Source organism: Parus major, chromosome 3 (genome assembly GCF_001522545.3).
Source record: "Parus major isolate Abel chromosome 3, Parus_major1.1, whole genome shotgun sequence".
Taxonomy (NCBI): Eukaryota; Metazoa; Chordata; class Aves; order Passeriformes; family Paridae; genus Parus; species Parus major.
In genome coordinates, this window is record NC_031770.1 from 17,733,167 (window position 1) to 17,804,215 (window position 71,049).

Consider the following 71,049-nt stretch of genomic DNA (forward strand, 5'->3'; position numbering starts at 1 on the left):
ACCTTTGGAGCCTGACTAGTGTTTGCCAGCAAGCAGGACCAAAACGGTGGTCCAGGTGGAAGGCCCGAAGTGAAAGCTTGCTCTGAAGGATGAGAACCAGGAGCTGCCCTTCCCAAATTAGGGCTTTACAGGGCTGCTGCTCAAGTAGCTACAGCAGCACTTGAAACCAGCATCCCTGATGATCTGTTCTGGTACACTTCCAAGTGCAGATAAGTCATAAAGGTCATATTCCTGTCTTGCTTCCCCTTTTGTTTCTGGGGTTGGAGGCAAAAATATGCAAGACAGAGTATTCTCACTGTTGTGGCTCAGGAGAGAGGGGCCACGTTGGTCCATGAAGGAAAAGCAGGGAGAGCACACACACCAAATGTAGGAGTTGTCACATTTAGCAGGCAGGGAGCCATCCTCCTTGGCATGAGAAGCAAAGGCTTGCCACCTGGCTTTGCAGGGGGGTAGGAAGGCCCAGGTCTGCCCAGGATGACATGTCTCAGCTGGGGTCCTGCAAGGAGCCCCAGAAGGGCACTGTCCCTCTGCATCAGCAGCAGCATGCCCTCCCTGCCCCGAGCACATCCTCCCGCAGCTGCCCGGCTGCCAGGCCAGGACAATCGGATATTTGCCTGTGGGAAGGAGACCTTGTGCACGCAAGGCACTGTGTGCCCCCACAGCATCGATTGGGCGGGGTGGGTGTGACGGGGAGTGGAATTTGGCCCAGCTGGCTCTGCTCAATAGCTCTGCAGCACTCTCGGCTCACAGAGATTGTCATGGCTGTGACTGTCTGTGCACTTATTTTCCAACAGAGCCAATTTGAATTATTCACCTTCCCTGATCTCTTTCTGAAGCCAGGAGGGACTAGCCTTTATGACCCCAAACTGCTGAACAGAGTTATGGGAGTGACTCCAACTGGACTTTTTCCAGCCTTCTTGCTCTACTCCTCGTCACCAGTGTCTTCCCCTTTGGCTCTCCTAAGGAGAGACAGAGTGAGGGATCTCACCCAAGCTCTAAGAAAAGGAAGTAAGACTGTGTCTGGCCTGGAGGCAATTTATAAATAAAGACCTTCAGAAAGCAGTTCTTTTTTTCTTTTCTTACTCTTTTACTCCTTTCCTCCCAAGCACTTGTCCCCTCCTGGGCAGCACACATGTGCCTGTCCTGTCCTACTGATGTGCTCCTGATGGGTTGCTTCATGCTGGTGGTGTGGAGGCTGCAGGAACACACCTGAAGACTTCTTGTAACCAGGGTCTCTTCTGCTCTCTCAGATTCAAGTACCCTGGGGAGACCAGTAACTGCCTGTTCACTCAAACAGCTGCAGTTTAAATGGGAAAATCATAATGATAAAAGGACTGTTAAGAAAATAATAATCTCTGTGTGAACTGTTGAGATTCCTTGCCAGGCTGCAGCCAGACATGATTAGAGAACCTTAAATAAAAATGAGCAGGTTGGAACCAGGCAGGTTTAAAAAATGAGCTGACTTTACTGAAGCAAACTCCTATTTAATCATTCCTCTGTTGCTTTAAAGGTGGCATATGCAGCCAGGTAAGTGAAAATATGTTTGTTTTGAAGGCCTGGGTAAATGTCATATAGAGGAATTAAAATGTCAATCTGTAGCTGCATTTATTTAATGAAATTGTATAAACAAGGCTTTGAGCACATATCATCTCACTCCAGCATCTTAAAGGTGTCGAACCACTTCCCACTCTTCCCGATGTGCAGCCATCCCCACACTCTGCGGGCAGAAGAGTCAGGGGGTTGCTGATGGGGGTGCTGGAGGCAAACTCCCCCAGGTTGGATTGTCCCCTAATCATCAAATTAACTCATCCATCTGCAGCAGCTCAAGGTGTTTGCAGGGTGGTCTTGGGCTGTCATCTGCCACCAAGTATGGGAAAGGCCAGGATGTCTGCAAGGGCTGTGGGGTGAGTATCTGACCACAGTGCCACAGGAGTGGCCCAGAGCTGAATTGGAGCAGGCATGGCCAGGAGATGTGGGCTGGCTTCACCTTTCTGGCTGCCTGTGTTGTTGCTTTCTTTAAAGGATGCTGCTCACCACCATGACCTCCTTGCCCTAACTGTCCTGTGGTGTGCCTCAGGGAAGGAACACCTGGCATCACCTGTGCCTTACCAAACCCACACAGGCTGGTAACTGTGCAACAAAAACATCCACGTAGAGTTACAGTGCCAGAGCTGTTGCATTTCAGTTTCTCACTTAGGTCATTTTATAGCAGCTTCCCCACTGAGGATAAGCCATAAAAAGCAAGCAGGAGTACCAGGATGCATCTTTATGTTTACTACTGGCTCTGATTTTCCTTATAAATTCATTTTGTGCACAGTTTCAATCCCACCCCCTTGCTTAGAAGATGAACTGTTTTTCTAAAACAGGTTGTTTCCTCTCGTACCAGACAATCCCTTAAAAGGAAAGCCTGTGTTTTACTAAGGCACCTTTAAAACAGGCTTCCAAAAGAAAGGCAGAAGAGGGATATCTTTTTCTTATCTTTTTCTTGCAAAAGGCTAACACAGTGGCTAACAATGGTTTCTCAGCTTTGCCTGTGTAGTGAACTGACATTTCTAACAAGGACAAGCAAAGATGCCATGTGATGTATTAAAACTTAACAAGAATCAAAGAGTGCTTAAAAACAAATGGGATAACTTAAGTAGTGAACACATAGAAGTTCAGCCTAGCACCCAAGGACATTTCTTTTAGCCAGTTCATGTGACACCTGATGAAGTGTGAGCTACGGGTTTGCAGTTGAAATACTGTGCTGGCTAACACCTTTGTTTTTCCCAGTTTCCCAATTTGCTGCTCCATGGTGTAAGCTGTTGTGTCACTTTAGAGAAGTCACTCAGCCTCTTGCTTCCCATTTCTGCTGGTAAAATTGGGAACTTGCATTGCTCTGTCCAAATGACAGTCTCAGGGGGGACAAGCATCTGTCCTTTGTTGTCTTTACACACAGCCTGTTACTGTGAACTCCTGGCTTTGGTTGTTACTGTGCCCCTAAAATCAGAATAAAACCAGAGAGCAGCCCACATTGGAGTGCCCCATTCTGCAGTCATACGTACAACAGGTGAAATCCTTCCTTCAGGCATGACTCCAGAGATTTGAATGTTCAGGGGATGGGACAGCACATCATCTTCTCTGCTTAGGTGCAGGGCAGGTGCTGTACATGGCTGTGTTGATGAAGGCAATTATGATCTGGGTGTTTTTCTAATCCTAAACAAGATAAAAGTTCCCTGATTGTAGAGTGGAAGTATGGTTGATGTGGAAGAAATCTTTCAATAAGAAGGAAATGTTTAGTTTGAGAGCACTTAAGGGGTGTCTGTGTTGTTGGCGAGAATTCTGATGGCTTCTTTTTCACGTCTGTTAAATATTCAGCATGTTCTTTTAGCAATCTTTACCCTTTCTGTGAGGTTGAACGGGTTTGATTGGATTTTATGCAATTAGTATACTGCGAGAGTTTGTGAGGATTTGCTTCAATTCTGAGATGATTTCACTTTGTCTGCTTGTGGTTTTCTTCAAATGTCTGAGCAAGTGCACCATGGTGGCAAAAGCATTTGAGGAAAATAAATGTCAAAATCCCATGTGCTGCTACTGCTGCAAGTGGGAATTTAACTAAGATCTGCCAGCTTCCATAGTAAGAATTCTTGTATGCTTTTCAGAAAATAGAAGTTTAGTTTTCAGGGAATAGATAAGTCTTGTCTGTTTTGGGTGTTGAATTACAGAGAGAAAAAACATTTAGAAAGCTGTTCATTGAACATGCTCAGAAAAAAAGTTACAGTGGGATGTGGTTTCTGAGAGCAGGAAAAGGGCCAATCTTATGTCATAGGCTAATAAAATGTATTAAGCATGAAGTCAGTAAAGTTGTGTAGGAAATCCTCTGAAAATGGGGTGGAATAGCAACTTACAATCCACATTCTTAGAAAAATAAAAAGTTAAGTAAAATATGAGACAAAATAACACTTGGCCTCTCTTTATATTGTAAGAAAACTTGGAAAAGGCCAAGTATCCTTCAGAAGGGAGCATTGTTTGCTGTGAATAAGCACTGCACAGCTCTCCTGTGAGGAGAACTCTTCCACAAGCAAGTCACAAAACATTTTCTTGGGGCACATTGTTAGTACTGTACTGAGAAGCTTGGTCAGAAAGTAAAAGGTTGCTAAATCAATGATTCCAAGTGTTTTCTAGGAAATATTTGCCTTAGGAGATATCTAGCTTTAGGAGATATCTAGCTTTGGGAGATGCACAAACATGGTTTCCAGCTGCCCTGGTTGGAGGGACCGTTTCAGGCAGTGAATTGAACACAAGCCCATGGGGAGCTCCTTCCCCAAGCCCAAGTGTGGCCTGAAAGGGAGGTTTTGAGGGAAGTACAAGCTGCCCCCCTCTGCTGTGAGCCCAGTGCCAACCTCAGCAAGCCTCGGACAAAGAGGAATAGAGAGCATGGAAATGCTCCAGTGGTGTCTCACAGTGGCACCTCTGGGGAGCTGACCAGTGTTTGTGGAGTCTGAGACCAGTGCACTTCTCCATGTTCGCTCCCTCGCTGGGGAGGGCAGCTGTTCATGCAGCAATTGCACAGCACTGTTAAAGCCTGGTTTGCATTGATGCTGGGTAGTCTGGGGACTTATATTTTATACTACCTCCAGACAGTGGTCTTTGCTGGGTGAAGTCACTCTGTGACTTACTTGCTCAAAGTCTTTCCCCACATTTGCTCTCAGAGGGAGCAGATTGCTGGAGGTGAAGCTGTTACTTAAAAGTGAGAGCCTTCCCACACGTCCCCTTCCTTCACAGCGAGCTGGGAGCTGGTGCCCTGCTGTGGTATCGCAACACTGGAAACCAAAAGCTTGAGTTTGTGCTGGATAAGTTGCTGTACTACAAGGAAAATTTAGGAGAAGCAACTGTTTGTTTAAAGAATGGCTGTGAGGAAAAGGATTTGACTTGCTGTTTACCTTAGAACTATTAATAGAAAAAAAAAATCAAGTATTCAGTGCTTCTAAAATCTTGCTCTCTGTTTTTTTTCTTTTTTTTATTTTTAATCTGAGCTGCTGGATGATGATATTATTGCACTTATACTTTTTTTTTTTGGTTTCTTTTTTGGTTTTGTTTTGTTTTGTTTTGCAATAGACCCAGTTGGATTGGAAGTTACAGCTTGAAAATCCCAGTTGAAAAATTAATTATCTGCATACATCCCAGAACCAAAATCTTTGGGGACTAATTTAGATTCAATGTTATCATGCTGAAAACTTCTTACCAGCTCTAACTTCATCTTTCCTCCTATAGCTCAAAGTGTTGGCATTCCTGGTTGTAGGTGAAACGGTTTGTCACTCCCATGGTTAGGAAGGACATGGAAGGATGCATTGCTTTGGAGGTGCCACTTTCCCTGTCTCTAACTTGGAGGATTGATACGTGGTGGACTGGTACATGATGAGATGTGGTTACTGAACCAGGAAATGTGTAAATAGATGGCACAGTGAGGAAGGAAGGGGTGCAGAAATGCCGTGCTGCTGCCAGGTACCCTCCTAGTGTGTGTGATGAGCTGATCTGTGTGGCTTGAAAATCAATTCTCACCTTGTAGTGCTCACGTAGCAAGGGTGAGAGCTCATTATTTCACCCATGTCAGCCTCCGACAGAAAGAATGAAAGGGATTCATGCTTATCCTTGTAACAAATCCTTAAAATCTTGTCCTCCAGCCTGTGCTGCCTTCCTTTTTACACTGGGAGAGTCCAGTCTAATCTGAACATTCAGAATCTTTACTGGACAATGTGCCAAAGCTGGGTTCTATCTGAGTTTCCATGACATGGAGCATCTGGATCTATCTTTAGTCAGGGGGTAAGGCAGGCAGGGGCCTCCAGTCCTGGCTGTCTCTGGGCAGTGTGGGGTGCATCTCCCGCCTTCCCTGTCATTTACTGCTTTTGTGTGAGGAAATTACTGTTCTTCTGCTCCCCCAAGTATTTAGTGTGGACTTATTCTTATCTGCTCCAACGTCACCCTTCCTCCTGCAGCTCAAAGCGTTTGCATGCTGGGGTGTAGGTGAAGCTCTCCAGTGCTCCCACGGTCAGGGTGGACTGGTAGGAAGAATCATTCTGGAGATGCCCCTTTCCCTGTCTCTGCCTTGGTGGGTTGATGCGTGACGGACTGACCCACGAGGAGATGTGGTTGCCGGGTTTTCTTCCTCCCGAGTACCTCGGGCGGGCTTGTTTGTGACAGGGACGGACTGTTTGGAAAAGCACCTGAACAGCATCCTCTGGGGCTGGCGCCGCTCGCTCCCTGCCGAGCCGCTTGCGGCGGGGCTGGGGCGGACGGGCAGTGCCCGCTGCGGCCGCGCTCCGGGAGCGGGGCTGACGCTCTCCTGGCCCCGGTGGCGGGTGCCGCTGCCCCGTTCCCGTGGCCGGACGCGGGACGCTCCCGGGCGCTCCCCGTCCTGCGGGGGTCGCTGCCGCGGGGCCGCGCGCGCGGGCCGCCCCCGCCCGTCCGCGGGGAGCAGCGGCTGCCCCGGGGCGCGGGGCCGGAGCCGCGCCCTCCCCATTGGCTGCAGATGACGTCACCGCCCCGCCTCCGGGCCGGCCCCCGCGCTCCGATTGGCCGGGCCGGCCGCCCGTCGGCGCGGGCCCCGCCCCCGCCGGGCCGTACATTTACGCGGTAGCAAAAGAGAAAGTAACGAGGATGGTGCGGGCGGCGCGCGGGGCGCGGGGCAGGCGGCGCGCGGGGCAGCGGGCGCGACACGCACCGGCACCAGCGGCACCTCCCGCGGCGGCCGCCGCCACCTCCGCGCACCGGGCCGGAGCGCGACGCGCCGGTGAGTGCGGGGCAGCGGAGCCGAGCCGTGCGGGGCACGGCGCGGAACGGGGGCCCGCGGCTGCGGGAGCCCGCGCAGGGGCTGCCGCGGCGGGGAGCGCTGGCCCGCGCCGCCGCGCGATCGGCGGTAGCCCCGGCTCCTTGAGATCGGGGGCAAAACTTCAGCTTCCCGCTTTTCGTGGGCTCTTTCGTTGTTTCCCCTCGCTGGGGGAGCTGAGTCGTCTCCCTCGTTTATTTAAAAAAATTTAACTGCGTCAGGCGAAGGCGCTCAGGCGCCCTTATCCTAGTTCTTATCCTAAAATAGGGCGAGGGAAAGGTTGGGAAAAGAAAGGGCTGAGAAAGCCTCCCGAACGAGCCGCCGCTGTCCCCGCTCTGCCCGGCCGCGGCACCTCCGCCGTGCCCCGGGCGGGCGGGTCGCGGCACCTTTCGGCGCTCCGGCGGTGCCCGAGGGCTCGCTCCGTCGAACGGCGGCGGGTGGCAGTGCCCCCCGGCCACCCCCCTTCTCGGGATGGACATCTCCGTGCCACTTCCTAGCCGGCCCGGCTCCTAGCAGAGCCAGCTGGGCGGCAAACGGGAGCTGCGAGTGCTCGCCCCGCTCCGGGGGCTTGGTGGAGTTGGTGAAGTTGGTGCTGGGATGGGATTTTCAGAGAGAGCTGTGGCTGCTCCCAAAGTTGCTGGTGAGGGGCACCCACTGTCAGGGCTGGCTTTGGGTATTTTGTTCTTGTCTTTTCTGCCGAGTAGAAACGGGGGGATTCAAATCCTGCGTGCTGCGTCTTAGCAAATGGGAAGGCAAAAGTTGGGCAGGCAGTGTGACCTTGGCTGGGGCGGAGGGGACCACTTTTTGTAGAAGCTGTGAAATGTGATGGGGAGTGGGGGATTTGCCTCACGGACTGCTGGAGAACAGCAGCCTTCCCGAGCCTGGAGTTAGGGGCTTAACTGGGACTGGATTCACCTCTAACCAGGGGGAGGGAAGTGCAAGGTGCACGCTTATAAGGATCTCCAGAGGATAATTTTTCTGTTTTCTTCTGGGTATTTTTTGTTTAGACTTACGTGTTCAAGTTTGTAACTGTCTCAGAAAATTTATTCGCAGGCTAATTTTATTCCAGCATGCTGGAAAAGTTGCATATCACCCCTGACACATTCAGCTCATATGTGTTCCTCCCTGTAGCAGACTCAGCCCAGTAGTTGCTTCCTTTTCAGTGAGCAACGGGATGAGGGAATGTGCCTCTGTCATTATCAGTGGTGAGCCTTGCAGCCTGGGGTTTTGGAATAGCTCAGCACCATCTGCATGTATCTAAATGCCTCTTCCTGAGTGTCACTGCACAGTCCAGGCTGCTCGTGTGGATTCTGTGTGCCATGGGCGCACATGCAGATAGCTGAAGTGTTCTCTGCAGTGCTGGAAAGGCTTTGTAGCAGCTACTGTGAGCTGGTAACTGTCAGAAGGGGTTGTTAGCTTAGGGATAACGGGTATTGGCAAAACAAGTTTTTCAATCTGTAGGTTTATGTGATTTCATGATCTGTTTTCATCACCTTTTTTCTTCTTTCCCTCCTGCTTTTTCTTTTTCAGGGTGATCTTGAGTTCTTCTTAACTTGCTAGTGCTCAGCCTCCTCATGCCTCCATCTCCTTTAGACGACAGGGTAGTAGTGGCACTTTCGAGGCCAGTGAGACCTCAGGATCTCAACCTGTGTTTAGACTCTAGCTTCCTTGAATCTGCCTCTTCTGCTGCTGAGAGCCACTCCAGTCTGCTTGGTGCAGCTGTCGTGTCCCTAAAGACTGCTAATCTCACGTATATGCCCTCATCCAACGGCTCTGCACGCTCCCTGAGTTGTGGATGCAGCAGTGCCAGTTGCTGCACTGTGGCAACGTACGACAAGGACACTCAGGCCCAAACTCAAGCGAGCACCAGCAGCACCCACGCCGGAGCCTCCCCCGCCTGCCCTGCCAACCAAATGGTCAACAGCAATGAGAGCGCCGGCAGCCTGAGCCCGCTGGGCGGAGTGGGGAGCCCCGTCTCGGGCAGCGCCAAGCAACTCGCCAGCATCAAAATCATCTACCCCAATGATCTGGCCAAGAAGATGACCAAATGTAGCAAGAGCCACCAACAGAACCAAGGGCCTGTCATCATTGACTGCAGGCCCTTCATGGAGTATAATAAGAGCCACATTCAAGGGGCTGTCCACATTAACTGTTCTGACAAGATCAGCCGGAGAAGGCTCCAGCAGGGCAAGATCACTGTCTTGGACTTGATCTCCTGCCGGGAAGGCAAGGACTCCTTCAAGAGAATCTTTTCCAAAGAAATCGTAGTTTATGATGAGAATACCAATGAGCCAAGCAGAGTGATGCCTTCCCAGCCACTCCACATAGTGCTGGAGTCACTCAAGCGAGAAGGCAAGGAGCCCCTAGTCCTAAAAGGTAATCCTCCTCGTTGCCCAGGCAAAGTGTGTTGGTTTGCTTTGCAGTGTGTGCTCTCTGCCATCAACCTCGCTGATGGCTGGACCTTGAAAGCATCTGCTTATTTCTGGGAAGGCCTGTGTGCCTCAAGTCACCAGTGGCAAAGCAAATGCCTTCCATGGACAAGTCATGGAGCTGGTGGTAGGGGAGATGCTTGCTTTCCTCTGAATGTTGTCCTTGAGTAGCAGGAGGGGTGAGAAGTGGAAGGAGGAGGAAATGTGCTTCCTGGTGTCTGTCTGTGCAGACAAAGAATTTCCCCCAGCCCTTATTCTGGGTATTTATAGCCCAAGGAGCGGAGGTCTAGGAGGGGATACTTCTCTTTTAGCTTGTCAGACTGACCTTTACTTAGCAGCCTTATTTTAGTTGATGTAAAACTGGCCTCATGGGTGCTAGAGATGGACAGTGGGAGAGTAGAAGGAGGGGGGAGGAAAGATGAGGGAGGTCATTTGGTCTGAGGCACTGTGTCATGGACCAGTCAGCAATACTTGATGAGCAGTCAAGTCTTGTTTTGGTGATATGGGGTCAGAATAATGGACAGAGGGAGATTATTTGTTTAAAAAGTGATCTGAAAGTGTTGTGTTTCTGTGTATAAGTGTTTATGTATGTATATGGCTTTCCTGTAAAGGCCCCTGTTTTAATATGGAATTCGTTTTATCTCTTGATGCTTTGGTGGAGGTGAGCCCCACCAATTAAGGCATCATCCAAGGACACTTCCCTTTCTTCACTTTATTCTCAAGATCCTATTTATAACAATGCTGCCCTCTAGATTAAATTTCCTCTCCCCTGGGTGTTTATGCCATTCAGAGGCATGGTTGGCAGAGTCTGGCAATGGCAGTGGGAAACTAAGGAAGGATTTGCTGCTTAGCTCATACTGTATGTATTTAATTAGCTTATTTTTTCTGTGCAGCTTGCTACTTCCAACCTGCACAGTGTCGCAGGAGAATGGAATGGGCTGGTACTTTATCCATTTTCCTCAGCTGAGTTTCATGTCTTTGTAGGACCTAAGGGTCCTGTGAGATATTTCTCTGTGGGTGTATTTTGTGGAAGCTTAAAATTGCTGAACTGTGTCCTTGCTCCTGGCAAGAGTGTGGTCATGCTGGACTTGTTCTGATACTTGCTACAGGATCCCAGTATGGTTTCATTGAGTCTCTGGGGTCATGATGATGCCCTTCATCTGTGGAAGAGGGAGATGGGGTGCTTGGCAGAGCAAGGCTGCCACTGGAGTCCTGCCTTTCTGGTGATAATCCTGCTGTAGTACAGCCTTTGCAGCTGGATATAGTAGTGGTTGTAGTCTGCAAGCCTTCCTATCCTTAGAAAAGTGGTGTGCTGAAGGTGTTCTCTGTGTTCCTCTGAAAACACCTTAGCTTCTATGTACCTCACACTGGTACTTTTTCTGCACCTAGAGTGAGATCCTGTTTGGGATGAAGCTGCAGAGCAGTAACTGAGCAGCGCTGAGCTGTTGGGCCCCGTGGGCAGGTTGTGGCAGCCCCTTCTCCCGCCTTCCAGCTCTGTGTGCTGCCCTGGGTTTAACCAGGTGCTCCTGGGAGTCCTTGGCCATTTTTCAGGCACTGAGAAATGTTACCTGAAAGCCCTGCTTAGGAGAAAACCCCTCCCCAAACTGGCCTGTCAGCAGATCTGGAAGTGTGCCAGAAGACAGAAAGCCCAAATCCTTTGCTTTTTGGATATAGTGATGAGCTGGGCTGGAGCAGACCTCACCTCGGGGAGCCTGGTAGTGAGGAGCTCCCCCACCACCGCAACTCACCTCCTGTTCTTTGAAGCGGGGCTCCAGCTGGGATGGAGTTGAGCATGGGATAAAGCAGCGTTTAGGAAGGCTGTGGCTAAATTTCCGAGCGGGGGGAGTGGCGCTGGAAGCACTCATTATTTAGTTTCACTTGACAGATAGCGTTTTTTCCATCGTGCTTCAGCAGCCGCGGAGCTGGCGCATCCCCATCCCTATGTTCAGGCGCTAAAACGAAACTGGGGGGTGGCCGGGGAGCCCTCTTCGCCTGCGTTTGTTACTTCGAGTGATTCCTCTCGCACTCCGCTGCCCGGCCCTAATTTATTGCCGGCCCATCTGATTCCCCCGTGTTGTGTTTGCAAACACTGGTTGCTAGCCGGGCCGTCCAAGCTGCCGTCCCCCTGATCCGGTGCCACCTTCTCCATGTTTGGTGCTGCCTGTCGGCCGCGGCCCCGCTGCCGCTCCCCAGCTCGCTGGCACAGGGGCTCAGCCCCATGGCCGGGGCCGGGCTTGGGTTACAGCCCTGCCTGACAGCCCCTGGCCCCGCTGCCGCTCCCCGGCTCGCTGGCACAGGGGCTCAGCCCCATGGCCGGGGCCGGGCTTGGGTTACAGCCCTGCCTGACAGCCCCTGGCCCCGCTGCCGCTCCCCGGCTCGCTGGCACAGGGGCTCAGCCCCATGGCCGGGGCCGGGCTTGGGTTACAGCCCTGCCTGACAGCTCCTGGGCCTGCGGGTCTGAGGTGCCCCGGGCTTTTTAAGCGGCACAGAAACCCTGTGCTGTTTTACAAGGCCGGGCCGTGATCTATAGATAAATGTATGTATGGTGCACCTTATTAGGCGCGAGTTAAAAAAGAGGTGGTCTGATTTATTTTTAATGTAGCAGACCAATATATAAACTAGCGCTGTGACAAGAGAGGGTTTCGTGTGCGCTGTGGCATTGGAGGATTTTAAGACCTCTGTTCCTCCCTTTCTATCTGTGTCTCTCCTTGCTGCTTCCTTTAACATTTTCTTGGTCATAAACATAACATATGCATAATTTTGATTTAAGCTCTTAAGGAGAAAGATCTGCTCATTTCTTTTGCCACAAGGCATGACAACACTTGAGACAGGCATAAATCCTCTGTTTTTACGAAAAATAAACCATTAAGAATCCTGTATTTCACAGTCCTGCAACATGTGCTGTAGCAGCCTGAGCTGTCAGAGCTGAAGCTGCTGCTCAGTCTGTTTATAAAAAAATAGGAAGCAGTCACATTTCCCCCAATGCCCCTAGGCCATGATATTCCATGTTTGCTGAAATCTAAGGGCCTCACTTTTTGTGGATGCTTTATTTTTTAAAAATTTATATTGTTTTCCTTAGCATTGGAAGGGAGAGGGAGCAAAACTGGAGATACGAGCCCGGTGTCCCTTGTGCTTGAGGCTAGTGTCAAAGCTGAATTTGGAGAGGGGGAGAGCGTGGTGCTGTGACCCTGGGCTGGGTCAGCAGCCCTGGCGCTCCTTTGTAGGGTTGTACCCCTTTCCCTCCTCCAAACCCAACACTGAGGCTTCTCTGCCTTCCCTGAGCGCCTCAGCTCATAGCCAAGTGGCCTGGAGTCTTGGGAACATGTGTGCTTGAGTTGGCTACTGGAACCTAAAAATTGAAAATGGGAGCTTCATTTGCATTCAGATGAAATGTACTCTTTTTCCCTGACTGAGACATTTAGGCTTGAAATTCAGCTTTTTTTTTTTTTTTTCTTTTTTTAATGAGTTAAATTAACTTTATAAAGGAAACAAAAATTAAAAATTGAAGCATCTGTGCTAGCACATTTTGACAGCTTTTAACACAAGAGGAGTTGCCTTTGTCTCCCTTACCAGGGTCTACCTATGGCGTTATCTCCATCCTGCTTTCTTCCTCTTCCTTCAAGATCCAGCAGTGGGATCCTTGTGAACCTTCTTAAGTCTTGTGTTTAGTTTGCAAAGGTTTCTGTGTTTGAGTTTGAGGAAGCAAAGGTATTCAAAAGCAGAGGTGAAAAATATGATTTGGCTTTTTTTTTTTTTTTTTTAATTCCCAGTATATGCTGCAAACTCATGGCTGGACTACTGCAAAGGAGATGGGGAGGAACCAGCTGATTCCTCCACAAAAACTGGTTCCTTCTCTGTTCTTTTTCACAGTCTGTGGAGCTTATTTATGCTCTGGCTTTCAGTCTTCTCTCTGCTCATCTGACAGGGAAATAAACTAAGTGACTTGCTCTCATTATAGTGGGGAGTGTAAGACCTGCCAACAAACCACTTCATGCTTTCTGCCATGGTCTAAGAATAGTTTCAGATCTCTTACCACATTAGAGTCACATATCAGCAAAGTTGAAACGACTACAGAGGGACTGAGATGCTAACAATATGAATAATTACTTGCTTTATGTTGTCCTATATTCATGTAAATACTGTGATCAGCTGCCTTTGAAATACCTGACCTGGTCATAATCTATACAAATACATTAATTATTATTGTCATTAATTACATAATTTAACAGTGTCAGTGTTGCTTTAAACCCTAATTGGATTACACTGCACAAGTGTATTTGAAAGTAAAACTTGATGTAATGGTCAACAAATCCAGCTGACCAACAAAACATGTGCCTGGCACTTATTTCCACCAGAGATCTCCACTGAATAAGTATTAGGTCATGGCTGTAATAGGGAAATGTGTAGTTTTAAAAACATTGGATGTTTCACATGTGTTACTTAACATTTAAAAATAAAGTGTGTTCCCTTTGTGCTGCAGAGGAGAGCTGGCCCCATGAGTCACTGGGGGACTGGCTCTGTCAGGGCTGAGATTTCACCTTCAGTGTTCAGACTCTGACTGCTGGTGCTTAAAGTATCTTTCTACTGGAATAAATAATCTTCTTGGCCATCACACTACAAAATTGGTTGTATGTGTCGTTACCTTTTGCCTATAGATAAATTGGGACAATAGTGTGGCTGGAGACCACAGTCTTTACCATATTTTGAGGGCATACTTCTGCAGATGAGAGGTACCTCTAAACTTGGAATTAAGAACTAAGAGTTAAAAAGCAAACTTACATTAGGCAAACCTCTCTGGTGCTTGTAAAGAAAAATCTTGTTCCAGTTCAGTGTAAACTGGGGTAACATTCTCTATGATGTTCCTGGTAGGTAGATGTTGGGTTATAATTAGCTGAATGCCTCATGTGCTGCCCTTACCCTTGCCCTGCCAGAGGTGAGAAATTCCGCTACTGAAATCTTTCTAGGACAGTGTGCTCATCTGTCTTCTGACGTTTTATTCTTGAGGTGGGCACAACCTTTTGGAGAGGCTCAGGGTAGAAGGGCAGCTTTGTTTGAGTTTTAGGTGGTGTCTGCATCTTAACTAATACAGATGGATTATTAAAAAAAAAATAAATTAGACCTATACATGGGTGGTTTCCTTCCAAAGCAGCAGCCAAAGTTTTTACTACACTTATGAGCACAGAAGTTTTCAGTGAGATTGCCTTGGCTTTATGATGCATTTGAAGTGGAGGTTTATCCTGTGTCTTTAGGCTATGACTCTTTACTCTGTGAAAAGCCTGTTATTGTTAGGGGTTGTTATTTATGTAAACAACTCAAGAGTGAAGAAATGCCATAAATATGGGCAGTGTGCACACATCTCAGTGTTTCCCTGCTTTGCAATTTCACCAGCCAGCCAGGTGGGAAACACCTCTCAAATATTCAGTATCACTTTGCAGGGCTATAGAAGTCATGCTGTTTAAAGTAGATTATGGTAATATGAAGATAACCTAACGCATTGTCCCTCTGTGTGTGAGATAAGATTATGTGTGGTGCTTTGGCCTTGTTGGGAAGTCCCTGGTGGGCCTGGGAGAGTGCTGGCTACAGAAATCACAAGGCTGACCTGAATTACTGTGAGCAGTTGTTTTTCTGAAGCTTCGATTCTAAGTTCTCACCTGAATCTGTCTTTGGCAGTTTTTTCAACACCTCTGTACTGTAAAAGTTAATTTGTTGCTATCACAAAAGTGTTTGGTGAGATGAGGCTTAAGGAAGAGCAGTGTAAATATCATGGATGTCACCCTTCCTTTCCTTACCTAAAAGTTAAGGCTGCAAAGAGTCCGGTTGAGAGGAGACTGGATCAAGGTGCTGTCTTGAATTGCATTTACCTCAGCTTCCCCTGGCAGGCCTTTCACCTGTTGTTGATCCATTGAGTGTCAGGGGTTGTGGGAAAGCTGAAATGTGCACTAGTGCCCTTGGCTTCAGCCACCAGTCCTGGCTGTGCCAGTCAGGACACCCTGTGAGGAGGCAAAGTGGGGACTGCTGTGGGAAAGAGGCACAGAGGGGTTCAGGGGACATGTTTCTGCAGCTGGAAAGTCCTGGGGTGCTCGTGGTCTCTGCACAGTGAATGCTCTGTGGTTCAGTAGTGAAGCTTGGGGGTTTTGTTGTTTCATTTTGTTTCAACACCTTGTGACTTTTTAGTACAGGAAACTCTGTGCTTCAATTAGTATCTGTGCTTCAATTAGTATCTCTGGTGAAGGCAGTCTTGCATAAGGGAGCACTCTGAAGGTTGTTTTTGGTGTGTCCTCCACTGCTTAGAAAGATGTTGATTCCCCAGGTGCCTGTGTCCTACCAGGAGGTGGTCTCTGATCTAGTTCTGGAGCAGCATTTTGGGGCTGGAAGGACAGGGGGAGAGATGGAGAAGTCAGTCCACCGTGTGGTGCAAAAAGGGAGTAACTGGACTAGAGGGATAAATCTGGGCCTAGAGTGCAGGGTGGTCTTGTGGCCAGGGGAGCTCTGACTAAGCCCACATGATAGACTTGCCATGAGGCATAGTGAAGTTATTTTCATCTGTTATGTTTTTTTTTCTTGTTTTGATGTCCCTTGCACCCTTTGTAACACTGAGCTTATTTCTCTTGCTTCCCTTGGTGTGAAGTGTGGTTGGCCCAAGTTCATCCACAGTCACAGTGGTGCCCTGGGACAACACAGCTGCCTGCTGCAGAAAGTGGGAGATGGATTTAGGAGCACCCTCTTCCCTTGACAGTGCATTTTTGCTAAATTTTAGGCTCTGATTTGCCTCCAGGTGTTTTTTGTGCTTTAAAAAAGTTGAGGTGCATATTCATGAGTTTCTCTGCTTTGGTGAGGGGGTTGCCTCCTTTTCAAAGGAATGCTCTGCTCCCAGTGAAGAGAGCAAGATCCAGAAGGGGCACAAGCTTCTGATCTTCTGGCACTTGGTTTCAGCGAGCCTGTCCCAGGAGAGTGCATGCAGAGAGACCCAAACTGGCAAGTCTACAGGGAGCAATTTAGACCTTGCAGGTCTAGGTACTGCCTGGTCCCTCTGACTTGAAGGGATGAGTTTCTGATTGCTGCTGCCTGGGGCAGTGCCACCCTTGTCTAGCTCAGCTGCACCAATACCTCCTGCAGTGGGAGCTTCTGCCCCGGGCTGTCCCCACTGGAGGGGATGGTGGGGTCGGGAGGGAACTGTAATTCTGTCATTACCTGCTGCTGGAGGGACAGGAATGGTCCCACTGGGTCAGAGGGGCTTGGGAGCCACTGCTTCTGCCAGGGTTAAGTGCTGCTTTGTGTGCTTGCAACACCCTGCTTCCAAGATCAGGGCTTTGAAGGAGTGAATTGGAAAAAATAAATTAAGAAAATAGTAATAGAAATGTGAACACATTGGCTCCAACTCTTTTACTATGTCCTAGCTTTAAAAAGTCTGCAGCATGCCTGGATAAATTCCCACTTGATTCACTGCAACAGAGAAGAGCTGCTTCTAATTAAAGGTAATAAAAAGAACAAATGTTATTCCTTGTCCACACATGAATTATCATATATTTAATTTCTTTTTTTTACAATGGCTTAAAGAGACTTGGAAAATAGAAGATAACTTGCAAGCTTCTGTCACATCAGTTGAATTGGTTGTCTCCAGTTCATTATGCCAAAGTGTGATATTAAGCCTTATTTAAGCAGTTGAACACAATGTTTTAAAGCAAAAGCTATTGGTGGAGCAGTTGGCCCGTACTCTGTTGGTGCTGGGCTCTTAATTCTCTTGTTCTCTGTTAAGGTAATGGATATGTCCAGTTGGTGAGAGCTAAGAATAAGACTTTCGCTGCTGCTTAAAATTTGCTGGCATATTTTAGGTACAAAACCACTCTGATTGTTTAAAATGAAATTAATCTTAAGTTCATAGGTGTTAGTCTGGCAAGGCAAAGGAACATCTCTGTTTAGGGATAACACAGTTTTATGTTTCCTGGGAAATATTAGTGTTAACTCACCTGTGGAGACAAGGGGTTATTTTATTTGGACACAAGGGCTGATTTTCATCTGGCTGGAGATAGTCCTTGTTTAGCTCTGGATTCTATAAATATGTCTTTTTCTCTTCCTCCTCTCCCTGCTTCTTTCTGGCCTTGATTTTGGAGAATATGGATGCAATCTGGGTCAACTTTCTCTTGCCCTGTGGGGTTTTTGGGAGCTAGTTCCTGGACCATTTAGTCTGGGATAAATGTGCCAGCAGAGCTGGCCCGGAAGCTTTTGTCAAAGTGGGGGCTGGCATGCACCATGCTGGTTCCAGTAGCCTGCTGCTTTTATTTTGGACTGTGTGACACTGGGATATGTCAAGACAGCATCCTTTGCTTTCTCTGGTTTTCCTTCATATTCTTAGGAATACATTGCTGGAAAATGTCAAATCAGAGCCAGCTATTGTTAATTCTAGATAAGAGGGTAGAAACTTTTCAGTCTAAAAAGAGTTTAATTTCATCAGGAATGGATGGTACTCTGAAATGGGGGTGTGGTACATCAGCACCCTGATTTCCTTTCATATTAATGTGCATGGTGCTGGTGTTTCTGATGTAGAGAAGCAGTGGTTTGGACTGGGAAAGAGCCTGTGTCATCCTCAGGAGAAACAAAGCAGCCTATTCTCTCTTTAGAAAGCAGCTGTCCTGGAGAGGTTGCCCTTAAAAGGGGAAAGAGAATAAATGGATGGCTGAAGCATGAAAAAGTCAGCGTTCTCTAAAACACGCAGATGAAACAGGTCCACTCCTACGCATGCAGGATTACAGATGTCTGACACAGTGCTGGGACCCTTCTCCCTCCTCAGACGTGCTAAGCCACAGCTGCCCGCATCCTGCTCCTGTGCTGGCTCTTTCCAGGCCACTTGCTTGAGAGATGCATATGGTGATGGCCAGGGAGGGAACTGGTAGTAGATTAAAAAACAAATGAAACATGGTGTTCTGGGCAGGTCTGCTCAGCTCTACCTCTGTCTGGGAAAACAGACCCATAGCTCTTTGTCAATATAAAACCATTTGTGGTATTTTATTGCATTAAAATAGTTTCTGTTCCCTCCCCCCTCACTTCCCCTGCCTCCTTAGTACATAGCTTTAGCTTTTCATGATGACCTTTTTGTTAATATGATTTCCAGTGGGAGCATTTCACAGTAGAAGTATGTATTCCTTCAGGGTTTACGCTGACATTTCCAGTGATTATTTAATTGGACTTCATGTTAGCCTTCATCCCCATGGGAACACATACTTTTGCCATGAGAAGTTGTAATGTGACTAATTTTGAGTTTCTGCTATAAACGCTTGCCCTCCAGGGAGGATAAGTCCAGTCCTCCTTGGTGGCTGCAGAGTCGTCACCATAGTGTATTTGGGATGTGGGGTTTCTTGCCTTACTCCTGTTTACATTCTTGTGTAGTTTAGTCCTTGTACCAAAATTCAGGCCTTCTCCTCTTTCAGCTTCCTGACTGCTCCCCAAGGATAACACAGTGTTTGGAGGATGCTGGCTTATTTTCCCATGAATACTTGAGTTTTTAGTTTGAAATAAGCAGACTCAGCACTCCTACAGAGTAGGGCAGATTTCCAGGTACAAGCTGGAACCACTGTCTCGACTGCAGAGGTGGTCCCAAAGTATTCAGGGTAGCTTTTGGACAGGCTGGTGAGTAGTTCAAAGGTTAGTAGTAATTCTTGGAAAAGCTGACAGGTAAAGGGACAGTATGGATTAAATGTGTGGGTTTGCATGGGTGTCCAGGGTCTGAGAAAAATATGAAATTTAAGACAAAAAGTATAAAGGAAAAAAAAAATTATTAAACTGAAATCCAAGAAAGGTTTTCTAGTTACAGGTCAAGGAAAAAAGATTGTTTCTTTCTAATTGGAATGAATTTTGATGATCTAGTAGTCATGAGAAGAGGAAAAGTGAAGGGGTGAAAGCTGATGGTGGAAAAAAGCAAGTCATGTGTTGAGGTGTGGGAAGCTCCTGGGGGTGATGGTGTGGTTGAAAATGGGTGGTGGTGGGATGGGAGGAGCCAAGACTGGAGATGGGCAGAGCCAGCAACTCTGGCACGGCCTGGTAGGGGAAGGGGCTTTGGATGACCTCTCGCCTGCCTCCCTGGGATGTGGCCCTAGGAGAGCCAGCTTTGCTGTACCTGGTGTCAGAGGAAAAAAATAATAAAAGCAGATGAGGCCAAGGACCTCAAGAGCCAGTGGGAGAGGATGTGTGAGGGGTATTAACCGTAGTGAGATAAAATTAGAAATAACATGCAAACGTGTGTGCATGCCCCTCGATGCTGAGGGGAAACCTTTCCTCTTCATCTGGCGTCACACTCTTGACTTCTAAAGGGACCTCAAAGCCATTGTGTCAAGGATGTGCTTGTGACTCCTCTAGGCCAGAATTTGTGTACAAACTGACCTCTCAGGATAGTTCCCACATGGAAAAAACCTGACCTTGCAAGTTCTTCGGAATGCAAAGTTTTGCCTTTTTTCTGAAGTGCTGTTGGCAGCTCAGTTCAAGGGAGAGACTAGATTAGATTGAGTGTATTGAGGTGGAAACTGTTCTTTGTGTGTGCTGTTTACTTTTACTTTTTTATGTTTGCTCAAAGCTTAATCTTTTGCAGCACAGCTGGTGCTGAGTGCTGTGTGGGTGACAGGGAAAGCCCCATGGCAGGGTTTCCTTGGAGCATCTCACAGACAGGTGAGGAGTTTACTAATGTCACGTGGCTGAGTGTGGTCAGCCTTAGCTCCTGTGCGCTATGGATGCAACCTGAGTGCCTCCATGCCCTCCCTGACAGTTTCCTTGGTGCTCAGCAGAGCTACACCTGCAGCCATAGCTGTGTTGGTGGTATGAAGAGATGGTCTAGGTGGTTTTCCATATCCTGGGAGTGGAATGGGCCTATAATGGCAGAATTCTGCTGTACAGCAGCATCTTCCTTGGTAGAAGGCCCGTGGTATGGGAGCAGCCCACATGGTGGCATTGCAGTGGTGGTGGCTCAGCCCAAGTGTGCCAGCCTGCAGCAGGACCTCTAGACACTGGTGGCAGCATGGTAGGGGGTGCCTGTGAGACCTGGACCCTCCTGCTCAGGAGGCTGAGGAAGGGGGAGAACACTGGGTGGGTGAAGCATCTGGACAATACCTAACTTCTATTTTTACATGCTGGAGTCACGTTTGCTTAACCTTGAGGCATCCTGTGCTTTGAATCAACTTGACACAAAGTCATCTGTTCATTAATAACACAGGAGCAGTTTAATTGTTGTGTTAGTGGAAAAATACATGAGACTGTCATCAGCTGTTGCTTCTGGCAGTGCTTTTCTGCAGTAATGTAAATAAATGAGGTCACAGGTTTAAAGGAACAGGCTGTACTTGCACAAATTCAAAGCTTCGTCTTAAACAGATACGCACCAATTGTCTGAGTGTCTTTGTCCTGCACCCCAAATGTTGCCTGTGACATTTCAGCCCTGAACTCACTCAAACGCAGCCACAGGGTTTGCTGTGGTGGTACTGACAGGGCACGCTGAGTGGGTGTTTTAAAGCTTGGCTTAATTCTTGAGTGAGTAAAGCCTGTGGTGGCCAGAACTGTGGTATTGCCAGATTCTCTGCTGCATGCCCTACAAGAGCCCAGCAACATAAGAGGAGCAGAATTTACAGACTGAACATCTCTTCTGCTGATATTTCCCAGTGTCCTAGGATTTCTGTTGTTCTTGTGCTTGTGTGTGCATTGCTTTTCTTTTTTTTTTTTTCTTTCTTTCTTTCTTTTTTTATTTCCGAGATGGCTTTGTGGTATTGTAATCGAGGATGAGCAGATCCAGAAATCTGCCTGGACAGCTTTGAAAGCTGTATAAAAGCTCTGGTTGTCTCCCGAGACCACGTGCTCAGTCTAAATGTGGCTGCCACATCTGCAGTCTGTCATGTATAAAGGTATGTTCCTGTTTGCAGTGGGAGCAGGAACACCCAGTACCTGCCACACTCAGAACAAAGTATATCCACCCCGATGAGGTAATGCAAAGGTGCTGCTTTGTGGGGAGGGTATTTCACTGTAGCTGCCTCTCTCTAAGCTCTCCCACTGGAGAGGTAACAAGGTCATTTACTCTTAACTGTGGGATAAGAGCCTGTTTCCAGATAGGAAACATATTGCAAATGTGCCAAAGCATATTATAAACCCAAATCCTGGTTTGCATATAGTCACACAGCCAGAGAGCAGCACTGGTGGCTGAAGGAGATGCCAACGGAGAGACAGAGGAGGAGGGCAGCTGTTACTGCAAGTCTGTACTTAAATTCTCAATAGTCTTGAATTCTTCAATATTCTTAAATTTTTCAATATTCTTGAATAACAAACAACAAAACAACAAAACCCCTAAACTAAAAAGCTGCAATGACACAAACAAACAAACAACACCCCCAAACAAAACAAACAAATCCCCAACCAATCCCCAATCCACTTTTATAAATTTGTGCAGGTAAGGTTTGTTTTTCTGTATTTCTTTGAAAGTGATGCTATTTAAGGCCATAGTCTCATAAAAAGCTGGGTGCATCATTCCTGCTGTACCTTTTGTGCCTGTTTTGCATCAAATTTGCCCTCTTCTAATGGCAAATGACAGACACTTTTAAGCATGGCTTTTATACCAGCACCAAGATGCTTTTGTCTTTTTTTATTTGTTCAGAGCTGCTTTGGCTGCTGTCCAGCTGCTCACCTGGTCTTGCAGTGCTGGTGTGAGCCCTGGGCTCCTGGGTGGCATTGGAGCTGGGAAATCTGTGTGCAGCTGCTGCTCAGGTGAGGGATTTTGAAGAGCATTAAGTGAGATATTTAGGGGCAGATGGCTGCAGAGAACTTGAACAAATGAGTGGGAATAGCTGAAGCATGTACAATACTGACTTAAAACTTCCCAAAAGTTTTGAGGTCTCAGACACTCCAAAGTCTGTTGTCACTTATTAACTGTTCTGGCAGGGCAGGATGTTGGCAAATGTCATGCAGTTGCAACTGCAAAAATGGTTCTGCAGCCTGGGTCTTGCATCAGTGGTGAGCAAAGAGCCGTTGGTGTTCTGTTGTATTCTGCTAGATACCACGAAAGGCTGTCTGCCAGCAAAGGTTCTACTTCATTCATTGATTTCCTCATGGAAGAAACACCTCAGGTTCCCCAAAGTGCTGAACATCCTTGTATGTCCATCTCTGGGTTTGGGTAGATTCAGCCTTCTGAACACCTGTCCAGAAGCCGTTCTGGAACAGAGCAAAAGCACTTGGGGTGTTCTCTGTGTCCATGCACAGGCTGCATCACACTGGCTGGGCATATTTGCCCATGCTTTGGTCATTACAAGCTCTGTGGAGTGTTTAAAGCCAGGAGAGGTGGGCTGCAGGCAGGACAGTCTGTCGAAGTGCACATCTATTGGTGGCTTATCTGCCTTGCTGGCATTTTGGTTTGTCACTGAAGGTGGCTACACTCATGAGTCCAGGCTCCATGGTGGTGGTTCCAACAGCACTGCCATGCATTCCCATAGGCTTCCTTGGTGGATTTATTATATTGCCTCTCTGCTTTGGCTGTCTCTATATGATGAAGGCTTTTCCCATATTGCAAATAGCATCTGAAAAGCTGCTTTTAAAATACAGCTTCTATGCTAGTGAGAGGCTCCTGCTGAGTTATGCTTCTTGGCCACAGGTGCTGTTACTGCCCTCTGCAATGCTTCTTTCATTCCCCTGGTTTGGGTAGGCTTGGGCAGGTTCTGCCACAAAACAGCTTTTGTTACAGCCCCAAGTGGAGTCTCTGCATCCATGCCTGAGCTTCTTTGTGATCTGGAGTTGTAGTCAGTAGCAGTGATGTCTTGCATTTTACTGAGTTTAATGAATCAACTCTTAGACCAGGCTTGCATGAGCTTTGTGTTGGTCTCTGCTGCACGTACAGCCTCTTCTCTCCCTCCTCTTCTACCCTTGCTACATGAAGACTTTAAATGCTGAAATAGCAGGTGCTTGACAAGGGACTACAGATGTATTTGAATACTTTGTATGTTGTATTTACCTTCATGTGGAAAACCCATCCCTTTTTGACTGATCGTTATTAACTTTGCTTGGACCTGTTTTGGGAGGTAGTCTTAAACTTAAGAAAAGCCTGAGCATTATGCATGCATGAGCTCCACTTAAATTACCCTAGTGCTTCATAAATCAGTTTGTGCAAGGATCATGTGTGTTGAGAATGGAACAACAGCACTCAGGAGGTGTCTGGGTCCTGTTTTGGGACCTGCATGACTCATATGGCAGCACAGATCCAAGCTAAACTCCTGCTGTTGGATTAGGGTTCAGCTTCCCTCCATGACTGCATTGTGCTGCATCTTTTCTGGGTACCAGTGTTGTTGTCCAGTCATCCCTTGCTGACGTGTCTTGAGCCAGTTAAGGTTAGTAATCCTCTCCCCAGTAATGTGTTCTTTCAGGAGCATTTGCTCTGAGAGTTGCTTTAAATATTGCTTGAACTGACTTTTTAACTCTCACATGAAGAGGTGAACAAGGAGAATGGGGGATGTGAACTGACATTAGGAATGGTGACACTGGCAAATTTCTATTAAAAAATTGTGGATGAAGGTAATATATGATTGGCTACTCCACTTGTTAGGGCATCTTCCACATGTTGTATTTGGGGGGCATTTTCTACATGTTGTATTTGGGGTCCCTTCCCATCCTTTGCCCTGATGCTCTGATGTGTCTTACAAGACAGCTCGTGAAGCAAGCTGGTGCCTGCCACACCATCAGTGTCCCCACCTCATGTCCCCACCTGATGAACCAGTGGGGTCCCACCTCCACTTGGGACTGCTTATTCCCAGAAGTCAGCAGGAGAGGTGGAAAATGAGCCCTGGCTCTGGGGTCACTAAAACAACTTTTTCAGGGGTTTTCTTGGGAATCCTGGTATGCTGTGGCTATTGTTTAAAGAGCCGTATTCAAGCTGAATGGATTGCTTGCCCATTCAGAAAGATGGAAATACGGGTTAGGGTTTAGCCTGTAGCCTAACCTATAGGTTGGGCCTATTGGTTTAGATGAGACTTCAAACATCTCCAACTTGGGGACCATCATCTTGTTTGTTTTCTTGAGTGGACTGAGAAGACTTTTCAGGCCCTGTTGAGGCCAGGTGGTGCAGTTGAGCTCAGATTTTTGTTCTTGCTCTTCTTTCTATCCTGATGCCCTGCTGTTACAACATTGAGAATAGAGATCTTTAAATCTGTTTGCTCTGTGTCCTGTAAACTGCAGGACTAGCTGAAGACAAGCACATTTGTGAGGCAGGGGAAATATTCTGCATTTTGTAGGCATTTCAAGGTTTTCTGAGAAATTATGTTAATAGCAGTATGCAAAGGACACGAGTTTGGATGTGAAGAAGGGCACTTGCACTAGAGGGGCTTTGATGGTTATAATCTAGTCGGGGTGCCTCGTGCCCTTGGAACACAGCACAGGGCATGGAAATGGGCCTGGGGGGGTGCCACCCTATGGGCAGGCACATCACAGGCACTTGGATTGGACATTTGAATTGCAGCACTCAACAGCAGGCATTTTCTGTGTCTGTTTTGCTGTGTCTGATTCAGAGTCCGAGTGGCAGCGTGTTTTGCTTCACTTAAAAACCTTAACTGGATCACTGTGAAAGAGCATGGAAAAGACAAATAGCCTCTCTTTTATTTGTTTTATTTTTCTTTTTAAATAGCGTTATTGAGAGGGTGACATTCCGCATTTATTTTGGCTAGTGTGGCTCTTTCTAGTAACTTCAGAGTCGTTCTCCCCCCTCATGGGGTTTTTTTGGCTTGCAGTTAACAAAGTGCAATTGAGCCTGAGCACTTGGCTCATTTCGATGGCGAGCATGACTTCAAGTATCCCAGTACAAGAGCAACGTGTGTGAGGTGGGAGGGGGGAAATGCATCCTTGCATTTCTCCTCTTTCCGCCTTTTTCTTTCGGAGGAGCCACCTGTTACATTGCATCAGCGGCTCCCAGGAACGCCGCCTCCTACCAAGGCCTCGCACAAAGTAGTAGTTCTTGTATTGTTTGCACTCAAAGAGCTGATGTAGTGCCAGCTGATGTCATTGTGTGCTTTGTGGGATCGCCATGGAAACCGGGCAGGTGGGGAGCCTGCCGCTGATGTCAGTGCCGAATGAGGTGTAGAAAGAAGGTCCACTTTGCTTGCCCCAGCTCTGCGCCCTCCTCGGGAAATAAAAAATGGACGGGAAGAGAAATGGTGCTTGAAAAAGGGAAGGCACGAGCTTCCTTCACTGAGAAAGCGACTTCTCCTCCCCCCTCAGATCCATTTCCCAATCTGTTTTAATGTCCTAAAAATAACTCTTGCTAGATATTTTCAGGTGGCTGGGGCAGCAAAAAGAGAGCTGTTTGCTACATGTTGAGCAAGCACCTCGGTCACTGTTAGGTTATAAGGAGTGGTTTTCTTTTGTTCGGGTGCGCAGACGGGTACATGCTGTTCCCTGGAGCGATGCTGGGGTGAGCTGCTCCATCCTCCTCAGAGCTCTTGGGTGGGGGGATGCTCTGCAGGGCAGGTAAAGCTAAGACTGTCCCAGCTGGCTTGCTGCTCTGCTTTAGTGTGTCAATAGCCCCTTGGTTCCTAGTTTTGGAGATGTTTTCCTTCTTGGAAAATAACCTTCCTTGTGGCTCAGGCCGGTAGGTGAGGCAGCCCCAGCAGGCCGATGTTGCACAGAGGCATGTTTGTCTGTGAGCCCGTTTCTTGGCACCCTCCGCCGCGCAGAGGGAGGACAATGCCTGCTGCTGATTCATGCCACCCTTGCTGTTGACAGCCCAGTGACACTGTTACAGTGGTGGTGGGGACAGGAGAGCCAGCTCCAGCCCTCGTGGCCCCACTGTGTGCTCTGAGGAAATCTTGGGGTGTCTAACCAAAGTATCTGCTTGGTCTCCCTTCCCAGGAGGACTCAGCGGTTTCAAGCAGAACCACGAAAACCTCTGCGACAATTCCCTCCAGCTCCAAGAGTGCCCCGAGGGGGGAGGAGGGGGCGGCGCCTCCGCTGTGCCCCCCGTGCTACCTCAGTCCATCCCCACCACGCCAGACATCGAGAACGCTGAGCTCACCCCCATCCTGCCCTTCCTCTTCCTCGGAAATGAGCACGATGCTCAGGACTTGGAGAAAATGCAGAGGATGAACATCGGCTACGTCATCAACGTGACCACCCACCTGCCCCTGTACCATTACGAGAAAGGCATGTTCAACTACAAGCGGCTCCCGGCCACTGACAGCAACAAGCAGAATCTCAGGCAGTATTTTGAAGAGGCTTTTGAGTTCATTGGTAATTACCCTTTCCTGGAAATACTCCTGTTTGTTTTTTTATTGTTATTTTTTTTTACCCACTATAACAATTTAGAGTGAACTTTATGCTTTGCCAACAACTCTGAAGGCTGGTTAAGGCCGTATTTCCTTTAGTTTGAGTTGCTGGAAATGCTGAACACGTCATATTTCTGTCCTTTCTCATCTCTGGCACATCTGGTTAAGTAGCCCGAGGTTACAGTTTTTATCCAGTGATAGTAACGCCTACCTCCAGGCTTCTAAATCCAGGAAACCCCACAAAATTGAGACTTTCGTCATCCTGTCTTTTTGATTCCTTTGCATTCCTAGTTTCCACACAGTGGCTTCCAGCCAGTTTTTCATAGTGAATATTCTTAATGGTGTCTCAGTCTTCGCTAACTTAATGAGAAAACTGACAAACTTTCACACTTGGCTTGTTCCACCATTAGATTTGTAGCTTCAGAGTGTATGTGTGGTTGAGTGGATAGTGATGAAAACTTGCATTAATAAGCCTCTAAACCCTGTAGGCTGTGTGAGAGAGCTCACCACAGACATGCAGCTTGTTGTGGAGATTGCTGAAGAAGTGACCCAGCAGCATTGTTCTGGACCTCATTATGATCAACACAGCACAGCCCTCAGCCAAGTTTAGGGCCATGCTCAGCTAGGCTAAAGCCAGACGGCCACTTCAAGCAGGGCTGGTCAGAGAGGACTTCAGCATGTGCTTCTGAAAGCTATTGAGCACCTTTCCTTGTCCTTCTGGATGTCTTTGGGGACACTGCTTTTGTGGCATAGTAAAAGTGATTCCCTTGCACAAGTATGTGTCCTGAGAGGTTTTCTGCAATATGCTTGGGATATTTTACTGACATAAAATTCCATTTTCTTGTGCTGAGACTGAGCTAATACCAATACTTCAGGCTTGATGGAGAAGTACTAGACAAAGGAGGAAGTGTGGTTGTATGCAGCACTGCAGCATAGGTCCTTGACTGACCCTGTACTGGGGTGGGTGTTCCTCCCTGCCCTCCTTTGTGCTGGCTCTGCACTCAGGTGCACTCAGGCTCGGCAAGGATTTGGCCCCAGCTGTGGGACTGGGTGCCAGGGCAGGAGGGCCAGGCTCAGCATGTTGCTGTGAGCCCATCTGCCCCTGCTGCGTGCCGGCCAGGGCTGGCAGCTCGGAAGCAGACGGCTCCTCATCCTCGCCTGGCTGTGTCTTGGCAGGGAGTCCTGGTGTGCCGATGCCTGTGCTCCGTAGGCACACCCCTTAGTGAAGTGACATAGAGAAATCACTGCTTATGCGAGGCAGTTCAGGTGAGTTTGGCCACTCTGAGCCTTTGGGCTTGTCTTCTACAGTGTGAAGAGCCAAAGGATCTCTAACTCAAATTTTCCCTTGTGTTCCTAACTCAGCCCCAGTGGTAGAAGTAGTGCTGTCAGCTCCCTAAGCTGCTGGCTACTGTGTGCCTGGGAAGGTGAACGCTTGTTTGGGGGAAGGGCAGGTAAAAGGGAGCCTTGCTTTGATCCTCTGGGAAAACAGCTGTGTCAAGAAATCCAGTAAAACCTTAAACTTTGAGTTCAGCGAGATGGGGGGAGATGCAATAGGCTAATTAGGTAAAGAGGCTGTGGAGCTTCACTGAGGTCCTTCTGCGCTAGAAGAGAGAGACTTTTGCTCCTCTCATCCCCATGAATTGCAGGATTAGAGTTCTCAAAACCACTGAAAGATTGTGTTTGGATTGTGATCTTACCAAGAGCAGAGAAAGCAGCTTTTCTCTGGAAAGGTTAGAAAACGTTTTGAAACCCATTTTACTTTCCTTTTTAGTAATTACAACTTGAGGGTCTGTCTTTGTTTTCGATAAACAAATATTTCTCCATTGAGAGTTTTTCTTCTGTATCAAATTAACCAGCTGGGGAAGTAACTTGTCAAAGCTTTCCCTTCCTCAGGGTAGACTTTAAATTTCGTTTGAGAAGATTTGGAAATGTTTAAACAGCATATTGTTGGCCTATGTTTCTTTAAATATGTCGTCAAAAAACCACAACCAACCCCAGATTTAGCTAAGACTAAAGCCATAGGAAGTGAAATCATCAGAAACTCTCTGGGAATGTGTGTCAAAATGTGTTAGAGAGTTTCAGCTTTCTGAAATACTAACTGACAAAAATGTCTAGAGGGAAGTTGGCTTCATTTGTGCTTTCACAGTACAGGTTGAACATGTGGGGTGGGTTGAACTGTACTCGTGGTGGGATTGGATTAATGCCAAAACCTGCAAACTAAATTCACGTTCCTCCTGTGGAATGAAACAAAAGAGGTCGTTTGAAGTGTCACTTGTGAAAGTTCTATCTCCTGTTTTAAAAGCAAGCTGTGTCAGATGAGGATGGTATGGCAGTGACTCTCCTCTCTCATGTCCTGTTAGTATGTGGTTAGAAGGACTGTCTCCCCTAAATGCTGCCCAGGGTGCCTCCCTCTGTGTGATGAATCTTGCTGGAGCGGAGTGTGTGTATCCAGCTTCTCCTTTTGCACAGAGGCACCACAGCAGAGAGCCCCACTGAAGCTCGTTTCAAGAATAGCTTTGTAAAGCTTCAGAGGACAGGGCTTTGAAACAGATGTATTGTTATGGACTGAATCTGAAAATACCTGGTTTTTAGAAGAGTGGTTCCCTGTTTTGAAAAATGGGGAGGTTGAGATGCTGACATAAGGCAATGGCATTGCAACTGAAGTGGAAATGGAGCTCGAGATTCCTCATCATGGGCCTTGCCCTCCTTAAGAAATGCTCCCTGGCAGTGAAGCAGCATCTCTCAATGTATGGTTCCATCCACTAATTGAGAGTAGAGAGTGGATGTGGGGATTTTCAGTGGCAGACTGGACTGAGGATTTCACATTGAGTAGCTCTGAAACCTCGGGGGAAGATGTGCTGGAGGGGAAGGGGAAGAGACGGTGCTGTGCTTGCAATCAAATCAAGGGACTTGTCACATGAAGTTGCTCTTAATTGCACTGAGCTTGTTCTAATTTGCAAACTGGCAAAAAGTCTTATTTTCTTCTGTCTGTCTTGTTTGCAGAGGAAGCTCATCAGTGTGGGAAAGGTCTCCTCATCCACTGCCAGGCCGGTGTCTCTCGATCTGCCACCATCGTTATCGCGTACTTAATGAAGCACACACGCATGACCATGACGGATGCCTATAAATTTGTCAAAGGCAAACGACCAATCATTTCCCCCAACCTTAACTTTATGGGGCAGTTACTGGAGTTCGAAGAAGATCTGAACAATGGAGTCACCCCACGAATCCTCACACCGAAGCTGATTGGCGTAGAGACTGTCGTGTGACAGCCGAGCTGCGAGGGGGCTGAACCTGTTCTTCACCTGATTTGGGGCAGTGATGGGTGGGTTGTGGGGTTTTCTTTTTAGCTTTCAAAGGGGAGTTTTGTGGCAAACTTTTTGTGAATAAAAACCTTTTTTTGTAAGGAAAGGTTTTTAAAAGATCCAAGAACTTTGCTGGGTTTGGGATGCTGTTATGATTTCCTTCTCAGACACCAGCAGAGCAGGGAGGCTTCAGAGCAAAAGGAGTACTTTTTAAAATAAAAACAACAAGAAGAAGAAACGTTGGGCTTTTTTTCTTTTGATTTTTATTTTTCCCCTCCTCTCTGGCTACTTGTAGAGTTTATGGCTAAGTAGTCTGTGCAGGTTCATAGACTGAAGAAACCTAAGTTGAAGACAAAACACAAATAGCCAAAACAAAGCAGAAAAAAAACTTCCCTGAAACAGAAGGGCCTTCGTTCTGCAAAGGCTTTGCTAAAGATAACCTAGCAAAATGCTCACCGATGCAAAGGAAATCAGAGCAGCTTAAAAGTCTGCAAGGCACTTTTCACACTCCTGACTCAAACTAAAGAAGAAAACAAAGTTCATTTGGCGTGTTTCATGTTCCAGTTCTATTTTTCTATTTTGGGGTGTAAGGTTTTAACAGTAAGGGACTTCGATCATTCTATGCCATATGCCTTCACTGGCTTCTTGTGCAATAATAATTTGGGGTTTGTTTTGAGTGTTCAAACCAATTAAGAGTTGGCTGCCCACTAATAATAAGATAATAATTTTTAAAGTCTAATAGTGCAACAGCAGCCAGCTTGGTTCAGAAAGGATAAATGAGAGCAGTTATTTTGTTCCTTTATATGATTTTGAATCCTGGTTACAGTGCCATAAACCTTGTTACATATGTATATCAGAATGTACAAAAATCTAGAACAAGCAAAGTTTATTTAAAAATATTTTTCGCACAAAATATTGGTGTGTTTCAGTTGTCTATGTAAAAGAAATTTGATTATAAAACAAAAAATCTTTTGGAAAGTGTGTGTCCTTTTATTTCTTTAGCAATTTTCCATTTTCTTTCTATGGGATGGGGTTTTTGTTTTGTTCCCTTCGGTTTGTTTTTTTTGTGGCATTGTACCTCTCACATTGACAAAATTGATCTCTCGTTTGGCATCTCCCCTTCAGTGTTGCGTTCCTGTCCTCTGCTGGTGGAACATGTTTCCTTTGCTTTCTGCTGTACTCTTGCATCTCTCTGTAACCAGATTTTTCTCTCTGGTTCGACTGAATTAGCACTTACTGGTGAGGGCTTTTTGGAACAGACCTGTTATTTTACAGCTCAGTAGCTGTTTGGAAAAATGAGAAATAAACAATCTCCACTGATTCCTTTCCATATTCCTGTAGTTAACTTATCTTCTATGTTACAAAATTGTCCAGTTTTTAGACATATGTTGGTCATGTGTGCTTTTCCCTGGCCTCTCTATAGCCCCCTTGTTTTGTAGTTCCACAATTCCTGGGGATCATCCTCCTGGGATTTTTCCCTTCCCTCTTGCCCTTCTTCCCCCTCCTTTTCCAGCTGTGTCAGTGTTGTGTGGTGTGTATTGTAGGGCTGATGTCTTTGCCTGACAGTGTCCCTTGGGTGGCTGACTTTCGCTTTCCTTGTTTGTGTTCACTTTTTTTTTAATGATATGGTATAACCTGATCTGTTCTGGACTGTTACCACCTCTAAAATTTATTTGTGTGAGCCTAAAATTAATTAGAAAACATTTCTCGTATGATTCTGTTGTGGAAATTGATCTGTCCCAGGAAGGCTGATAGCAGTGAAGGCTTTTCCTAGATGAAAACCTACATGGACTGAACCAAGTGTAAAACAGGACCTGTTGGAAAACTTAATGTATAATCACATTAGACATGTATATTTTTGTGGACATTTTACTTAAAATGTTGTTACTATACAGATATTTTCTTGAAACTTATCCCTTTATTAAATTATTTTTCTACTGGAGTTGATTTTTTTAAATTTTCTTTTCTTTTCTATGATTATTATTGGACCTTTCGTTGAAAACACCCTTGGCAGTGATTATTGCTCAGTAAGCAAAATCTCTTGGACTGTGATGGCTCCTGGAGCTAAGGAGAGAGTGGCTGGGCAGAGAAGGTGGCATTTGCTCGATGGGGGTCTTTGTGCTTTGGGAAGGAAGGAAAGCTGCTCTGCTTCCCACCCTTGTCCCTTTCCTCGTGTTTGGGCCCAACCTGTTCCAGCTATTCTCCATGAACTGCAGGTGCCCCTCCTTAGGTAGGAGGGAGGAGGTTAGAAAACCTTTCTTATCAGAGAACCAAAAGCAGCAGTGGGGCTGAGGGCTGGCTGAAAAGATGCTTTTTGCAGCCTATTTGTGGCCATAAATGCTGTGTAATAATACTGATGCTCTGCCAGGGAAATAGATTATTCACCAAAGGGAGCATGCAGGCTGCATACCTGGGGCCCAGCAAGAAGGGAAGGAGGACTTGATTCAAAGTTGTTCTTCCATTTTACTGCTTTTCTTGTTCCTGTTCAAACACCTTGAGAGTGAGGAAGGTTGTGCTGCACCAACACGACTCACAGCATCCTCTCTCTGGTTCAGCCTCGGCCGCTGCACGCTGAGTGCATTAGGATGAAGTTTGCAGCCAAGTAAGTACTGGTGTTTAGTTCTTATGTGAGCCAATGAGTAGCTCTTGCAGCCTTGAGCGAGTTACTGGCTGCAGAGGACTCGATGTGTTTACCTCAGTCAGGCTCAGCAGTCTGGCTGCTGCTGCTCCATGCATGGGTGTGGAGCTGGAGTTCCTGCTGCAGGATCCCTGTCAGCCTGTGCTCGTCACTGCGAGGAGCAATGCTTGATTTTATTCTCCAGTGTAATGGTCTTGGAAATGATGGGGCAGGGCAGTGCAGGGCTGTGAGTGAGTGAAGTTCGCTGTGGGTTTGTTGATAGTGGAGATGGGCTGATCAAACCCCTCCTTCATGCAGACCATTCCTTGGAGGGGACCTCAGCAGGGTTGTGTCCCACTGAGGGCAGTGCTGGGAGGTGGCAGCCTGGGAATTGCTTCACCAGGGAACAAGTTGGAGGGTAATGCTGATTTTTTTAAAGGCAGAATTTACTGAATCTAGTGAATGATCACTTAGCACCTTTATGCTAAGGGCAGGAGAAAGTCAGTGAGGGTTTGAGGAGTCCTGCCTGTGTGCGCTTTTTGCATCCTTTTCTGCCACCCAGTATGATGCACTGCAAATATGTGCATGTGTGTCAGTATAAAGCCCCTGCCTGAGCACTCTGTGTGCTCCTAGCCAGAAAAAAATGAAAGATGTGCCCTCATTTCTGGGAGGGAGCAAGGATGAAGAGACAGGGGCCAGAATTGTGATGGGATTTAAACAGGTATTGTTACTGCTGTGGCACAGGAACACCAAAAAGGTTATTTATGTCTTTAAAGACAGAATTGAGGCTTGATCACCTATCCCTTGCTCTTACTGCTGGCTGTGACACCCCCATCAGCCACTCCAAGATGAGGCACAGTTAAAAAAATGGGAAAATCACTTAGTAGCCTTTTATTCACACGTGGGTGTCAGTTAGACCAAGACCTGCATTTTGCTGCTCAATGTCAGCATTGTGCTCTTGTGCAAGGTGTGCTAAAATAGGCACAATCCTGGAAAATTGATTCCCTTATAACTCTTTCCATTTCTCCCCCAAGTTCTTGTTTCTGAGAATATTGCCCAGGTCCTGTGAGTGGCTCCCTGAGATCCACCTTGCAAAGCAAGGCATTGTGAGCTAGTGCCACTTCTGGTTGGCAATTTACTTTCTCTTTACAAATGGTGACCTAGCCATGTGTGAGACCTGTAAAGCTCTGTTAAAGCTGGAATTGTTCAATTCATCCATCTTGCAAGCTATCCTGACTTCAGGGTTGGAATTCCAGAGCTAAGAGATTGTTCAACTTTCCATGCTAAGCAGCTCATATGCTTTGTTCTTCTTGGTCACACTGGGATTAACTGAATCCCCCCTTCTTGTCTTGGCAGATGATTTCCTGAGACTTCCTATGGCTTTACCTTTCACAGATGTGCCAGCATCCTTTGGAAAAAGGCAGATGGAAGGTCCCTCCCCATCCCTCTTGACAGATACAGACTCGGAGTGTTTTCAGCTGCAGTTGTGTGGGAAGCACATTGGTGCCTTATTGTCACAAGCTCTGCCAAGGACTCCTTGCAGGGAGGTGTGTTCCAAAGCACAGGCAGGAGCTGACGAGACTGAGGAGCCACCAGGGGTGTGGAAAAAGGCAGATGGGGGTGTGTTTTGGCCTCCAGTCCTGCTTAGCTGTGGTGAAGCTGGCTCCCGCCATGCGTGTTACCAGCTGCAGAAAGGCCTCTGGGAACTGAAGATGCTGATGCAGTAGAGAGGACAAGAAAGCCTCTGGGGACTGAAGATGCTGACTCAGTGAGGAGGACAAAAATAGTCTATCTCTTGACTGAGCTAAGGAGGGAATCAAAGAGAGATAAGAAGTAGTTGAGGATTGGCTCATTAGCAGGTATCTGCTTTCCTGTGGCCTGTTTGTCTGCTGTTACTGTAGGCACCACAGAGGAGTTACTGATGAGCAGGTTTCAAATGGTTTGAGCCAGCCTGAGATGAGTAGCCTATAATCAGAGCCATTTGTTTTCCCAGTGAGTGTGCAGCTGCTGGAAACAAAGTTCAGGTCCTACTGCGTTGCCAGGAGTGATACAGGGTGCTGCCAGCCCCCATCTTCCTCCCACTGCTTGGTGCAGTATTAATCTCTTTGCTCAGTCCAGTGCCCCTTTTGCTGAGGGGTTTCTTGCCTCTCCTGCCCCCATTCCTTCTGTTAAGCACTTGCCCCAGTGGAGCATGAGCAGGAAGAGTAGGCTCCTTGTCTTGCTTTAGCTGTCTTCTGCATCTTTTCCAGTCTTGTCATTCCTCAGACTGGAGGAAAGCAACTTAAAGTCAGTAATTTTTAAGGCATATTGCAGCAAGACGAATGTTTGCCATGATCTTGATGGGCTTCTGGTGTGATTTGGTTACTTCAGGCAGAAACTCTCCTTGAGAGCCCAGAGCCCAAGACATCCTGCAGCAATTCCAGCTTACTGCAACTGCCTCCTTACTAGAAATAAGGGGGACACTAGGGATGGTGAAATTGCACATTTCAATCACCTGCTGAGCATCTCCAGTTGGCGCTGCCCAGGTGGAGAGGCCTCTCAGGTGAGCTGTGAGCCAGAGCGAGGAACAGTAGCAGAACTTACCCAAGGTGCAGCCAGAAATCCTACGGCTGGCTCGGTGACTGAGCTGCCCTGCTCTTTGTGCCTTTATGGAGTCAGTATCCTGTATCCTACAGTATGTAGAGATGCCTGGCCTTGGAAGCTGTCTGAGGTCCTGTTGAATTTGGCTGGATCCAGTCTGGCTTAAATCCTGCCCTGTGAGATGCCCATCTGTTCAGCGTCTTCCCGGGATGTGACGGGAGTTTGTCAGACTGAGCCAAGAGCCTGTGAGCTCCTGCTTCAGGGCTGGGTTCATTTCAGTGGCAAGAAAAAATAACCTAAAGGTTTATTCCTGAGGATAAGAATGGCTGTATCTTGGAGGGGAAGAGTTCAGCACGGTACAGAAACACTTGAAAAACCTTCATGTGAACCAGGGAGTAAAATTAAAAATGTAACAAACTATTTCTGTTAGATCACTAAGTGAGAGGTTAAATATAATTTGACTCATATGCCTTGTCTTCACACTTCTGCACCTTAGCTTCTTTGATTGTCTATATATAAGAAGTGACATTGGAGAACATGGATTTGTCCTGAAGATTTATTTTTCATGGAGAGATGAAGGCACTGTCTGGCACTTGTGAGTTTCATATCAAGTTGCGCTTCTGGCAGACGCCAGTGGAGCATTTAAAGAAGATCACATTGTAGAGCAGCATAGTAAGTTGCTATAAGGATGGCCAGAGGTTTGTCTGTGATGCAGGGCCTCTGGATAGAGGGCTGCTGGGTTGTAGAATCTCTCTCTGGTCCAGGACACATGCAGGTACAAAATGTCTAGTCAGAGGTGTTGGCAGTAGCTTCAATGAGAGCATGTTGCTTGTTAAAATCCACTGGGGTAATGGAACAGGATGCTGATGTGAAAAACTGAGATGCTAGCAGGTGGCTAAGGAGCTGTTCATATTTTCAGAGATCTGAACAAGGTCTGGCAGTCCTGAACCAAGCTTTGCCCTGCTAGCATCCATTTCGAAGGTCTTTTCAAGTCATCCAGCTTTAATGCAGCGCTGTGCATGTGCCTCAATGCTTTGCTCTGTCTTGTAGCTCTTCAACACCTGGGACTGAACTTTTGCAGTTCCTTGTAGGGACTGGTTTCCAGTGTGAGGCAAGCAGGGGCACAGTAATGGTTTATTTCCCTCCTCAGTTTTCAGCTGTGCCCTTGAGTGGTGAGGGCTGTGGTGACCATCAGGACATGGCCTGGAGTCCAGCTGTTGACCTGCTGGAGTGCAGCCTGTCAGGGAAACTCCTCTGTCACAGTACCTGGAAGGGAAACTACAGTGCTCTGGGTGAGCTCTTCCAGCTGACTTAGCTGAACTTTTATGTGTGTAGCAAGAGTAACAATCTCAGAAAGTTTGAAGAGTCCAGTTCCTGTTCTCAGTTTTGAAGCATATTGATAGTTTGATGCAGGGTCACAAGTACCTTTGGAGTCAGGGAATCTAGGCAGATAAAATGTTTACTGCTCCATAGGAGATGTATGAAACAGTCTGTTGGACATAAGAAAAGATTTGGTTTATTTGGAAGTCCTCTCTGCCTCAAAGTATCACCCACACTTGTAAATAACAACATAGAAGCAGGAGGCAAGACCTCATCCTTTAGACAGGTATTGTCTCTCCCATTTTTGGAACGGATTCAGATGAGTGGGATTTCCGTGGTCACAGGTCAGAGTGAGGAATGGAGCCCAGGAGCTAGAATTCCTCCTTCTTTACTAATGTCACAAAACCATTTATTTTGCTGATAAATGTGGTGATTAGCTACAGCTCCAGACACTGAAGGCCTTCTCTTTGCAGCTGAAGCAAATTGGTGCTCATTGTGTCCGCACAAAAATGAGCACTGAAAATGCCAGAGGAATTTTAGCCAAAAGTGGCACTGAAGGCTTATTAGTGCCGTTCACCAAACCCCTTTTTCTGCTCTGTGAGCATTAGCAAGTGGTCCTCCACACCTCAGCTCCAGGGGCTATGTGTACCTCCGGCTGTTACCCTCCTATATTTAACAAAGCCGTGATCACATGCAGATACAGAAGGGGCTGATAAGCTGTTTGAGTGCTCAGCAGAGAAATGGCACCAAAATAGTTGTAGTGTTGTTTCTAATTGCAACAGATGAGCAGCCTGGCTCATTAATCCTCCCTATCAGCAGCACATAGCCTGTCTGCACCAGAATAGCCCTGATCTCAGCAAACCTGCATCCAGCCCTGGCCTTCTGTTTTCGACGTATTTGGAAAAGACGAGCTTCCAGCACAGCCCCAGAGGGACTTCCACTTGGCTGGGCTGACCATCCATGGCAGAGATGACCCAGGGCGTGAGGGGTTCTGCGGCGTTTCGGGAGGCTGCCAGGGTGTGCACACATCTGTGCAGCCCTGACCTTAGGCTGAGCAAGAGCGCTGCTTTGGCAGGTGCTGCAGTGCAGGCACTCAGATAATCACGCAATTCTTGCAGTCAGAAAAGTGCTCTAAGATAGAGTCTGACCATTAAACACCTCTGGCAGGGGCTGAACCATTGCCCCAGCATCTCCCATGGCTGAGAGTGTGATGTGCAGGTCACTAAATGTTGTGCAGGCAGGAGGTGTGCTTTGGGGACAGGCTAATAATGCCTGTTAAAAGAGAGTTTTTCCCTCACCTATTCCCCTTCATTTTAATTGTGCTTCTTGTACTGGCTTTGAAGGCTGCAGAACTAGGAGCATCCTAGGGCCCACTGCTGAGGTGGGGACGTGTCAGCTGAGTGCTGGCAGCTGGCTGGGGCCATTTGGTCAGTGCCAGCCCATCTCAAGATGGGCAGCTGCAGAGCTGAGCCCTTCTCCACTCACCACCTAACAAACAGCATCTTGCAAGATGTCCAGTCCAGAGCCTGCTCTGCCTAATGGCACTCCCAGCTGAATTCCTGAGGTGGCTGGGCTAGATGTGGCTGGATAAACCACTGGGGAATTAAGTAAATAAACTCTTGCTACCTTTTGCCTGCTTTTGCTGGGGTGACTGCATGTTGTACATGATGAAGCAGAGGAAGCATGGCTTGGTGCAATCTGTCAGAGTAAGGGTCACGTATGGGGAAACTGGGAAAAAGGATTTCTGGATCATCCTAACATCTCAAGGAAGTTTACTGTAGTATTTTTGCTTCTTCAACCTCTCCTATTCTGTGTTTTTGTCTGTGAGGTGCCTCCAGTAGCATTCCAGGCACATGTACACACCACAGAATAATAATGATTTGCCTATTGAAATCTTCCTTTCTGTTTCAGCTGGAAATGGTTGCTCTCTTTCCTCCCTTTTTCACCCTTAAGGTGAAAAAAAAAAAATAAAAAAAATCAGGCTTTTAATGATTGAAGTGTGGAAAAAGATATAACCACCTTGCTGAAAAGTAAGGGAGATGTGAAGAAACAAAGGAACAGACAGGGAAAATTTGGTATAGAAGTGAGAGTCCTCCCTCACCCAGATTTAAGGACAATGACAGGTCTCTTCCAAGTGGTGGGGATTTGGGAGTACCACTCTGGCAGTTGATAGCAGGACCTCTTGAGGTGAGCTGCTGACCAGGGATGGAAATGGGTCCTGGGAGCTGGGCTGGAGAAAACCCCACTACTTTTGCTTCACTCATTTGTTGATGATATTGGCCTGGTTCAGAGAGATGGAAACAGTGACCAAATAGGCAGGGGGTTTCTGTGTGGCCAAAAGTCCAGCTTAGTCCCTTCTCTGGGCTGTGGGGACAGCTGGGCTGAGATCAGGTACCTGCAGAAGGCAGTGGAGTAATTGTGTGCCCATCCAAGGGTTTGAGAACACAGTGGATCCCCACTTTCCCAGGATGGGCCCGGGGCCAGCTGGCTTAAAGCTGGTTGGGTCCAACTGGCATCCTAATGCTGGGAGACAAGGCTGTGGATCCCACCCATGGGCAGCTTTTCCCACCTGAGGCCCATCTTGTCTTCCCTGCAGCCCTTTTGCCATAAAGGTTAAATTCTGTCTCCTCATGGAGGGGACTTGGGCCCTTTGTCATTGCCCAGTCATTGCTGGCTCTGTCTCACTGTGGTTTCCTTGCACATATGAGAAGGCTCAGGTTTCAGTTCCTCATAATTTGACTGAATCTGAGCTATTTGAGGCTAAAATTTTCCATGCTGGCTAGGTGCCGAGGCTGAGCACCCCTTTATGAACATTTAAGACTGATTTAATCTACTTCCATTGTATTCTTAGGTCATTCACTTTTAGCTTGAACTGATGAGAGTGCTTGGAATAAGATGCTTTGATTTTATTCATGAGGAAGATTAAAATAATTTAAATTTCATTAGGAAAACTATTAATTTCATTAACAGGAAGACATTGCATAGAATGCATAATTCTCCTAAGGGTTTTGTTTAGAAAATAATTGGAAAGAAACCTTTTGATAAGGTCAGAGTGTATCACTTTAACCTTTTTAGTGATTAAACTGTTCAATTGCTCACCTCCTAAAAGGGCTTCATCTTCTGAATGCATGTGTAAAATGAAATAACATTGCTGGTCAAAAGAAGTGCTTTGGCTTTCCTCAAAACCTTTTGGCCATCTGGGAAGGAACTGTTTTTTAAATGGATTGGTGTAGGTAGTTTTTGAAACGATGCTGTTTCTTCCAGTAAGGAATGTTAATATTTCCCAGTGGATAATAATCCCAAATAGTAAATGTGAGGGAGAGGGGAGCTTTGTCTGCCTGCCTTGGTTGTTTCACAGTCTTTGAAGGCCCCTGAGGGTGTGGAGGTGCCTCACAGGGGCTGGTGGGGGTCACCAGCAGGAACAGAGGTGTGTAGCCCCTGCCTCCCCTGCCCGTGTCGTGAGTGTGACCCAGGTCTGTAAATGATGTCAGAGTGGGGTGCTGACACCCTGAAATGTGGCTGCTGCTCTGCCAGAGGAATCCAAGGTTTCCCTTGTGGTTGGAACCAGATAGAAATGTCCAGCCTGGCCATGGTCGGAGGGAAAACACAGAGAGGGGCTTCTGTGTTGGGTTTGTATTGTCTTCAGGCAATTCATTCCACAGCATGGGGTCTGCAGTTGTGCTGCTGCTAAACCAGATTTCATGGGGCTATGGGTGGGAAAGGAAAATGGGAAAATGTCTGTGTCAGTGGTGAACAGCACTTGCAAGGCTGCTGTGCCGTGCCTGGAGGATGCTGGCAGCGTATTTGTTCTGCCAAGACTATCTGGCAGCATAGGGGGGTACAAACAGACACCTATCTCTGAATCGGGTCTTAATGTGAAGGCAAAATTCTCTTTACAGAAAATAATGGTGTATTCTCATGCTCATGAGAGATCTTAAAAAAACATACTGACTTACAGAGGCTCTGTAAGAGTTTCAGGCTTTCTCAAACAAAAGTTCAGTCTCTTCAGCCTGCCAGACTTTGAGGGAAGTGAAGCTTCCCTTCTGGATGACAGGAAAGTTGAATTAAATACCTGCGTAGAACAAACTCTATGCAGGTATTTCTTTTCTTCCTTCCTAATGCTTGTCTGTTCCCCTCTGAGGGAGCACTCAGACTACAAGCACTCAGCCATGTTTACAGGGAAAATCCTTCACTTGATACCCTGAAAGGGTAAGAGAAGGACTTAGGGGGGGTTTTGTGTTTGTAGTCCTGACAAGTGGACTGCTCACTCGCTGTTGAGCTGAGCTGAGAGTTTGAGCTGGCCATTCCCTGTTGGATATCCCTGTGAGGATCCAGCCCAGCTGGATCCCCTGGAAACTGTCAACTCCAAGCCAATACCAAGAGTAAACCACGGAGCCAGTGGTGCTGCTGTGGTTGTAGCAATGCTGTGCCCACGCTCTGAGGGATGTGAGCTCCTGAAGCACATCCTGCCACCAGCTGGGGCAGTGGTTACAGCGGGGGCTGATCTCCCTGACCTGGGGATCTCACCTTGCACCCATGTCACGCGAGGTTTTCTTGTTTCTGCTCCTCTTTCTGGGCAGGCAGGCACATATGTGCTAAAATGTGGTCTTAATTCTCCTTCTCAGCATTCCATCTGTACAACGAGGGCAGGGAATTTTATCTCAGGGCTCAGTTCTGCTTGCAGAAAACATGGATAGAAGAAGATGGGTTGAAAGCCCTTCAAGGGAAACTGTGACCTAAGGAGCAAATCATGGAACCACAGAATGGTTTTGGGTTGAAAGGGGCATTAAAGATCATCTATTTCCACTCCTGCCTCAGTGTACCTCTCTGGATTCACTCTGAAAGCACTTGATGATGTGCTGCATGTGGTACCAGGGTGGGAGTGCTGCTTGTTAGAGCAGGAGCATTCAGAGATGCAGCAAAGGGGTTTAAGTACTCACTAGGGATGATTGGAATTAAGGGAAAATTGATGTTTAACACAGCCCAGAGGGAAAGGAAGCAGCACGAAGAATTTGGCTTCTCTGTGATAAAGGAGAACAAGCAGTAAAAGCTGGTAGAAATATGCATAATACACTGTCAGAAAATCAGCCCAAAATGTGCTGGAAAGAGCAAAATGGTTCATAATCACAATAAGACCATTCTCCTGTGACAATCTGCTGTTTAAGGTCAAGTTAGAAGCAAGAAAATTTTGCCTCAAAGGGATTTTAATATTTTAGTAATTTAGAGATCTATATTATTTAGTTGGTAATTTACCTCTTTTACCTTATAAAAGCATCAGATTTTTGCAGGACAGGTGTCAAGGACATTGGTTGCATTTCATGCAGATGATTCCACTGATGAGGTAAAAGGTATTATTTTAAATAACATTTCAGTAACTTTTCTTTATTGAAATGAGAATTTCAGAATTTTGTGCCTTGTACATGCAGTTTTAGCTCTGCATGGACAATGCGAGGGTTGGCTCCTCAGAATCATTTTGTAGAGGTTTGTAGCATATTCTGAAAACTGCTAGCAAAAAATTACAGACTTGTGATCACAGCATTTAAGCAATCCATTTTACTCAAAAGCATCCTTGCAATTAGCAGTTTGAGTAATTTTTTAAGAATAAATCTACTTTAAAATGTCTTGTTTTCTTTTTAGTGCTTAGGGGCTGAAGTCCCCAAAGCTTCAAAGCTTCTGCAAAGTGAAACCCTCTCCAGTGTCTGATCTCAAAAGCCCTGTGAGTGCTGCCTGAAGCTGAAGTTCTCAAGGCCCTGGAAGCTTTGATTCTCTTTCCACACACCTGGTCCCTCTTGCTCCTCTCCCCAGGTTCTGTGTTCTATAAATGGAAATTCTGATGGAAGAATCTTTCCCCTTTCCCCTCCTTATTATGTTTTGACCACTTGATTACCCTGTTCCAGGCAGGATGCAATATTTCTCAGAAAAGGTGGTCCTTTCTACTTCCTTATCAGCTCCACTATAACCCAGAAAATACATCAGTGAAAGTTCAAATTCCAATCTAGTTATCAAAATCACAGTGTTGGAGATTTATTTATTACAAAATATATCTTCATCTCTGTATCCATGCTTTCAAAATTACTCACTAATGTTGGCAGTTTGAGCAAAAAATCTGTGTGTCTGTTTGAAAGTGGCTATTAATAAATCCAGATTTAAGCCTTACCTTGTTTAGTACCAGCTTTTTATCACTTTCTTGTAGTCCCTGATTCCATGGATGGTGGTGAGCATCAGTCATGCTCATTGACCCACTTCAATCCACTGACAATGTATTTTTCCCACTGTTGGAAGTTCATCCTATTTATTTTGTACTTGCCTAGCTTTCTTTCTCCATCATCTTCTCCTTACCTGACCCTGAGGTTGAATGCCACAGAAATAATCCTCCAGAAACACTTAGCCAGTCTGTTTTCTGTCCTCCTAATCACAGACTAGCTGGCTGATTGACTAATTTTATTTATATTATTTAGTTTTATTCAGTAAGCCTTTAAAGGATTTATTTTTTAATGCAAATAAGAGGATAATTATTTAATGTACTTACTTTATTAACATACTTCACAGCATTTTTTTACCTTAATTGTGTTAAGGTTTTTATATACTTACTGCATTACAGTCCTGATGGCAACGATGGGTTTTGAAATTCCAACTAATAACTTAAATTAACTTCTAATCAGAAAGAAGTAAACCTTATGCCTGAATTCTAAGCTACACTGACCTGACAAATTCAATTTCTGAAGCACCTTGTTCCTGTGATCTCCTTCCTCCCTAGTGGACAGCACTGGTTCAAATTCCTCCTCAAGAAACTGATTTGATGTTGAGTTTGAGTGTTAACTCTGGATCTCCTATCGAGTGTGTGGCCCAGCAGAAGGGTGACAAGGTAAGTCCAGCTGTGTTGTCAAGTCACTTCTCAGATCCAGTCCAGCCAGGTAGTTTCCCAAAAGCTGAGAGGTACCTGTGGCATATGAAAAATGTGCCAGCAGTGAATGTATTTCAGCACCACTAAATCCCAGCTAGTCCTCTATTATTAGAGGACTAATCCTTGCAGCCCTCTATTCAAATATGCCTTTTCTTTTTTCTTTTTTTTTTTTTTAACGTGTAAGGAATTTAATGATTGGCACCTCAGTCTTCTCAGTTTCGATTTAAAGGCATTGCTGTTCTTGGTCTGTGTGCATGAGCAGGGAAACTGAGCTACTGCCAGCCTGAAGGAAGTTCTTTAGCAGTAACACTCTTGCAGTGATCCCTTGCAGTCTATGAGTATTCCATAAAAATAACAAACAAATCTGCTGCCAGAATCTATAGAAGCCTTTTCATAAATCCTGGAGCAAACTGGGGCCATAGTAATTGCTGCCAGGCAGGGCTGAATAATGTTTCTTTGTAGCATAAAATTTGGGGTAAGAAAAGTTGAATTAAATACCTTGAAAGAAGAAAATTTAAGACGTTTGAAGAGTAAGTGGCATTCTGGATAATAAGCAGAACCACGATCCTCTCTCCACATCTGTCCCCTGTTGATAACCAAGGGGGGGACTTGGTTATGAGGACATAGGTTATGGCTGAGATTGCTCAAGAAATAACATTTTCTAACTGATAGGAACGAGTGGAAGTGGGCAGTTGTGGATGAAACTTTCCACCAGAGGAAATGATGGGTTGATAGAATGTTGCACAGAGTTTAAAAAGTGACTCGGAAACAGCCTTGGGTCTGGGACACCTGTACCTTGCCCAAAAATGTCTGCACCAGATACTGTGATAAAAGTTCCAGTTCCTTGTAATGTAATGGTGGGTTTTCCCAAGAGATCCTGACGTTCCTGCTGCTTTCCCTCTCAAAGGGGGGTGCTCAGTGAGGATTGAGCAGCACACTGCTTCCCACACATATGAAGTGCCACTACGGAGTTACTGGAGTCTGTGTCACCATGTCCTCAGCCTGTTGTCCCCTGCCAGGTTAGCAGACACTCCTGACTTGAACCTTGGTGACAGAGTGGTGAGATGTGGCTGCTGCACTGCCTGTGCTCTCAGGGGACTGTGTTCCCCAGGCCTACAGACTGGCAGCCCCAAAGGCAGACAGGAATCCAGCCTTTCATTAGAAATGTGATACAAACTTGGAGTAAAGCTGAAATTAAGTGGGAATTAAAATGCTTAAAATGCTGGATGCACGTAAAACTAAATAGTCATTGAGTGGTGTGAGTTACAGTCTCATCATAAGCCCCTGTCTTATCTAATTAGATGTAACAGGATCAAAACACAACAATATTAAATTACAATAATTGCAGGAAAGTGTGAATCATAGCACAGCTAAAGCTCATGAAACCTGGTGTAATTTTTCATGCATTCATTGCTGGAAGTGGCTAAAGCAGCAGATGTGGTGAAACACTCCTGACAGTGAGGGGTGGGTGACTTATGTGGGGCTGGGTTTGGGTTTTGATTATACACCAGAAAACAAGGAGCTGGCTACCTCAGGAGGATCGCCAAACTGACTTTCTCTTCCATTTGCTCTTTTTCTGGCTGTAGCTGGGCAGAGCTGGAGCATTGTCACCATCCTTCAGGTTCTCATGATCCCAGGTCCACATCTTCCCCTGCTTGGTGGAGACCAAACAGGTAAATATGCAAGGTGAAGCTCCCCTGAGCTTGTACTGGATTTTCCTGGAGGGTTACAGCAGGGTATGAGCAGGATGAGGAGTCCTCACCTTCCTCTTCCCTTTTCCTTGGAGGGAGGAGATTCTGCTGTTTCCAGCTGGAATGCTGAGGGTGCTGCTGTGAACAGGACATGTCAGGACTGATGGTACAGGCACTTCCCACCCCTGGACGGGTGAGGCAGATCCTGGTCTGTGTGGAAGTCACTAAACCAAAATTTGGGTGGTGACTGCTGCCTGATGAAGAGGCAGGGAGAGCTTCTGACCAACACCAAGTCATGGGGCAGAAAGGTCAGGACATTATCTTTTAATTTTGATAATTGGTAGCAAAGCGTCCAGCTTGGTACCAAGGTTTCCAAAGTTGAGAACATTTAGATACTTTTTGGTGAATATTTCTGTTTTGGCTTGCTTTGATGGATGTATTGTTCAGTTCCTTCCTGCTGTCTGTGGTCCTAAAGTCTTGTAGGGCCTGACTAAGGAGGAACGAGACAGATTTTTGGTTGCTTTTTCATGACACGCTGGTGTACTTGTGGAATAATAATTTTGGACAAAGCAGATGTCAGCATTTGTCCTAGGAAATTATGTGCCTGTGTGTGAAAAATGCAGCATTCCTAGGAAAAGAGGAGTGAGAGAACCAGGAGTTGTAAAGGAGATCCACAAAGCCAGTAACCAGCATGGCAAGTTCATTGTGTCTGAGGGTAATGCCATTCCTGGGAAAGGTTTTAACAACTGATTACTTTTCTGCTTATGCAGAGACTGTTTTTGGGTCCTGCCAATGGTTGATAAAAATACATCCATTGCTTCATGAAGCCAAAGCTTACCAAGTCCCTGAGTGGGACTGATGTGTGTTGGGACATGTGGGGCTTGGTCCACGTGTGTTCCTGCTGATCAAGAGAACCCTTTGTACACTCAGGCTGTCTTACTTCCTCAAAGACACTCTCTTTGCCCTTCTTCAGAAGGGCGCTCTCACAGCGGGTAAGGAGGCAGCTCTGAGAACTGGTGACTGAATTACTCAATGCCTCTGAAGTGCTTGTGGGTAGAGGGAAGGATGGAAAAGCGGAGGAGATAATGACTGTGCTGTCTTGGCAAGAGCAGGGAAGGCACAAGGATGCAGAGGAAGATTGACTTGTCTCTAGGATACATTAAGACACTACATCCTGATCTGTAGAATGTTTGAGCTTCAACAACACAGAAATTAGGAGGATGATGTCCCTAATAGCAGCCACTGGCATGCTTTCATTTCATTATGACCATTAAAATGTGGCACATCAAGAAAGCCGTGCCCCTCCATCTGCCTGTGCGCAGACATCCAGTTAGACACAGCAGTTATTGATGAGCAAAGGCAATAAATGCCTGCAGGGGGATGTGTGTGGCTTCCTGTGTATTAGTAAATACTCTGCTGTTGTCTTACAGAAAATTAATGAAATCTGAGCAGTGGGAAATCAATGTTGTGTTTTGGCTGGCAAGCAGCAGTGTGTCGATTTTCCTCTCCTCCCCCCGCCCTCTGCAAATTATGAGGTGCCTGGATTAGTGACATAAGAATGAGTAAGGTTTTTCTGAGTTTGCTTACATAAAATCTAGTCCAAGTACATTTACTGAGGGGATACAGTTTTTCCTAGCATTAAATCATAGCCTGCTCTGGCAGTGATTCCCAAGCCTTTCCAGTAGGCAAAAACTCCCTTTCCTACCTACCACCAAGAAGGGCAGGCTCAGCCCCATTTACCCCCAGCCCTCATAATGAGTCCCAGGGGGAAAGTGTATGTATTTTATGGATGATAAGTAGATTCTGTGGAGACACAATCCTAATATTGCTCCAGGCATTTCTTATGAAAGTGCTGCTGCAACTAAATACAGATGTCCTTTTTGGTTTTTTGTCGTAGTGTGAGAACGGCTCATCCGTGCGGTGTGAACAGGCCTCACCACGCAGTAAGAAGGGGACACAGGCCTGCTCCCCAGACTTTGTTAGTCCACCAGCTGCATCTGAACAGCCTCTTTTAAAATAGTTAAAGATTTTGACGTCCTTAGGTCCAAACAGACATTGTTATCTCAGATTTGCATAAAGGAGCCCTGTGTGTTTCATGCCAGTGAAGCTGTCAGCCAGGTCTCTGAGCCATCTGAGACCCCCTCTGGGGCAGGGCATGAAAAATCTAAAGGAAAGATTTCCTCTGACACAGAGGGAAGCTATTGCTTGTGGTCCCCTAGATGAAGAGGAAATAGCTAAGGCCAAGCTAAGGTTAGCTTGGCCATGTGCCATATGTCCTATAACATGGAAAGATGCACCGCTGTTTTGGTATCTGCATGGCAGTGCCCCGTGTCCCCAGGCAGAACCTGCGCTCTGGCACAGCAGCAGGAGAAAATAGCGGGAGGGCTTGGGGTGCTGCCTCCATCCCCCAGCAAGGACAAACAGGTCTCAACTTCCCACCAAACAAGACAAGAGAGATATTAATTAACCCAGGAGGTTAATTTCATGAGGATGTGAAAAGCCCCTCACCCATCCTGGCCTCGAGCGCAGCTCTCTGCGGTGAGGCAGCCGCTGTCCCCCGGGAGAGGGAAGGACAGGAGCTGTGGAGCACATAGGTAATACCCAGCACTTGAGCCTAACTGAACCTGCCAGGGGACGTCACACTGATGTGCAGGGACACATCCGAGGGAACATTTATCTGGCAGCCTTGGTTTCGGCTTGTGGAGGCGCCTGTGAACGCCAAGTTCAGGTAGCTCAGCGCACGGCATTTCCCACGCATCCCGGAGAGGAGCTGGAGATGTGCTTGTGTGCGTCCCTGGCACCACAGCATTCCCTGCCTGTTTACAAACTGCGTGCTCTGTGATTTTGTGTACACTAATGCTTGGCAGCTTACATAAACAGGCTTGCTGCTGATGCACGAGCAGCAGCGGGCTCCAGCTCTCCTGACAGTGACTGCTCTGCTCACAGAAATAGAAGGCGTTTTTTGACTCCTTCTGACTTTGAACACGGCACTGTGAGACAGTCTTTTATATTAAAAATAACACTTCCTTACACAGTCTCTTTTGGAGTGACTGTGTATCTCCACTTTCCTTCCTTGTTCTGTACTTAAATAAAGACTGATTAATTAATCAGGCTTTTCTCTGCAAAAATGATGAGGATCTCTGGCAAGCAATGTGATACTGCCTTCTTCATGCTGTCCATTGAATCTAGGGAAAGAAAACTACTTGCAAATCACTGTCAGTGGTGCAAGACAGTGCTGTAGGTTTTGAGCAGGGGAAATCATGCATAAAGTACTAGATAAGGGCTTTATTTGAATGAATCTGATTTTTTAAAGGACTGGATAATTATGTGTTTGCCTCATCCAGCACAAATGGATCAAACTTTAGTCCTCTTTACACCTGTGCTCTGTGTAAGGCCAGCACAAAGTGTTAAAGCTGTCCGAAGCAACATGGAAATTTTCAACTGCAAAGCTGAATTTTACATTTTTATTTTACAAGGATTGTGCACCATTTCATTTTTGTTTATGACTTGGGGAGGGTCCCTTTTTCTTGGTTCATTTTACTTGGTTGTGGGGTTTTTGACCTCCATACCAACAGGACTTTTTGTTGGAAGCTTTTGGAGCTCACTCCTGCAGAAAGCTCTGCCTAGGAAGATAGAGGAAGGATTGTTTGATAGATCAGTAATAAATTAGATCTTCTTATCAGTGTGACTTATCTAATAAGAGCCCAGTTTGGTGTCAGGAAGTGTGTGCTATGTTCTCATTTCTGTACTGACGTAGTAGCCAGCCTTGCTAATCATTTTGTCTCCTCCTGCCTCTTCTTTCTTAGTTGTAAATTGAGTCTGATGATGCTTTCCTCCCTTCATAATGTGCTTTAAAATCCACAGAAGGAGATTGCTGTGGATGATCAAAGGGGAGCCTGATTGCACTGTTCAGTACATCAGAAATGGGGTTTATTACATGAGTTCTACTACTGGAAAGCTTGAATTTACATTTACAGTGGTATGAGTCTGACTGAAAGCTCAGTGACGTCAATGCAGGGCTTTGCATTGGTTCCAAAGGACATTAAATGAAGCTTCATATAAAAATGCATGCTTCATCCTTTTTGCTGACTGCCCTATTTTCCATTTGTAAAATGGGACTTAATTTGCTTGAACTATCAGAGGATATACAATGCATATTTTGCAGCCAGAACAGGGAGAAGGACTCCACAAAAATTTGGAGCAGAGTTCTGTTTGTGGTGATCTTAGAAAAATCATATAGCTCTTTCTCATCTCCGAAAATAGCAGAAGCACCACTATAAAATGGGGATTGGAATCCTGATCTTCTGCCTCTTCAGACTACAGAAATGTCTGCTGGGTCTATCCTGGCAAATCCCTCCCAGTGACTAAATGGCAGGCATTCAACCTACTAAAAGAAGAAACAACATATGTGGGCACAGAAAATAGATAGAGGCACTTCATTAAGAAAAACCAACATAATGTGTGCTCTTGAATTAGTAGTGCAAGAAGAGATCAGTGATTACTTATCCACTGTCCCTTTCCCTTTGTTTGCAGTGTCCAAGGAGACCTTTCTGCAGTGGGCCAAGTGTGTACATGAAATTTCTGCCCATACCTGAGCCATGGTAGCAGTGACTTGTACTTGTCAGTGAACACACCCCTGCTAAACTGGCAGCCTTTAAAGACACTGCTCTTCATTCCACACATGGAATTTAAGCATCTAGAGTCTTCTTTTCTAGATTATTCCTCCTGCCAGCCAAGTGTTGATTTTTAAGATCTACAATTATCCCTTTAGAAGCAAGTAAAAATCCTGGGGTTTTTTGATTCTTTTTACTGATTACAATTATATGGTAGCTTTAACCTCCTATTTTCTGCAGCAACCCAAAGACAAATGCTCAGCTGAGTTCTTTCAGCATAGAATCAGGCCCAAAGAGGTAAACTGGTTGAGACTTGGTCTGCTGTGGACAGAGGTATGGACAAATTTGCCATGGACAAATCCATAACTGTGAAACAATGCTGTCTTGTCCAATGTCCTTGTGGCACTTTTGGAGATAGATGCTCACCAGCTTGGTTTCTTTTGGTGCTTTTGCTGGCTCTTGACTCTAACCTGAATCTCTGCCTGTCTGGAGCTGCAAAATGATCCTCATTTCCCCTGTACCTTTCTCAGAGCCAGTCCACCTGCAGCAGGCTGGTGGTGAGCCCTTTTCCTCCTGAAAGGTAGTTTATCCACCCATTCCTTAGAATCACTGCACTTAGGGACACTGGAGATTATGGATAAGGTTTGATAAACTTCTGCAGCATTTTCTCAAGCTCTAAAACCAAATTGCTCTTTTCATCATCACACTGAGGAAGATCATAGGTTATAGCCTGGCTTTCAGGTGTATGTCTTCTACTTCCAAGAAACAACTCTTTCAGCAATCAACATAACAGATGTATAAACAAATATCCATATGGAACTACTGTGAGGTCATGGGATGACACAGAAGCCTTAAAATGAATGAAAAGTATGTATTTGGGGCAACAATACCAATTTCCACTTTAAGAGTTTAGGTTTACAAGCAGAATTGTTCGGAGAAAAATAGGGATATAAGAAGTGATTAGCTCTGGTGTTGCAAAGCTCAGAAGAATTCCCTGCATTTAACTAGAAGACAAAGTCTACTTCAGAACTGGTCTAGAACACAGCTTTCAGATAAGATTTTTTTTCCTCAGCTGAAGCTCTATCACAAGGTATGGGTTACGTGATGCTAATGCCAGTCATTCCATCCTTGCTATCTGTTTTATTTCTAGGATGAATTGGCCTAGATCCATCTTTCATCAGTCAATTCCCACTATATTTTTTTTATTTTTGGTGAATGTAAAAGCCATTAGTTATCACAGTTGTGGAAATTGATGATTAAACTGTGAAGAAAACATTTTGTAATGTTTTTTTTCCATTAATGCTCCAGACCAAATTGTGTACATCCTTCCATCTTTAACTGTTTTCATTATCCACCAAACCCATCACAGTTTCCCAAACGCTTTCTAGGCATGTGGATACCAGAATGCAGCACAGCAATAGCTGCAACAGAGCCAAATGAGAGGTTATTTGTCTTCTTGGTATTCCCCTGTTTTCATGCTTTGATTATGCTGATCACAGTAAATCACAGAGGATTGATAAATTCCATCAGCAAAAGCCTTTTTCACTAGTTGCTGGTTCCCTGTGAGCGTGGCCTGGGTCGCTCCCTCAGGGGTACAGAGCCACTCACTCACCTCTCCCAGAGCAGGGGATTGTTCCTGGCTCACCAGCAATTCAGGCCATCAGCCATTACTCCTCCTTCCTCCCTGGTCCCCAGATCTCTCTGTCATTTTTTAACCCTGGAATGAGAGTGATTTCATTTGTGCTGCAGCTGACAAATAGCAGTGATAAGTAACAGTGGGTGAGGACCATTTGTTCAGAATGCCACAAAAACCCACCTGTGTTTGGAAGAGATCTTTTGCTGCCTGCTGGAGAACTGGTGTCTGCCCAGGTCCAGAACCACTTGGTGAGTGCCACATGGGTCAGTACTGTCGTCATTCTTTGGTCCAGGAGGGAAGTTATTGCAGAAGGGTTAAAACTGTGACCTCTGTTCCTGTCCCTCACCAGCCATCCTCTTGTCCTGGTCAAAATTGTGCTTTTCTGGTACAATATATGAGTTCTTGCCCTCTCCTGGAGCTTCAAAGGTTTCAAGATTCAGCTTCAGTGATCTAAACAACTCTTTGGACAACTATTTTTAAAACTTGAATCCACATTAGCTTTCGTTAACCTTCGCCTGTTATTTTTATAACACAGGGTATTTCATCACCATATGATACCATATTTCATCACCATATGATAGGAGCTGGTGCTCTCTTACCTATTTCTGTAGCAGAGAAATATCTGTCAACTACTACTATATTTTCTTAATTTCACAGATAGGTCTGCTGTTTCTGCATTGTTTTCCTTTCTTAGCATCCTTAGAAAAACCAGATCCCCTTTATTTAGTGTTAAATTGATTTTTTTTTTTTAATCATCTCTTATTTCAGATTTAAATTTGTATTATTAGCTAACAACTTCTGCAGTTGGCCATGTGTTACAGCTCGGGGTTTTGATGTTGTTTCAAGTGTAGAGTTGCTTGCCTCTCCTCTTAAAGCTAAGGCCTTTTAGAATTTTTAATTATTTTTTTTTAATGTGGACTCTTCATTACTAGCTACTTAGTAAAATGCTATTAAACAACGATAGCTCATAATTTTATGTGTTTTTTTTTTTTTTTTTTGTGTCACTGTCAAATATTTTTAGCTGTGTGAAATTGCAGGAAGTAGATTTAGATCAGCAGTTTGGGCTGTCCATTTGTGGTGTTCAAAATGAAGAGTCAAACATGACCAAAGTGTCACCGCTTGGTTTCTGTTTTGATTTTCTTTCTCCTTGCTATCTGCTACATGGAGCCAAGATACAGCCTCCTTGAGTCAGGAAATGGTTGAAGCTGTTGGTGATAATGTAAAAAATATGGGCATATTTTAGTTGTGGCAGTTTGACACCTCTGAGACAAGATCCCGGTGCTGAAATGATGGTCATGATGCTGCAGGAGAAAGCTGTGTTAGAGAACAAGCCTCAAGAGCTCATCTTCTCTGATCACTTGCATGATTTTGGAGGTCTGTAGAAGATAATGACACATTAATCTGCCCTGCATTTTTTCAAAGCACTGACTCATGCATTTGTATTTGTTGGTGGGATGTCAATGACAACACAGCACTGTATTTGACAGAAAAAGCTACTTCTTCCAATTAAAACCTCTCTGTATACACAGTTGTAGCCAAGAACAGATTTTACTGGTTTCCCCCTGCTGTCTCAATTTTTTGTTCCATCTTTCTTTATTCCTTGCTTTCTCTCTAATATCCTGTTTCTGTCTTGTGGTATTTACATGCTGCTCCCAATAACATCTATAATTTATGAGCCTTACTTTTGGTGCACTGAAAGATCAAAACAAGGTCCAAAGAGCATGACGCAGTAGTCTCAGCTTTGATATTACTTTATTTTTAGTTGTTCTCCCTACACAGAGCAGCATGACATTTTCTGTCAGCTCCTGCTACAAATTTTCTAGACTGCATTGCCTGAGGCCCAAATGATTATAAATTTGTATTTCTGAGGTGGACTGTTTTAGATTTCACTGAGATGTTAGCAACAATCACTCCTGAAACAGCTGGGGGTTTTTCCCACTAAATATTTTAGCTGCAGATTAAGGCAACGATTTTGGTTCAGTCTTTTTGTGTCTTTTTCATGGTGTGAGATGAGGAACCTTGAAAGCAACAGGGCAAAATAATAAGGAAAAAAATATTTTATTTTTTTCTTTCTTTCTTTCTTTCTTTCTGGTACTTTTTCCAGTGTGTTAGCTCCACACTGGCTCTCATTGCATGCTCTCATCAGCACTCAAGGGCTTTCCAGAGACAAGAGAAATGTCACCAGTGGGGAAACCAAGTCACAACTTTAGACAGCAGATGAGTGGCAGAACTGGAAACAGGGCCAAGTTTTTGAATCCCAGCGTCTGAAATATTGCTTGATTGAGCAGGCTAAAAGGTATTTTTTAACCTGCCATGTGCCCCATGATTTCAGTATCTTCAGCTCCTCATTTTGCTTTCCAGTGAGCTACAGGAGGGAGGGAAAGATCCACTGGGGGATCTGCTTGGCTGCTTCCAGAAGGAAAAGCTAGGAAAACTAGGGTAAAAAACACTACCTGCTCCATTCTAACCTTTCCAAAATTTGCTTTGTGTTATAGTTCCACAGTTCCCAGTCCCAGTTTGTACAGTCTGTGCAGGACCTGAATGAGTAGCTCAGGCTGCTGAAGGGCAGCATTTATCACAAGACGCTGCAGGTGCTATTTCCATGGGAAGGGCTGGGGCTTGTTTGTGTATTTCTATACTTACATTCTGTATGAAACCTAATCTGAAGCACTTTAGTGACAGCTGGAACTGCCAGAAGATTTCTTTGAAAACTTTCATGAGATCAGGTGTTTTTTATAGATAAAACACCTTATGACTCCATTGGAAATGAGAAGTCGGAACGATTGTGCCGTGCACTCTGGATTCCCAGGGGGAGGTATTTTTAGGCCTGCCATTAGCACCACCAGCTCTAGCCTGTCAGCTCTCCAGCAGGCATTTAAGCTTTTCTGGAAGCCAGTTGTGTGTTGGCTCCACGAGCACAGTGATGCACTCGGCTTGGTGTGCCCAGCTCCCGGGCTGGCCAGCCAAAAATTCCCACTGCATGGCTCCCTAGGGCACCCTCACTGCATCCAATGCCAAGCTGTGCTCCATCTCCTCCAACACAGCCTGTGACACGCTGCCCAGGCTGGTAGGTGACTCAAAATGCTCAATAAATGTGCTATGGCCTTCAGTAAGCAGGGGCAGGTGGGTTGGAGTGGACAGGAGAAGAGAAGGCTCTGGGGAGACCTTACAGCACCTTCCAGTACCTGAAAGGACCTGCAAGGGAGATGGAGAGGGTCCTTTAAAAAAAAAAAAAAAAGTACTGATAAGACAAGGGGGAATGGATTTAAACTGAAAGAGAGTAGGTTTGGGTTGGATATTAGGAAGAAATTCTGAACTGTGAGGGTGGTGAGGCACTGGAAAAGGTTTCCCAGAGAAGCTGTGGATGCCCCATCCATGGAATTGTTCAGCTTTGAGCAGCCTGGTCTGGTGGACGGTGTCCTAGCCCATGGCAGTGGGCTGGAAATGGATGATCTTTACAGTCCCTTTCAATCCAGTCCTCTTTGAGATTTGAAATTTCCATGTGCACCGGGTTTTTGGAAGCTGAAAGTAGTAGATTCATTGAGAGGAAAAACATTTCAGAGACTGCCAGGAGGGAGCAGGAAAAGAAAGATAAAGAGTGAGGATTGTGTGTTTGCTCCTGAATTTGAAGTAGAAAGAGAAATAGGATAGGATAGTGCTGGGATGATCCAGAGAATGGTAAAAGGATTAACTGTGAACAAGGAGGGCTATGGAGAAGAAGGGATTTTACACTGAAATAGGGCAAAAAGGCAGAAAAAAACCCCTGTGCCAACAAAAAACCCAACAAACCAAAAAAAAGCCTCCAGAAAAGCTGGAGTCTGGGGAGAGAGCATGCATGGAATGGAAAAAAAAAGTACGATGTCTCTGTTAGCCTGGGAATGTGAGACTGGCTTGTTTCTTAACCTCTTTTATATTTGACTAGATGTGAAACCAAGAATTTGTTTTATTGTTTTTTTAAGATACTGTCCATTGTAGGCCACTTCCTGCTAAAGGAGGGACTTTCACTCAAGAATTTGGGATAATAAAGAAAAGGGATGAGTCTGCATATGCAGGGTAGAAGACCCATGATTCCATAAAATGCAATACAAATATTTAGCAGATAGGAAGGTTCTGAAATGTGTTGTTTGTGAGTCAGTAAGGCCCATAATCTTAGAGAAGCTCAAGTACCCTTATCCTCCATTTCCAGTGCTGTTATCCAAGGCTTATGGGAAATCTCTGCAACCCAGCTATCTATAGTTCCTACGTAATATGTAAAATTTAAATGCCTAAGGAAGACTTCCTTAGAAACCAGAGTATACTTGCCATACTATTTAGACAACCAGTATTTCAGGGTAAGAATATAGAGATATGGACTACAGCCAGGAGGATAAATATATATGTGTATATATATATATATATATGGCAGCAGCACAATGTGACTGAATCCCATCTGAGAGTTCCCAGCGCTATGTCAGTACAAATGTCTGCTTCCCTCAGTCAGAGTTGGCTTCGAGGGATGTATCCCATGAAGGGAAAATGCTACTGCAAACTCTTGGAGCTAGGAAGGTGTTAAAACCTCAGCCAAAATATGAGGCTGTATTACATAAGGTTTGGAAAAGTCCAGATTGCCTCTCCTTGGCTAATCTGTCATAGCCATCTGCTGGCTTGCTGTTTGTCTCACAGCAAATACAAGCTGGTTTAAGTTAGTTTAGTGGGGTTTGGGGTTGTGGTTGGTGTTTTTTGAACTAGTTCAGTCACTGTGTACTGTTTCAGGTGAGAACAGGCCTGAGGAAAGTTAGTGTGACACACTGCACTGTGTTGGAGCCCACAGGCTGCTAGGAGCAGCTTATCAGGTAAAAAATAATCTTTATTTTGGCAGATAATAAACTCTGAAATGTGAAAATAATGGTATTTAAAATAACTTCCTGTTCTTACCTTTCTGTCAAAAAAAACCCATCTAATGCAGTGGATGCAGTTGTTGCCCATCTGATGACCCTGTGAGCAAACAAACCAATCGATGAGAGTAGGTGGCTTCCTGTCCAAAAAACCCCTCCAGGCACAGAGGATGGGCTTGCTCTGCCAGCCCAGCCATCACACAGTGGGTGACAAATGTGCTTCTCCCAGGAATGTCTGAAGTGGGGTACTGAGCTGTGGCTCAGAGCAGTGATTTAGGGAACATGCGCCCTGGGCATGAGGTGTGGGTTTTTATGGTGAAAACGTGGTTAAAATTATGGGGAAATCACTTCCCCCCCACCCCTGTTTTTTTTTAATTAAATTACTTATGAGGAGGTGTCAGAGCCATTTGCACAGGCAGAAGAGATGAGGATTGGATTGAGCAAATAGATCAAACGCCTTCTTTTTCTGTCCATGTTGCTCTTGGATCTATTTCACTGCACTGCTTTCTGTGGATGAAGAGTTCAGGCTTTGGCATTGCACACAGGTGTGTGCTGGGAATGAAACATCCCCTGAAAGTGGACCATTTTAGATAAAATAACTTTCCCCTCTCCACATGCCTTCGATTTGGTTTGCATGTGTTCCACCAAGCTTCCTTGACTGGATGTGCCTGTTGCTGTCTCGCTTTCTCTGCCGGCACTCGGAGGGAAGCTGCTGCTGCCCACTCTGCAGAGCCAGTTATTTCCAGCCATCAAACCAGCTGCAGCCAGAAACTTCATAAATGTCATTAATTTGGAGTCCTGCTCTGCAGCTACAAGTCACTCCAGCTATGTAGGTCCTGCACCTATTTATAACCTAGCAATCTGTCTCTGGGGGCTTTGTGCAGTTCTTTGCTCCGTGCCACGTGGGTGGTAATGTAATAGCTGTGTATATTATAAGATTTCCTCTACCACTTTTTAGAAGCAGCAGGTGCAGTGTCAGCAGACTGCTCTGGTAATAGAGCACAGGTAAGGTGGGAGCTGCTCTGTGGAACGCTCCCTCCTGTCTCGGCTGCACCATCTGATGTTTAGACAGTGGTTTGTTTCCTGCTCCTCTGTGTCAGTGAGCTCCCAGCTGGAACGGACTACAAAAAATGAAATATATTGATGGAGAGGTGTCTCTTTTGCAGCAGTGAGCAGCTGCAATGTTCCCTGAGAGTTTTTCCATGGAAAACTTGGGGGGAAGATGCAACGTCACTTCCTGGGTAGTCTGTGTCCTACCCAGAGCATGGCAGTGCTGCGTGCTGTGTAGATGTACACCCCCCTCCAAGAAACTCCACAGAGTGAAACAAAATGGTTCAAGATATGCAGGAGACCACAAAGAAAAGGCAAAATGACAGTCAGCATCACAGACAGAGGGTGTAGGGCAGCCAGCAACCTCCAAGCCATCAGGTTGTCTGTGGGTAAACTGACAAGAGAGCACTGCAGTGGAGACACTTGGTGGATGTTTATAGGAGTTCCTCAAAAAGAAAAAAGTTTTTCTCAAGACACTCTAGCCTACAGGGACTACACTAGGGGCTTTGGGAATTAAATCCCCAAATAAAATCAGTCTTGGGAAAATAAACCAAACCAACATGGACTGTTTGCTTATGGATGCTCTTGCTTGTGTGTTTTATCCAGGAGGAGGTGAAACTGGAGCTTGGAGAAGTGAGGTCTTTTATCTCTACCTGCTCAAGGAAACCATGTGGAGGGAGAGAGGAAAGGATATGTTCTGGCCATTTAAGTGAAATTCTCTGTTGTCTGTAGCGATATGTTCCTTCTGTAGGAAATAAATTCTAAATAATGAATTTAAACAAGTTACATAATCCAGTTGGAATAGTTGTCATAAGTATCAATAATTGTCGTAAGTATCAATAATGTTAACTACTTACCTGTTGCAAATGTATTTGAATTCCATTTAGTGTTGTTAAGCAAAGATTTTGCCATGTCCTTGTTTAGGGTGTTCATTCTCCTTCATTATGTCACTGTACCTTTTTTTCCATCGGGTACCACTTACCACTTCCGCTGCTCCCAAAAGCCTTTGCACCCAGGCCCATATACAAATTAAGAGATATCCAGCAACACTGGGAACAAAAGATCCTAAAGACAATGAGCCACTGTAAAAACTAGGGACTGAAAATAATAATCCTGGGCTGGCAAAGTAAATAATAGCAGATCATCCACCAGAGCTAGTCTCCGTCTTGTCACCATACTCTCAACAGCACTCAGACAAAATAATTCCCCTAGACTTCAAGCCATTGGGGACTTCCTAGGGAGTCCTGTGAGGAAGGAAGCCCCAGCTCTGCCCAAGTGACAAAGCTGCACTGATCCTCCTCCTTCACGGCTCCAGTGGGAGCAGCAGCGCTGTGTGTGACCCATCGGGCCCCCACCCCAGAGCTGTTTTTCAATCAAGGCCTTTAAGAAAGGAGCTGGTCTCCTGGCCCTGCTCATAACACTTCTACTCCTCAGCTGCTTCTTTCATATTGTGTCTGTGGGTCTGAACAAACACCTGATGTGTGGGCTTGCTTCAGCCAGATGCCTTCACAGCTGCTTAGGCGCTCCTGAAATGCTTGAAAATGTTCAGTTGGAAATGCAATATTTCATATGTTTCTTGGGTGAGATATGCCATATGCACAAATTAGAAAACACTCGGGTTTTGTGTGTGGGCACAGGTTCCCCAAAGGCTCAGCATTTTCCCAGCAGCACATAGCTCGTGTGGGTTGGCACATGGGGTGCAGAACATGTGCTCTGGGTGTTGGTGGTTGTGCTCTGGGAGCCCCTCTGGTCTGGGAACAGCTGAACTCGGATCCACCTCTCCTGTTGTGGGTACAGCCCTGGGAAAGGGAATACATTACACCTATTATTGGCAGTGACTTGAAGGGAAGCCAGGCTATCCCACATGTGAACCTTTGAGGATAAAGGGAAGGCTATTTCATGCAGTGCTGGCTGAGGGACAGCTGCAGCTGCCTGTGCTTGCTACATTACCTAAGAAAAGCTTCTCAAAAAAAGCACCCCAAACCAACACTTCTTGGTTTATCTTTTCATAAGCCAAAACTTTAGGATAAGTGTCAGTTCAAGAGAAAGCAAAGGTTTCTTCTAAGAAGAATGGTTGAGGTACCATTGCGGGACAAGGGACCTAGTGGGGAAAGCACTGAGACAGAGATGCTTCAGGGGGAGGAGGACAATGGCACAGGAATGGCAAACTTAGAGAAAAGGGAGGGGCTTGGGAGGGAGCTAAGTGCATTGGGGGAAAACTGAGACTGGAAAAAGAGCCAACATAAGCAAAGAGTCAGCAAGCGAGGGACAGAGAGTAAGAAACCTGCTCTAGGATGGGTCTAGAAGAGAACAGGGCAGGACCTGAGCACAAAAGCATGTCCTGTGCAGGGTCTAAAATAGAGCTGAGCATTTGTCCTACACTGCCAGAAAGCAGCTGCAAGGCCTGGAGTGAGGACCTGGGCCTCAGCATCCTCTGCTTGCTGAATGGCACAGGACAGCCCACTGAGCCCCTCTGCAGCTGAAGGGCAGAGATCTCCTTTTTGGGTTCCTGCCTCCTGCCAAATCTCACTGAAGGGACCTGGTGCAGGGCCCACAGGAAAACAGCCACAGCATTTAGGACCTGGGACATCCAGTGTGTGGGAGAAAAGGAAGGTTTGCCTCAAAATCTCCTTCTTGGATAAAATGGAGGCTTGGGGAGAAAAAGTAGTATGGCATCATGTAATTAAAGATTTTTGTAATAGACAAGATCACCTTAATTTCTTCCTCCTACCAACTTTTTGAGTGCTTGACTTTGTAGCCTCGATGCCTTTTGGCGGATATCTGGGGATGTAATGTAGCTATGGAATTCCATGCAACAGAAGAGACAACTTTTTCCCACCTTGTAAAGTGTAAATGGGATTCACAAAAGAGTCTCTAGTTAGTAACCCTATGTCTTGGCATCTGAATCCCCTGGTGATTATTTTCTAGTATGATGTAATTCCATTGCAAAAAGGGAAACACAGGCTTTGAACCAGGCCGACAGATTTTGCCTTTCTCTACTCTACCATGATGTCTTTTCCAGGTGAATATTCTTAGTGTTTGGCCTTTCCAATTAGACAAAGGAATCACTGAAAATGTAATGCTTCTCAGGGGCGTGACATCATTCACACTGTGTCATAACATGTCATAAAAGGGCAATAATTCATGGGGCCCTGCCTGCTGCTACAATGATGTGGAGTCCTCTTGCCTGCAGAATGTGTCTGGGGATGATGAAGCTGTTGCAGGCTGGATGCTATGGAAAGGGGACACAGGCAAAAATTTTTATGAGCTTTAATACTGTCCTCATGCTCAGCTCTGGTATTCTCACTGTTTTTTCCTGGTCTGCTGGCACCTGAACATTTTATCCTTTAGAAAATGGTCAAAAGCTCTTTCTGGGGCTGAACACTGAAGAATGAGTGTGCAGGCATGACATGGATTGCTGTGTGTAGGGTCTTGCCTGCAAATTTTGGGGGAATGGATTTTGATGAAGAAGTGGCTGACTGGAACACAGGAGAAGTGGTTTGATCCAGCACATGTGCCTGCTGTATTTAATGAGCATTACAGAGAGATTGAACCAAGATCCCCATGGGATGCTGCTCAGCCAGGCTTTCACAAATGGGGGGATGCCCACGGTGAGGTTACGTGGCAGGCAGGAACAGTGGAAACAGTGCCCTGTAATCCCACCTCTGCCAACACCTCCACCCACAATCCTGGCACAAGAAACCTTCCCAGCCATCCAGACAATTGCCATGCCTGAAATGGGCTGCATTGTTTCCAAAAACTGGCTGAAACACCCTTATTTTTACACAGGATGATTTACATCAAGGTTGTCATGCAATCCTGCAGCTGTTAAATTCCCTACCAGGAGAGCAGCAACCCACACAGAGTCTCAGTCTACAGGGTCCTACATGTGATTGTTTCCATAACCCATCATCCAGAAGGGAAGTTAGAGTTCAACAACAATAACCAGGAAAAGGGCTAAGGGCTTACAGGGAGGTCTTGCTGCCTTCCTCCAGCCAGATCCACTGCTCAGCAGCCAGCAGCAGCACCAGGCTCATGGTACAGGGATATGCTGTGGGTTAGAGCTATGCTCTCTGCTTGTTTCCATACACAGGACAGAGCAAAATGAAAGAACTACATAAAATGAACAGGCATTAAGCTTGTATGTTTTTACAGAACTTACTCTGAAATCCTGGGCAATGCAACAAAATTGGACTTTCAAAGGCAGGTCCTAGTGTCCTTTCCATACTGATTCCTAAGCCTGCTAATTGGAATTGAAATTACCAGCATGCTTAAAGATCCTAGGGGTTTACTGCTGCCCTATAACTTCCAAAGGCAGAAATCTAGGGGGTACCAAATAAAACTAGATAGGTGTTTGGTCTCACCCAAAATGGTTGTTTTTACTGTCATTCTCTGTCTCCTCCCTGGGGAAATAGGGCTAATGGCAGTGTCTGTTCTGCAGCTGAGGATGTGGCTCCAGCCATCCCACAGGAAGCATCTGGGACTGGGTATCCCACACCTGCACTCCTTGTACCAGGACCAGCTTGTTCTCCTATATGACCTGGTGGCCTATTTCTAGCCTTATAGACCAATCTCAAGGTAAAATATAAAGGAGGGAGTAGTACAGACCCTCTCTGAATTACACAAATGACAATGGGTAGCCATGTTACACCAACCTTACCCGAAGAAAAGTCAGATTTGTCTCTCTCATCTGTGATGAGTGACCCCCTCTTGTGAGACTTTTGTAAAGGACTGCACTTTCTATAGAAGGCAAAATGCTCTACTTAGAACTGACAAATTTTGTGTAACCTTCCCATAGGCTTGCTCTTTGTGTTCTGGGCTTGTGAAAATATCCTCTTTGTTATTTGTAAAAAACTTTATGTCTGATCATCCCCCATTGGCTGCTCAAAGGCAATCCAAGGTGAGTTCTACTTCTCCTGACCATCCTGCTCTAGCCCTTCCCACCACATTTCACTGTTTCAAAGAGAGCACTTGGTCTTTTCCTTCCTGTCCTGGCGCTGGGAGTGTGGCAAAGCAGCAGTGACTCCTTCCCTGACCAGCACACTTGGAGCTGGCTGTTCAGAGCCTGCATTGGAGCCTGTCTGTCCAAGTGCTACCAAAGACATGACCTCCAACACTGCATCAAACTTCAGCTGAAATGCAGGTCTGACAATATGTGAAAGTACAGTAACATAAATAAGATGTTGGCTGTAGATCTCCTGATGACAGATGTAAGTATGAAGTATCCTTTCTAAAAATAGCCTGCATGGACAAGTTGTTGGAAATGCTGGCTATTGGAGAGGCTTAAAAATAGGTCATAGATGACCAAAAGAGTAAAATAGCAACATTCATTGTGCAAGTCCAACATTTCAGGGCACCTGGACACTTGGGATCAGCTGGGGATGAAGTGGCACCTGTGTGTGATAGATCTTTCTGCAAAGGCAAGATAAGGGATGGAAAGTCAAATTGGGTTGACATCTGAGGTGCACATCCGTTGTCCATTTAATGAAGAGGAATCTTCTTAAGAAGACTTCCCCTTTTAATTCCATATAAGAGAGTTTCCCCAGGATTTCCCACTTTCTTTCCTTCTCTTCTCTTTTGAGACAGTCCTTCATTTGCTACTGGCTTTTTCCTGCCCTGGGGAGTGCTGTAGATGTGTGTGCCCAGTGATTACTCTGGGGAAAGATATGACAAGCAGTTTGTCTCAGTGGTGTATGCCTGCTCTTTACAGCTAAATCCAGCTCTTTGCAGCTACGTCCAGGGCAATCCCGCAGGTTTTGGTGGCTGTACAGAGTACAGGCTCAGCAGAAATGGTGAGACCCTGTGTCAGGGAGTGCTGTGTCTGTGGCAGCTCTGCCCTCACTGCAGAGGTCCTGATGGGGTGATGGCACACCAGAGATGCATGAGTGTGCCTGGAGTAGCCTGAGAATCTGAGGGATCTGGGCTTGTGCAAACCTCTCAGCTCAAATCTGCACAGAGTGAAAATAGAAGCTGAAGCAGACTAAGAACTGAACTGAACCTGACAGTATTTGATATGTAATTTTACCTTACAGTGGAAAGTATGAGAGGAAGGAGTCCAACCTTCAAAATGAACCCAAATAACCCCTTCATGCTCCCCAGTGATCTTCCCATAATGAATACTTGGAAAATAGACATGATCTGCAGCTTGCACTCCTCTGTGGTACTTGCTGAATTGATGTGTAACACACACACCTGTCACTGGAATGAGTGAGCATGTTCCAGTGCTGTCCCCTGTTATTTCAACTATAAGAAATTAGATTTTTACACATTTTTTTTGTACAAACTGCCCATTTTACTTTGTTCCTGTATTGAGACATCTGTAGGCAGTGTAAGAATTCTTCCATTCCCTCTCACACCTCCAGTGAGATCTTCAATCCATGAGAAACTCCAAACAAATAATTTTCTACCTGCTTGTATTGATGGTTTCACTGAACAAGAGCTGCATCATTTCCCTCAGCAAGAAGGGGCTAAACTGTTTATTAAAATAGGAAATCCTTCATTATTTAAAATCATAAAAGGAGAAAACAGGACCTATCTTTTTGGACCTTACTGTGCTCTAAGATCAGTCCTCTGATATGGGTGTGGCATGCAAAGAAAGCATGAATGGAGGTTTCTTTTGTGGTCTTTTGGGAATTTCTAGATCAAATAGTGTTTCTTGGCAGATAGACAAATAAGTTTTATTTTTGTAATCAAAATTTGATTTAAAACACTGAAAATTTGTTTTAAAACACTGATTAACAGGCCTACAGTGACTGAGGGCTGAGTAAAAATAGACATTGGGTTGCTTTTTTTTAGGGCACAGCAGCACTTTGATTAATTCTTTCAGCACCCTTCTGCCACACATTAGCTCAAAGTAAATGACTGTAATGGAGCAAAGAATTTCTGGGCTGACACGTGGTGATTGTGTGCTGGCTGGAGATCACAGACTGTCAGGTGTTTGCTCCCAGTCCCCCACATCTCAGTCTGCCAGGGCAGAGCATGTGGGTCCCTCTGCAGAGGCTCAATGACTCTGCAGTCACTGTGCTTGTGCTTACAAAGGCGATGAGCTTGGGAGTATTCATTTTTCCAATGATAAATCCTGCCTGGCTCTGAGGTTCTCCTTCTTCTCTGAGGTATTTGAGAGCATATAAGAGAATATGGCTGTGCTGAGTGCATTTGTGTAGATGTCTGTCTGTCTGCATAAATTATTCATGTAAAATGGGAGTATTTTGATGTTTCTCCGCAGAACAGCCAAGCTGCTGTAAAACAAGTATTGTCTTCTCTACAACACCCTTTTGCAGTCCTCTTCAGGCTTAAATAATGTTGCAGGGCATGAGCTGGCTGCCTTGGCAGCAATGTACTCTAGGGGTTACTGAGAAAAAAATAATACAAGGAAGTGCAAGTAACAGCTGAACTGAGGAGAAGATTTTGTGATGTTTTTCACTAACTTGTTTAGAATGGTGTTGTTAGGGAAGATCCTGCCAGTGGAAGGGTTTTTCTGTTTGCAGTTGTGAGACCTCACATTCATTCATAGTCACTTTAACCACTACTGTCGTAAGTCTTGAAAAAATGAAGTGTTGCTTAGTGATTCAGCTGAGGGTAATGGTGTATTTCATACACAGCATGGCCAGCATTTCCCTAGCTGGGTCTTTAAACCCATCTCATAGTGCTGCTGCACAGCTCTGGAGCTTCTGGAGAGATATGAAAGGCTGCAGATAGAATTATTTGTCCCAGGCACTCAATGTTCGGTGGTGATTTTGCAACAAAGGTGTAAAACGAGAAATCTGAGTTTTCTTGAGCTTGCTCATCTGTGTTTTGGCTAACAAAACAGGAAGTGATGTCTGTTGTATGACTCTTCAGTGGCCAGCTTGACAAATGAGGGCAGGAGGGCCACATGTGATGGAAGGCAGCATCCTGTAGTTTGAATAGCACTGGCCAAATCCAGAGCCTCTTGTTTCCCCTTCAGCAGGTGTTGGAACACTGGGCCACATGGCTGCTCTGTGTGGGTGCAGAGCTACAGCTAAACTTTCCTTTCTACAGAGTTCAGATGTAGTGGAACGAGGGGAAGTACGTCTTCATGTGACCTATCAGGTTCCCACATCAGTAGATTGACCGAGTCCTCCTGAGGCTCACCATCAATAAATGCCCACCATCTCTCAGTTTGAAGGAGAAGGGACAACAAAAAACCTGCACAGTTTAGCACTGACCTCTGTTTCAGACTTCACTTTTTTTGACTCTTTTAAGTTAAGGGGATAGAGGAGGGAGGACTGGAAGAGGAAGTTGAGATGAGGAATCCTCCTTCAGGCTCTTGGAGAGCTGCAACGTTTGCACCTCTTTTTTGAGGTCAAAAACTTGTCTGTCATTGGTGTTAGAGAGAGACCAAGCTGCAAACACACCGGGGAGTGCCTCTGCTGCAGGGTTTTGCAGTCTAAAGCAACAATTACCCCTACATTTCTCTAGTACTCAGCTTTCAGGAGATTGCTTGCTTTAAACAGTTTTGAAATATCAGATGGTATAGTAGTGCTGCAGCTGATACTTTGATCTGCAGGGGAGTGATGCTGAGCCATCACTGGAGTATTTTTTCTGCGGGAAAACTCCAGTTTAGGAAAATGTCATAGCAGGCTATCAGCTCTGGCATGAAACTGCTAGCAGGTGGATGTCGTGATGGGAAGTGTTAAGAGGGTTTTGCTGGCTCACTGGTGCAGCTGGCTTGTTCTCTCGCTTATATAAAAGAGAAGTGGGACCTGCCCTCAGGCTAGAGTGAGAATGTGGTTTTGGTGTGAGGTGGAGAACATGGAACACAGACAACAAAGCCTGAAGTGAAGCCTGAGGCTGAGGTTTTACACATTATGTTGAGAGAAGTTAGGGCAATGTTATTTTAGCTTCCCAGGCCTGATCCTTAGCCTGTGTGACTGGTTTCAGTGCAGCTGTTGCAGAAAGTGTAATAAAGGGGGTGGAAGGAACCCCAAAATGTCACATGCTGCCACAACCTGGATCTGGCTTTTTAAGACCATCTTTGAAAAACAATTGTCTCATCTGCTTTTGAATTCTGATGCAGCCAGCTGCTGCCATCCTTGTAATGCTGCATTGGGCTTGGCCTTAGAGGTCTCCTCTTTCCCTGCAGTTTTAGACTGCCAGTTCTTGGCCTGGCCTGGTCTGGGGAAGTAGCTCTCCTCTCCCCCTTTGCAGTGACTCTTTACATTCAGATGGCTTTCATCCTGAATTCTCCCATTTTTCTTGGCAGAAGAGGGGTTAGTCTGGAGTTTTGAGGGGCATTTTTGCTTTCCCCAATTAAGTCAATACTCCCACATATGTGATATTAAGAGAGGCATATTGGAATTAAGGGAGTTTTTGTGCAGAGTGTAGCTGCTTTTTACTGAAGTATTTTGCAAAAGTGACAAGATTTATGATGGAGAAATAATGAACAACAGCTTTGGCTTAGGAAGAAAAGCAGTACAGCTTTGGATCCATCCTGGAGAAACTCTTGGCTGTGCTGCAATAGAAAGTCTACAGCAGGAAGATTCCAGTATTTCTGCTCAGAGTAAAGGAGATAAAACAATGTTCAGAGCCATGGATTTTATCTAAACCATGCCCTTACTATAAGCAAACAAAAAGGAAACGTTAGAATATTGTGTTTAATTTGGTATAAGTGCTTTAATATTTATCTATTTCTGTTTCCTCCATTCCTCTGGGCATCCTTGTAAATTAAAACCCAGGGATTTCCCCACAGCTATAATTTAATTTGACCTTTTTGTGAAGGAATTTTAAAGTGACATTGCACTTCAAATGTGAACATATTCCCTTCAGCATTGCCCCTAAACTGGCTGGAGTGGGAAATCCTGGCTGCCCAATATCCACCAGCCACATGTGCCTGTCCTGTTCCTAACCCAGCTGCAGGGTCAGTTCCTTTGCTGTGACCATTGCTCTGCCTTCTTCCCTGTTGTTCCCATCCTCGCTGTTTCCCACTGCAGCTTTAGGGAAGCACTGGCAGGGCCTTCCCTGTGGATGTGGATGTGGATAGGAGAGTACAAAAGCTGAGCCAGGCTGTGGTGAGGGCTCCTGGCTACCTGCCCTGCTTCTTCCACAGACTTTGGGCATCCTTTGGACTGTTTTATAAACACTTGATCACTTCAGACATAAGGACCAAATGCTTTTGGCAATATATTAAAATGGTCATGCCTAATCTTGGACCTGACACATGCATAGCTCTTCACACATTTGAAAGCAAGGCTATTAATTAGTTCTCACAGCTCCAGCTATGAAAGATGATCACTTTGCTGTTGAAAAGAGCATACTAAATTAAATAAACCATCAGACAAAGCAAGGGCACTTTTCCTACAGCCTTTTGAAAACATAAATAAGTTCTGACATTTCTGTTTTATGGGGGAACTTGAGGTCCAGAGAGGTCAAAAAAGCCCGTAGGTACTGAAGTCCCATTCACCTTCTACTGTAGGTACCAAGTCCACACTGGAAGTCTCTGCAAAACTGTACACTACCAGAAAACAATCTTGCTTTCACACCAGTTTATTTTTGAAAATATCTCTAGCAGAATTATCTTGTGTGTAACCAGATGACAAACCCAGTTTATAATAAAAATTAGTCTTGAGTCTTTGTGCACTGTATACATAATTCCCTCTTTGACATTGTTTTTTTTCAATTTGCTTCCCTTTTTTTTTGTCACAATCCAGTGAGGGAAAATTAAGAATGAGGTTGCTAGTTCTAAAACAAGGTGTTAGACAAAGCTGAATACAGGAAGCAAGTTGTAGGGACAGAGCGTAGCTCAGCCTTCCTGAAGGAATGAAAGCATGGTTGAGGATGGCATGACAGTCATCCACTGCCTTGTTCCTCTGTGTGAGGTGTTAGTCACTGTCCCAGCCTCTGGTGCTCTCTGCCTGTGCAGGCTCTCCAGGGTGTACAGAAGGAGCTTTGTATTCACCTTTGTTTGCAAGGAGAATGGTGTCTTACACTCCTGGCAAGTGAAATGGTATGAGTGAGGAAAGCAAGACCTGCCACTGTAATTTTAGGGTTCTGGCCTGTGCTTCCATAGCAGGCATGAAAGCATGGGATAAAGCCCAGGCCACACTCAGGATGGCAATTCCAGCCCACTGGAAAAATTCTGCACCCAGGCAGAGCAGCTTATGCCCCTTTGCTCACTCACTGTATCTTCAGCGCTGTGAATTCATGGAGGCCATTTGAATTAATCTTGGTTTATGCCAGTGCTCTGGGAGAAAGGCACACATAGGCTAAATTCTGGTCTGCTCTTGAGTGCTGGGGTGCTGCCACACACAGCATTTAGATGCAAAACAAGAACAGAGATGCTGACAGGTTTCCCTCAGTCTGTGGATGGTGGTGGTGGTCACTGAGTTGCTGTGTCCCCCTCCAGTGGAACAATTGCACTGGAAAGGGGAGCTCAAATGGGATAACTCATACATGTTTTGTTGAGCAAGTGGAGGGTACGTCAGACCCATGTCTTCCACAGTTTCTCAGAACTGTGAATACCCCAAGGACACAGAACCTTGACTAGGTTCCTCTGCCACAGCTGGAGAGGTGTCACCAGTGTCCTGCTGGGAGGCTTTCTGACACCTGGGTCCCACTTGCAGCAGCATGGCAGGGCCTTAGGAAGTCTGTGGTAGACGCATAAGCAAAGGAAATTTGAGTTGCATTTTTATTCAAATGAGTGCAATGTGATTGGTGTGTTTGGCTTAACAGTTGCTTATATCTCATAGGATGGGTTTCAAAAGCAGGTTGTATTTTCTGTACACTAAGGCAATACACAGTGCTTATTCAAGTGGCAGAAGGAGAACATAAGCTTGTTCCATTCACTCACATTCAAAAATGAGTGAATGACACATGGCTGACGAGATGGGTGATGCATCTTGCCCATCCTGTGCTGCATTAACTCACTCATTTATGGCTCTTGGCTGGAGCTGGGCTGACCAAACTGGGTGAAGCAGGAGAGATGACAGGGAGAGCCCTGTCAACATTTTGTCCTTCCTACAGAACTGTGACCTCACTGCAAAGCAGACTTCAGTGTGAATATGGCTCTTTTCCCCCAGCATTTCCATGAGTGTGGGTTGACAGGTTATTCCTTTCTGTCCACACACAGGTTATGCAGCTAAGGAGTAGGAGTGAGCAGAAGATTGCCTCCAGGTTAGAGCAGAATGTCCTGCCTTTCTGGAACCTTGATTACACTAAAAAATGTACTAATTGGAAAATTGAGGCTAATATTTTGAAGGTGGTGGCTTCCACATCCTACAGAAACAATATTTGCATTGGAGGGACACGTGCTCAAACTTATTTTGTTACTTCCCCATTTAAAACAAGTATTTTCTAATAGCCTGCACTCTAAATAAGTCAGGTTCCCACAGCAATAAAATGCCTTTAAAATGAATACCTCTGGGCTTAATTACAGTATTTTTTTGAGAAGCACATGGCTGGCATAGTGCATTTCCCAGCCAAGTAATTCAAATTTCTCCTTGAAAAAGTCACAATGCCAAAATGACCAAAGCATTCACCGTTTGGAACAAATTAGCAAAAGTCTCTGTCTTTCTTTCAGTTGCTTGTTGCCATTCCATATTTGAAGGTGACCCTTTACAACCCTTTTCCCAAGTATTATAATAGAGCAGGAAAAGACAAAAGTGTTTTGCTCCAGGGGGATGGGTTTTGGGGCATCTTTAGCCCCCAGTGAGTTACCTGTTCCCAAAACTGCTGGCAGTGCACCTCCCACCCGGGAGCCTGGAATCTGGTGCTCCATCATCATTTGCTGTCAGTGAGCCTCCAACGTGTCTGTGACCTAGAAAGATAAAAACACTTTGATAACAATAACAGAGCTTTTGTGAGGTGACAGGCTAGCAAGAGACAGTTTTGGTGGGGACCTGAATGAGGAGTCTTTTAGGGTCTATAGCACCACTGAAATGAGAAGTGGGAGTCATGATGTGGTTCTATACCCCAAATTGTTCCGTGAATCAACCAAATTCTTATTGTTCCCCGTGGTTGTACAAGATCTAGCCAAGACCAAATGCCTCTTTGTGAAGGTCCCTGTTCACTGCTAAGCAATGTCCTGTAAAATATCACAGCAATCCAAATGGCCTGTCTGGCAGATCTTCTCTCCTGGCTCAAGCTACTAGTTATTCAGAAAAATTTGGAAGGAGATAATGCTGAGCATGGAAAAGCAAATCTGATTTCTCATTGATCAATAAATCAACAAGTATCTATCAAGAGGAGGGTGGGTAATACCTGCAGCCCAGCCCTACAAGGCATTTTGCTCTCAGGAGGATGCTTTAAGTGGTAGTATTTCATCCAAGACTTACTTTTAAAGTTAAAACAGTACTGCTGCTGCTTTCAGTAGAGAAGAAAATGGTCCCGCCTTCTTCAGATACTTTCATGAATTTTGTAGGAAGATGTATTCTACCTGTCTACCACACTGATGCTCCTGCAGTGTTTTTTTAGGGACTGCATGGAGGTACAACCTCCAAAAGCAGAGAATCATTTCTCTGTCAATGCACTCTGGTAAGATACAAGCACAGGAGGAGGGGAGATCTACCCTGAAGAGAGGATCTTTGACCTTTAGGACGGGTCTTCATAATTGCGTATAAAAAGATAAGCAAAAAAATTACTATTAAGATCAGGAGCATCTTAACCTCATAATGTGCAATAGGAGCAGGAAATGATTCTCATAGGAAAAAAACCAAACAGGTCCTCTCTCTGGAAGGTGTGTTTCAGGAGAGGGTGAACAAAAAGTCCGGGATAACCAAAATAAGTTTTCATTCTCCCAGGGCTGTAGTCAGTTTGGATTTGGATCAGTTAGAGATACTGCAGGAGTGTTTCATCTGTTACACACATCATCTTCTGCAAAACTTGTTTTCTAGCCATCTTCCCTTGCAAAACCTGGAAAAGGTATCTTCCTTTGTATAAAGCCATCACCAATAAACTAACTTTTCCCAGAGAAACTCTTCTCCCTGAGAAGAGAGAAAGCCACCAGTCTT

General features: G+C 45.7%; 1 protein-coding gene across 1 annotated transcript; it reads left to right on the forward strand.

The window, feature by feature from the left end:
- Nucleotides 1–6,632: 6,632 nt before the first annotated feature.
- DUSP10 (dual specificity phosphatase 10) lies at nt 6,633–31,742 on the forward strand. The gene is made up of 4 exons (XM_015622808.1): nt 6,633–6,769; nt 8,336–9,181; nt 26,083–26,460; nt 29,499–31,742. The coding sequence occupies exons 2-4, from the start codon at nt 8,380–8,382 to the stop codon at nt 29,762–29,764; spliced, it is 1,446 nt and encodes a 481-aa protein (XP_015478294.1). The 5' UTR covers nt 6,633–6,769; nt 8,336–8,379; the 3' UTR covers nt 29,765–31,742.
- The last annotated feature ends 39,307 nt before the right edge of the window (nt 31,743–71,049 follow it).

Bases quoted from the DNA above. Each gene is read 5' to 3' on its own strand.
- DUSP10 (XM_015622808.1), top strand. From the start codon at position 8,380: ATGCCTCCATCTCCTTTAGACGACAGGGTAGTAGTGGCACTTTCGAGG. The intron at 9,182-26,082 runs GTAATCCTCCTC...CTCCCTTCCCAG, and splicing joins GGAGCCCCTAGTCCTAAAAG to GAGGACTCAGCGGTTTCAAG. The intron at 26,461-29,498 runs GTAATTACCCTT...TCTTGTTTGCAG, and splicing joins AGAGGCTTTTGAGTTCATTG to AGGAAGCTCATCAGTGTGGG.